Here is a 68,259-nt window from a genome sequence, read left to right on the forward strand (position 1 = left end):
TCCTGTTCTTCTGTGGTCCTGGCATGCTGAAAGCATTTTGTAGCAATCTATTAAATACACAGGGTATACCTTTGGAGAATCCAAACATTTTAAGAGCTTATAAATCTAAGACAAATTCATGAAAGACTTGGTGGTGATAAGAATTTAGTTAAAAGCCCAACATTCCGGGGCGCCTGGGTGGCTCAGTCGGTGAAGTGTCTGCCTTCGGCTCAGGTCATGATCTCAGGGTCCTGGGATCAAGCCCCACAGTGGACTTCCTGCTCAGAGGGGAGTCTGCATCTCCCTCTCCCCCCACTCCCCCCATGCACATTCTCAGATAAATAAAATCTTAAAAAAAAAAAAAAGCATAAAGCCTATTAACACTGTTTAAATGTTACCTCTAGCATACTAAAGTTCCTTCAATAAAAGAATATTTAACTTAAAAAAAAAAAGTCCAATATTCCTCAGAGTAGAAAAGGAGCCACAATGTACTGCCTTGGGTCTGGACAGGGCACAGGTGGCCAAGGGACAAGTCTTATGACACTGATTTCACAAAAGCATACAAGAGGTTTATTAGACAACCCATGGCAAGATACAAAATGATTAATAATGAGAACAACCATATTCTATCAGCCAGATGCCACTTGGTACTATGACACTATCCCATAGGACATTTCTGGGTTCACATCTAACTCGCTACCTAAAGAAATGAATCCCCTCAAATCAAGACTCAAACACAAAGGGATTCCAGAGACTGCTGGGGAGGAGACTGGCTTTGAAAGCTCTCCCTTATCAATGTGGAGAAGGGGTGGGGGGGAGAAAATTTGGCAGGACAATTTGAATTTCCAAGCTTAGTAAGAATGAAACAAATGTACAAGGCAGGGTCTCCTGGGACTGGGGCAGAGGGTGGGATAGCGGGAGACAGGAGGGGCAAAAACGGCAGTGGCTGAGACCTGACATGAGGTTTCTCTTCTCTATTTCTTCCGCCCGCCTCTCTCCTTGAGGGCCAGGTGGATGATGGCGCCATTGGCCATGTTGTAGTAAGCCAGGGAGTTGGAATCCTTGATGAAGATGCCCTGGAAAACAGATGGTATGCTTTAGCGTGGGGCAACCCAGCCTCGAGCAGTGTATAGTCTCACAACTCTGAACATCCATTCCCTCTGAACTCAGTGAATACAGGGGTCTGAAAGAAGATGGGGTCAATGGCGGGGAGCAGGGATGGGGGTGGCACAGGGTGGGATTGAAGGTCTCCGGTTCCCCCGAGAATGCTCTGCTTTCCTTCGTTCCTAGTAACCCATGCTCTTCCTCTTTGTCAACTCCCCAAAAAGCTGGCCCAGACCAACCCCATGAATTTCTGACTCTCAAATCGTATGACCTTTTAGAGATCAATCCAAGAGTCTCATTTTACAGAACAGGAAACTGAGGCTCAGAGTAGTCATTTGTCAAAGTCCTGAGAGGAAGAATAAAGCAGCCCCATGTGGCCAGGTGGGCACCAGGTTGAGCTGGACTATCACTTTTGTGTCTCTGCACAAAGCCAGGCCACCCCAGACCACACTGGCTGGGATGGCTCCACCACTGGGCCAGAAACCCACCACAGCATTCCAAGTCTTGTCCCCAGATGTCCACCCTAGTCACAGAGGCAAAAGGTTTTTGGGGCTCTACATAAGACTAGACTGTGCCCCAGCCACCCCGAGCCTTGCTCTCTTGGGCTAACCTGCCCTGGTACTCCCAGACAGCATCACCACTTCTAGGACAGACTCACGTGGCCACACCCACATGTCTCTTCACTCCTTTGATTCCACAGGGGATTTAGCTTCTGGGATGGCAAAGGCATTGTGACCCAAGGGGCAAGACCACTCACATCTGACTCACCTCATACTGCAGCTTCTGTTTCCCTGCAGGCATACCCGTGGCTTCATGAATCTTCACCTTGATGACGGAGACCTGTGGGACCGAGAGGTTGTTCAGCCCCTTGCTAAGGTCAGCTGAAGAAAGCTGCCCCCCCTGACTCCTTGGATCCCTGCACCTGATGCCACTTAGCAGCAGCAACTCATACCTGGTCTGTGAGCGGGAGTGTGAAGACCAGCACTTGTCCATTCAGTTTCCATTCAGTCTTATCCTGCATGTTGGGCACTTGGACTTTGATGGACACTGGACCCTACAAACAGGACATGGCCGTTACACCCGGGGAACCCTGAGCCCATCAGGAACTATGCTCTCCTATTCTGGGCCAATCTAAACAATATCACCTGTCCATCTGGGCTCTTGGACTCTGGCCCAACTCACTACTAACACCACTAGCAACATGGCACAATTCACTCCCTTTTCAAGATTTGGTTTCTCTTCTTCAAAATGATCTCTACCCTGCCTCCTGGTGAGTCTGGAACTGAAAAAGTGGTAAGAAAATGCCCTGTAAACCCCAAAAGCACAAAAGAGAGAGAATATAAACTGCAGAGTCAGAAAACCTGAGCTCCCAACTCCTAGTCTAACCATGTCTCGCTAAGCCTCAACACCAAGTTTATAAAGCAAGTGATCACAACAGCTGCATGGTACTGTTGTTAAGCACTGAAAAGACATGTGCCCATAAAATGTGTAGCTCTACCTTGGCACTTCAGCTGGTACTCAGAAAATGGGAACTGCTATCGGAAAGAAAAAAAAAAAAGATCGGGTCAAATGCACTGGGGGGATGGGGCGAGCACTGTTTCTGCCTCCTCACTAGAACCTGACAGCTTCCCTAGGCACTGGCAGTGCCAGGATTCCCCTTATTTATAGCACCCAACAGAATCCCCACAACAGGGAGAACTCCAAGGAGCTGGAGCCAGAGAAGAAAGCCACAGAGAAATTAAGAACCACACCCAGGACTTCCTCCAGTGCCCAGGGCCCCTTTCATACCCAAGTCCTGCCTGCTGGTCTCCACAATAATTCACACCAGAGGAACTATCTATCCGGCCTGCTCCTGTGACTGCTAACTGCACATCCACTGTGCACTCAGAAGCTCTTACAGGCTTCAAAAAGCCGACTTAGGCCCCCGAGGCCAAAACAGTGGGAGCAGACTAGGGTGGGCCAGGGAGTGTAACTGCAGCAGGACTGGATTCCCCAACTAGGCCTTACGACCACGGGTGGCACTCTAGTATCACATACCTTGTTTCTGCGTAGGAACTCCTCTTCAGGCACGAGGCTGTCCTCTGTCTTCAGTTTCTTGGAGGCAGGCTCATCCTCCATGGGAGGCGGGGGGTGGACAGGGGGCATCGGGGCTGGAGCTGGGACAGGTGCCACAGGTGGAGCGGGTACAAATGCTGCAAGGACAGGAATAAGCAGTTGCATGAGTGCAAGGGCCCTGGGACTCAGGGCTGGTGAGGGGAGACTGCAAAGGTTTCCCACTTCTCCCAGTCACAGTTGGGAAGGGTCACTTCTTGCTGAGTCTGGCAGCCAGCAGGATCCCTGGCAGGGAGACCTGGGAGACTGCCCAGACTGGTCAGCAGGGGACTGGCAGCAGGGGCAGGACTGATGGACAGAGTAGGTGCCAGATGACCGCAAGCATCATTGGCCCCCTGCACCTGTCTGGAGCCTGACCACCCCCGGTGCACAGACCCCAGCTCTGCCACGTCAGCCTATCTCCCCCAGGACCTGTGGCTCCCCAGCTCCTAGCTCAGGGATCACACACATGGGGAAGCCAAGGCTCCCCTCTGGGTTGACCCCCAGCTGTAACAACGAGGCACTACCATTGGCCACTGCTCTGCTCACAGTGTTTAATCTATAGTCCTGACCCAATGGCCTGGAAGGTGACATAAGACACACTGACCTGTTGGCACAATCATGGGGGGTGGGCGGGGTGCCATGATAGGAGGGGCCGAGGGAGGCATGGGCACCACGTTGATCCTGGGTGCATGGATGATGGGTGGCATGGGGGCAATCACTGAGCCTGGGGGTAGTCGGACCACTGATGCCATCGGGGGGCGGGGCATGACAGGTACTGCAGACACAACTGTGGTACGAACAGGAGGCGGCATCTGTGGGGGGAGAAGGGACAGGAAGCCAAAGCTGGACCTCGAGGGCATATGAGGCTGGTGATTAGCCACCTGTAGCCTTTGAGGATAGGGACTGGACAGCTCTGACGGAGTGCCCTGAGGCTGACAGACTGCAGGCTCACAACCAGGCTCTGACAGGAACTACGCCGAGAGAGGCTCAGAGTGACACTCTTTCCACTTGGGACTCAACCAGCTGCTTGTGGCAGAAACTGAAAGAGACACCAAAGAGGCTGACCTCAAGTTAGCTTCCTGGAGACGGGCCAGCAGTCCTTGAAGACCTATTAAGCCCTGCAGCCCTTCTCTGCCCTAAGTCTGCTTCTCACATTTGCCTCTTGCCTCCCTCCCTGCTCCAATCCTCCCACACAGATGGATGATCACACTAGAGGTTCCCACTTAAAATTCAAGAGTTCTCTGTCTCTCAACTTGACCCAAACGGCACCTGGGCCCCACTATAAGGAAGCTGTCCTCAGCCGATAGTGTCCAACCCCAAGAACCAAGCTCTGCAAGATCAGTCCCAAAGTGGCTACTGGCTTACCGCGGGTGGCCGGGGCACAGAGGTAATTGGTGGGGCAGAGCTAGGAATGTTGGTGGCTGAAGACGGAGGTGGTGGCTGCTGGGGAAGCTCATTGGGTTTGCTGGGGCCAATCTTCTCTTTGGTATCATCCTCTGGCACCAGGCCCTTGGCCTTGTGGATGGCCTCAATCTGCTCCTGTAGGGTAATATTGGCCTGGGCAGCCTGCTGGGTCCGGGCCATGCTGCCTGAGTGGCCGTCCCAGGTCACCTGCAAGGGAAAGCAAAGCCACAGCTTGTCAGGGCTCCTAGAATGCAGCCGAAGTATAGGAGGTGAGGGTGGGGAAGGCACTAGAATCCATCAGAACTGCACCTTTTCCTCTGGCTTCTGGATCTCCTCCTCACCGATCTTCTTACCGATGGCTGTTTCTTCTACACCGAAGATGTCAGTACGCCGCTCAGCCAACTGTTTCAAGCTGCTCTCAATATCCAGACCTAGATACAGTCACAGAACGGAGGCAGGGGACAGAAAGGAAACTAAAACCAGGTGCCCTTCTAACAGAGCAGCAACTCTCCCTGTGCAGGGTAGAGGCTGGTCCCATGAGGCAGGCCGAGTCTAGGTCCCAACACAGCATGCCCATCCTGAGCCTGGGGAAGCCCAATCAGCACTAAGCCTGTATGCTAGAGCTTGTCCAACCGCTTGACTTACGAGAAGCAATTGAGAGGACAGGATCACACAAATGGCAAGTGGCAGTCAGGACTAAAAGCTTACTCTCCTGCCTCTGGGACAGTTTTCCTCCCATCGTATCTCATTTCAAAGCACTAAGGGTGCTCTAGCCACCAGAGCCCTCATTCTAAGACAGCCCCAAGAAGGTCAACTTTCCCAGCTCTGGTATGTCTGGGATGCCATCCGTGTCAGGTTCCTGCCTTTGGAGGAGCCTTATGAAGAGTGCTTCTGGAAAATGGGGAATTCTTTTGAGGCATCACAGGCTGTACCTATCCTCAAAACTTTTTGTTGACCTCAGTTGTTGCTCTGTTTGCTTAAAGCAAGTTGACCATAGTCTAGAAATTCCCATGGGTCAAGGCGAGTCAGGGCCACGTCAGAGAAGGGGTATGGTCTGGGTGGGAGAACCCCACCTCACCTGGTGCATACACTTCATCGTCGCTCTGCTTCTCACGGATGGAGCGGTCTCGCTGCTCTAGCCAGCGGGGATCGAGAAGCCCAATGCGCATGTGTTCCTGCATTTTGCTGGCAGGGATCTTCTCCCCCGTAATAGGAGACACAAGATATTCATCTGGAGCAGGGGCTGGAGGCAGGGGCTTGGAAGCTGAAAGGTAAGAAAGACGCCTGAACAAGAACACTGGGAGGTGGCTGAGGGTTAAGACACTGCTGTCTTGTCTGTGCCTCACTCATCCGAGACACATCCGTTTAGTGCCATGCTGTAGCTGGCCCCGTAAAGGCACTGGGCACCAGAGATGACTCCGCTCAGTTCCCCACCACCAGGCCTGCCTTCATGACAAGCCACCTCACCCCCTCCCAGAAACAGACAGCACTGAGGAACATGTGAAGGCAGGAAAGTAGGCCCTACCTTTGGGGTCATAGTCCTTCCGAACAATGACCTGGTCTGGAGTCGGGGGCAGAGGCGGCGGCATGGGTGTCTCTGGGGGTGGGGGCACTTTCTGCCCTTCTTCTTCATCGTCCGAACCCTGAAGAGCAAAGCAATGGCAGGACTCAGAGAAGGCCCAACAGGCCACCTCCCTGCAGCTGAGCCCTGGCGGCTCTCAGGGTGATAAGGAGCCTAGGTCCCTGCCAGCCAGCATCCATGTGCTAAGCCTCTGGGGGCAGCCGAGGCCAGCCGGCAGCTGGCCAAGCTCCTTCCTCACAACATGAATGGGAGTGCTGGGGGCCGTGGTGCTAACACTCCGCCCAGGCATTTCCAGCAGCTGGCACCAGGCAGTCCCAGGAGGCCAAGGGCACTTAAACATGCTGGGGAGGGGCGCGGGGGGCAAGTTGGCGCTCAATGGTAGCTGCTCATGGACCAATGCTGGGAGGGAGAGAAAAAGTCAATTCCCACAGACACAGGGGCCATTCTTCTCACACACAAATTCTTTCCAAGGGGAGGAGAACAGCTTGGCTCTGGAGACTCTATGCCTGCTTGGAGGGGGTAGAGGTGGCCAAAAGGAAGCAGAGGCTACACTAAGAAAAGCTCTGGGAACTGCTGATCATTTGGGCCTAAGCTCAAATGCATCAAAGCATGTGGCAAAGTGTTCCCTTACTGAGAGCTGGCATGGGGGTGGGGGGGAGCAGGGCCTCTGGGCAAAGGGGGGAAGGTCACAGAACAGAGCCAGCACAGCTTTCAGATCCTTGCCTGTGAATGAATCTTTGTTGCTCGAGCTGGGAAGAGGCTCTATGCTGCCTGGGTCTGGGCAGCTGCTCAGCCAGGATGCCTTACTTGGGACCCATGCCTCCTTTCAAGGTTCACAAGGGAGCTGGATCTGACTTGTGGAGAGCACCCCCATCTCTTTAAGCGAAAGAGGGAAAGGCCAGCTCGCAGGCCCTCCCAGAAGTATACCTCATCCATGTCTTGCACTTGGGTGTCCTGGTCCAACTGCGAAGGAGGCTCCTCCGCCTTCTCCTGTTTCTCGTCCTCCTCATCAGACTCGACCTCCATCTCAACCTCTTCACTCTCCCCAAACTTCTCGTAGCGCTCCTGAATGAGGATTCGGGCCCCCAGTTCCTCTGGGGTGGTGGGGGGAGGGAAATTCCCTGGCAGAGAGTGATCCAGAGTCAGGAGACCTCCACAGATACTCCTTATCAAAGGCCCACTGGTCTACCCTCCCCACACTGTAAGCTCTCCAAGGGCCCGATTTCTCTTCCGGCTCCAGATGCCCACCCAAGGTCTGGCACGATGTTTGCTCAATTGGGTTTAATTGGGGCAATGTGGCAAATCTGAAGTCTTCTGGCAACAGAGATGATACAGATAGATAAAACCCTCTGGGGGGACTATGCTGCTCCCTGGGAGGAGATGTATACCTGAGATATTCCAGGATGGTTCCAAGCTCCTGGCTCCCCCACCTGGAGTCACAGACCTACCTTGCTCATTGGGTTGGAAATCCACTGTTTCCACCACCACAAAATCATGCCAGTCAATCTGTGCATAGGCCACCCGCTCCTTCTCCTTTTCCTCTTCTTCCTTCTTTCTCTCTCGCTCCTGGAACTTGGCCCACTCCACCCGGTAACACACCTGAAGAGACAGGAAACGGCATGATGCTAAGCTGAATCAGGGTCTGCTCCTGACAGGACTGTCACCTCCAGTACCTTCACCAAAGCCAGCATCTCCTTCGGAACAGGAGGCTGCTCTACCCATAAGGGGAACTTCTGGAGGAAACTATGATATTTGCATTTGGTTTCAGTCAGGCCCAGAGCCTGGACAGAATATAACAATTCTAAATACCACAGAAAACTTGTGTCTGGGCCTCAAGGGCAACGATTTGTTATAACCTCAGAGTTTTCTGCTTGAGCTGGCAAGGGGCTCGATGCTCACAGAGCAGCAAACTCTGTCCCAGGAAGTCTGCATGACAACCAAGTACCCACAAGAGAAGCAGCAATCTGAGAGCCTGAGAAACAAAGCCTTCATGCAGCCACCCAAAACAGGCAATGCCAATATGCCTTCTCTCCTTGACTCTGAAAACTTGGGGCCTCAAAAGGCATCTGTCACCAGAAAACCTGTTCAGGAGTTGGCTTCTAGTGAGGGCAGAAAAGAGGAAGATCCAGTAACGCTGAGAGAAAAGCAGAAAGTTAGGGAGCAGAGAGTCCAGGGTTCTTCAGCCTTTGTGGCCACAAGGCCTTTCTTCCCACTACTCCTGTGCCTGGAACACAACAAGGTCCCGCCTCGAAGCCTATTTCCAAACATGAAACAACCCAAACACAGTCACTCGTACCACCAGTAACTAGTTATAATTTAGTTTACCTGGTCCAAAACTTCTCGAGGGTTCTCAGCCTCTTTCTTGAGCTTTGTAAATAAGCCTTTAGGCGGAATCAAGATCTGAAACATGGGAAGAGTTAAAACGACTGTTAGTGTAGTACAACACAGGACAAAGAGGGAGCTTCCCGGGGCCTGTGGAAAGGCACAGGAAAAGCGAGAGCATGGGGTTCCAGGTCCCAATCCCAACTCCACTTTGCTGTGCGACTTTGGGCAAGTCACTTAAACTCTGTAACTTGGCTGCCTTCTACAAATAGTGACACCACCGCTTAAAGCTGGCACAGTCAACGTAAAAGGTTGCTGCAAGGAGTGGCAGGAAAACAAGCAAAAGCACTGCCCTCCACCCAGCATAGTCCGCATGCGCTGGCTGCTCTCAGAGCATGGGGCTGCTCCTACCCTTCTGCGCATGCCACCAGGCCCTTTTGCACGTGCTCCCCTGACAACCCTACTCCAGACGGCCACCCACACACCTCATCTCCTAGATTCTGTCCCCTGCTTTCTATTTCTCCATAGTGTTTATTACCAGCGGACATCCATCCACTGACATTGCACTTGCTTGTCACCTCCCTCACCAGACCAGAAACTCCACATAAAGACAGAAATTTCTATGTCTTCTGTTCACTATTGTATCTCCGGCATTTGAAATAAAGTCCGACACTGAATACATATTTGATGAGACAACAAATGATGGCTTTGTTCAAAACAGCATAAATTCCCAACAATATTTATTATCATTGGTAAAGTGGCTCAGCCTTATTCTATCATCCCTATACCTCTACCTCAGGAATAAATCTGCTCCTAGAGTCTCCCAAGACTAGAGACAGACACACCAGTGCCCTCAGGTTAGAGAACTAAATGTCAATACCTAAATCCTGAGAGAGAAGGAACAGGAAAGTAGCAGAATAAAAAGGGATCTGGGGACCTTTAACCCTGGAAGTAGTCCACTAGGGAAAATCAAGGCAGAGCTCATTTAAAATTGATACTGTGTAATAAATTACACTAACCCTTTGGCCTTCCACCATTGTTATTTTAGCTACTCTACCATTTTTTAATTTGATCATTTTCTATCCACACACATTTTTATAATTCTTCCTAGTTACATACTTAAAGTGAATTAAGTTAGAGTAAATCATTACAGTCCTTTCAAGTCAGATCTTTAATGTACTGTTCCTAACTGTCAAGAACAGATGTATGAACCATGCCACTAAAACGGGAAGACAACCTCCACTACATGTTGGGCAAGAAAAGCCACTGGCAAATCTGTATCAGTGTGCTTTGCAATATATTAGCATCTGGGGGGCGCCTGGGTGGCTCAGTGGCTCAGTTGTTAAGCATCTGCCTTCTGCTCAGTTCATGATCCCAGGGTCCTGGGATCGAGCCTTGCAGCGGGCTCCCCGCTCTGCGGGAAGCCTGTTCTCCCTCTCCCACTCCCCCTGCTTGTGTTCCCTCTCTCGCTATGTCTCTGTCAAAAAAAATAAATTAAATCTTAAAAAAATAAATTAATAATCTGATTGTTTTTAAATACTAATATTCACTTGTCCAGAGTCTTGATTACAATAACGTAGCATGATAATTGAGACCTTCTTGTTCCGGACCCTGAAGCCCAGATCTTAGGGGCTGGAGAAAAATGCTAGAGTTTAAGTCCCAACTCAGCAAGCCCTAGCTGTATGACCCTGCCCAAGTTAACTTCTCTGTGCCTACTTCCTCTTCTGTAAAATAAATATAGCAGTGGCTACCTTACAGATTACTAGAGATTAAATGAAAAAATGCTACGTATATAATGAGTATTTCAACAATACTGGCTATATTTACTTAAGTTAAATTGTCTCCCAATATTTATTTAAATTACATTTCTAATCCAAGGTACTCTTTAGGGTCAAAAACAACATAGGTACTGGGGTCAGTGCAGCTACTTACTAGCTGAGAGACCATGAGTAAGTGACTTCAACTCTCTGAGCCTGTTTCTGCTTTTGAGAAAAAGGGGAAGCAGGGAGGGAATACCTCCTGGGTTCTTCTGAAGATTAAATTGGGCAAAAGGAGGCAATTATTAAGGGCTTCCTTCTCCTCAGGTCCCGTGCTAGGCAACTGAGATTGTGATGTACTTAAAAGCAGCTAGCACTTGGCATTGTCACATAGCAGGCACTAACCTAATGGCAGTTATCAATCACACATTTCGCTTCTCAAACCACCAGTCTGTGTTACATTTAAATAGAAATCAAGACTTTAGGGGCACCTGGGTGGCTCAGTTGGTTAAGCGGCTGCCTTAGGCTCAGGTCATGATCCCGGGGTTCGGGGACTGAGCCCCACATTGGGCTCCTTGCTCCAAGGGGAGCCTGCTTCTCCCCTGCCTGCAGCTCCCCCCTGCTTGTGCTTGTTCTCTCCCTGTGTCAAATAAATAAAATCTTAAGTAAAAAAAAAATCTAGACTTCACACTGAACTGGAATTTTTAACATGTGCCTGAGGGCCCACAGAAGAGTCATGTCCTTGTGGACACGAGCAGATACAGTGCTTATGTAAGGTGCCCTCCTTCCCTAGGCCCAGCACCCCCGCCCCTGCCCTGCCCAGGCACCTTGGTGTACTGCTCCACCAGCTTCGTAAAGTAGTTGAAGAGGCTGTGCTGCGGGCGGAGGAAGTCAAACTGGTAGTTGCGCTGCTCTTTCTGCATCAGTTGGGTCAGAAACTGGCGGCCATTCCTGGCCACAAACTGAGCCGTCAGCTTCACCACATCCAGGTCAAACGCTGAGATGGAGGGGGGGTCTGCGATGAACTCAAACTCAGGAGGGGGCTCTTTGGGCACAATGGTCTCTTGTATCACCTGGGCTTGGACCTAAGATGCGGAGAGAATGTGAGGCTCGAGAGGGGGTGGGAAGACACCCCCAACAGGATGGCACAGACCTCTACACTTCTGTTAATCACATGTACACCAGTGGCCCACAGTGTGAGAGAATCCTAACTCATAAGAGCACCAATTTCTTGGCCAACTGTGGCCTCAACTCCCTGAATGGCTTTGAGCAAGAACCGTGCCCCTCTGTATTTCTGCTGTTGCCCTGAAACTGAGCGTCAAAACTGGGTGGCAGAAAATCTGACAGGAACATGCCTTATTAAATCCCGCCCAAGAGAGATGAAGGACACAGTTAGCCCTACATGTGTGCAGAGGACCCACTGGACAGAGGAATTCCGTTTGTTACCTCGCCTGGCTTTTATAGGTGAGAAAACTGAGGTAGCCTGAGGCCCTAGAAATAGTAAATTGCAATGCAAGGTAACAGAATCTACTCCAACCTTTATTCCCCACTGTAAAACAGCAGGCAGCCTTTGGCACCATGGTCCAGGAAAATAGAGCAAAGAGAAGGGACCAGTCTAGGTCTATACAGGAGGCAAAATGTGCCAGCCCTTTATCTTCACTGGCGACCCTAACTGTCCCTAGTGATGGACCTAGAGAGGATTAAGGTATTAAAGCAGGCCACATGGAGGGGCCCTGGGAAGGTGAGATGGATGGGAGGGATGGCTCAAGAAGGGGCCCACAAGCCACATCCCAGCACTGTTCTCACTCCATGGTCAAGGCAAAGAGTACAGGCCAAGAGATTGAATCCTGGACTACTGACTCTGTGGCCTGGGTAAATCGTACTTCCCCAAGCCTCAGGTTCCTCATCTGTAAAATGGTCTCTTTGCTGTCCTCCTCAGGTAGCTGCTGTGAGATGCCAATGAGACTCTTAAAGCACCAAGCATAGAGCTGGACAAGCCGTGCTCAGGAAATGTCAAGGGCCGCAGTACTTTGCTATCTGAGCCTCAGTGTTTTCTTCCTTGGATAGAAACCTCATGTCTCTCCCTCGCTGGTAGCGAGGTTTAGATAGCAGAGTTCATTATCTTCCCCTCCCTGGCCTGGCTTCCCTCTCAGCCCTGGGGATATGAAGGAAGGGAATGGCTCCAACCTTCTGGGGCAGCTGCTGCTGGGTGGCCTGCTGCTGCTGCTGCATGACCTTGGGGATGGCAGCGGAGGGCTCCTGAGCCTTCCCCTCCTTGAACTCGCTGACCTTGTGGCGGTAGTAGGCATGGTAAGGGTCATTAGGGTTCAAGAAGTTAAACTTGGGATTGTTGATCTCATTCTGTCGTATCCTAGCTTCAAATTCAGGTCCGTTTCTACAAGGAGGAAAAGAGAGAAGAATTAACACCACAACCCTTACAACTGCCTGAATGCAGAACACTGCCCATTCAAGCCCCCTTCTTGCCACCACTCATCACTCAAACTAGCCCATCCCTAAGTGCAGCAGAGGTCCTCCATGAGGCTCCCTGCGTCAGCGGCCAAAGTCATCTGCCTCCTCCAAGCCTTGGCCAGGCCTCCTCTACCACAGGGTCTCCCAGACCTCTGTTGCTCCTGTACTTCTTCTGTTAGTCTTGCCATTCCTGAAACTAAACTTACCGTTTTCTTTTAATATTTTAAAATGTACTTAAAAAGGAAGACGTATATTACTATTTCAAATAAAAATCAGTGTGGCTTTACTAACAAAAAGAAACAAAATTAAACACAATGAAAATAAAGTAGTATTAAAGTAACATTAAAGCTCCAAGTTTGCTAGACTGAGGCCAGTTCTCTTAGTTAAAAAGAGAGATGACAGAGTGCTGGAGGAGTGTTAAAGATACACTAGCACCAAACTGACACTCTGTCCTTTGGGTAACCACAAGGATTGAAAAAAACATCAAAATGTAAACAATTTCATGTAATGTTTTGTCCAAGTACTACCCCAAATCACCTCATTTAGTACTGGCGGAGGCCCATGCAGGAAACACTGCTCTCCAAGGATCTGGACCTGTGCTGCTGCATAAGGCACATCCAGATGACAAGCGGAACAGTAAGAATAGAAGGGAGGTCTCCCATCTCTCCCAGCACCAAGACAGTTTCCCACATACACCCTACGCGCATGCCTTTAAAAAACCTCAGGATTAAAAAAAAAAAAAAGTCATGATATTTGGGGAACCCTGATTTTTAAAGAGTCCCAATGGTAATATTTCAAGGTGTCACACATATGGAACACCTATGTCACTCAGGAAGCACACTAAAGACATAAGATATGGACACATACACATTCTAAGTTCTCACTACTGACTCACCAAGTTACCAAACCTCCCACTCTCTCTTTTTTTTTTTTTTACTTACTAGATTACCAGTTTATTATAAAAGGATATTTTAAAGGATAAAAATGAACAGTCAGATAAAGAGTCACATAGGGACAGGTCTGGTAAGGTCCTGAGCACAGGAGATTCTGTCCCTGTAGAGTCTGGGGTGCATCAGCCTCCTGGCACCCTCTCAGATGTGTTCTTGTTCACTGACCTGGAAACTCTCTGAATCCCTCTGGTTAGGGTTTTAAGACTTCATTACACAGGCATGGCTGATTAAATTATCAGCCATTGGTGACTGAACTCAATCTCCAGCCCCTCTCCCCTCCCTAGAAGTGGGGGGTCCAAACTTCTCTTCGACTCAATTTCCCATGTGTAAGATGTGGCTAATATCACCTTCTCTCTCTACCCTGGAGTACTTAGAAGATCAAATCAGTTAAGGAAATGCCAAAGTCTTTTTGAATCATACAGCGGTCTAACATGCAAGGGCTGTCACTCCTATGAAGGCTAGAAAGGGCTGTTCCATAAACACTAAAGATGATCTGGGTATTAGATGTTTGTGGTGGGGCGCCTAGGTGGCTCAGTCACTTAAGTGTCCGACTCTCGATTTCGGCTCAGGGCATGATCTCAGGATTGTGAAATAGAGCCCTGTGTCAGGCTCCTTACTCAGTGCAGAGTCTGCTTGAGATTCTCTCTATCCCTCTCCCTCTGCCCCTTCCCCTGTTCACGCTCTAACTAAAATCTTAAAAAAAGATGTTTGTGGGGCTTCCCTCACTCCTTCAGTCAGAGCCCAGCACTCAAAAGATGCCCTAAACACATCAAGGGATGGTTCCAGGGACTGCTGGCAACAAGTTGCTTCACTCTCTTGAGACTTTCACACCCTGACCTTGCTAGCTGGAGGGTGAAAGACATGGTGCAGGCAATGCTGTGCCCCAGATTAGCCACCAAAACAAACTGTGCCATGGTGGTTGTCATCAACACCCAGGCTAGCTCCTCTGCAAGTTCTGGCCACACTCTGTAGCATGAATAACACCATGGTGTCTCAATTAGGCAGTGTATGAGTCCAACTGGAACCTCATGCTTGGGGAAGAAGCATCTCCACCTTCTCAAATAATGCAAACCACATATAAGGAAGGTGAATGCACACTTAGATACTGCTAAGGTAGGCCATCATGCCCAGCAAACACCCAGGGCAGACAAAGGGCTGCTAGAAAAGGGAAGGCTCTGCTTGCCTCCTCTATCACTGCCTCCTAAACCATAACCTCACCACATCTGGGAATAATCTGAAAGAAAATGAGAAGGCAGGAATGTTCATTCCAAGCTATTCTGTTCCTTTAAATTAACTTAATGTTAATTTTAGAATTATGTTCTCTAACACAAGGAATAGATTTCAGCAGAAAAAGACATGATTCTCAGAGTCAACCCAGCTGGTGGGATTTTTTAAGGGTAATTTCCACTTTAGTTTCTTGACAGGAAAATGCAGGGAAGGGAAGACCAAACCTAGAGAGAGAAAAAACTTCTTTCGGAAAAACATACTCAGTGATTTTAACCGTACGCTCCATCAATCAATATGTGAGACCCAACAGAAGTGAAAAGATGGTCCTGTAGGCTTCCTTTATCCCAAAGTGAGATGATGCTGGTCTGTTCCTCCATTGCAACGTAAACGAAATCAAGTCCACAGATATTTAAAAATGCCTATAAAGCCATCACCTTAGCCAAAAATAAATCTAGAAAATATGGATGCACACATTTTTAAGAAAACTTGGATACTCATTTCTGTGGCAGCAGAGGTTGGCACAAAATCACTGGAAAGCTACTTGGCAAAATGTTTAAGAAAATCTTTAAAAATGCTCTTTCAGCCAGTAATGTGCCACATGGAATTTTCTTCTAAGAAAACAATCTAGAAAGGAAAGAAGATGCTCAGATTTCCCCACAGCTTTGTGTGCCAAATTGAAATGTTGGAAACAACCTTGAAGGAAAATACAGAGGAGACAGCCAAGTCAAGGGAGGCCCATCACCTCAACATGGTGCACCGAGGACGGTGCAGTATCAGAGGACCGTAGAACAACACGGAAAAATGCTTATAACACAGCATAAAAGGGAAAAGCAGGATGTGAAAGTATCTACTAGTATTACAAGGATCTAAAAAAGGACATTAAGGACCAGAAGGAAACAGGAAAGTGAAAACAGCTGGTAGAAACTATTCTGGTAGTAAGACTGTGGTGATTCTTCCTCTAACACCCTTTTCCTAGTTACTGTTTTTAAATTATCAGGGCGAAAAAGGAAGCATGAGCGTTGCTATGAGACATTAAACATTTATCATAAACACAACACTTACTGCCCTAAACCTGACATTGTTCAACCAAGCACAGAGATTTAATGCAATACCCTGATTAATCAAAGCCTTTGAAATGTGAGGATATGAATCTGCATGGAGCCCAATAAGCGAAAGGCCTCAGGCAGAATAACCTCTTTCTATGTTTCATTTTATTAGGTTGGGAAAGGAAGGAACCCTCTATTAAAATGATGTACTGTGATGGGGATACTGCCTTGGGGTCAAGGCATGGCCCTCTGGAGAACACATGTCTTGACTGAGGGCAGCAGTGTGTTCTAGGCCAGCAACTGCTTATATGCAACGAGCTGTCCAGTTCATTGACAAAAGACAGAAATCCAGATTTTTTGTGCAATCTCATTTTTTTTAAAAGCATTTTTATTTATTGGGGCACCTGGGTGGCTCTTCCTGCTTGTGTTCCCTCTCTCGCTGTGTCTCTGTCAAATAAATAAATAAAATCTTAAAAAAAAAAAAAAAGAATTTTTATTTATTTGACAGAAAGAGAGCGCACAGGCAGGCAGAGTAGCAGGCAGAGGGAGAGGGAGAAGTAGGCTCCCCACCAAGCAAGGAGCCTGATGCAGGGCGCGATCCCAGGACCCTGGGATCATGACCTGAGCCGAAGGCAGCTGCTTAACCAAGTGAGCCAAGGCACCTCAATCTCATTTTTAAACGGTGGCAACTTATTCAAGTTTAAAAAAAATATATTGTGATGTGGCACCTGGGTGGCTCAGGTGGTTGAGTGTCTGACTCTTGGTTTCAGCTTAGGTCATGATCTCATGGGTATTGGGATCAAGCCCTGTGTCAGGCTCCCCACTCAGTGGGTGGTCTGCTTTAAAATTCTCTCCCTCTGCCCAACCCCCCACCCCTCTCCCTCCCTCCCTGATAAATACATCTTTAAAAAAATATATATCATGAGGACAAACAAAAGCTCTATAGGCTGCATATGGCCTGTTGACTGCCAAAAGAATACTTTAAATACTTTAAACTAGGGGATGTGTTGACCTTTGGAGTCAAGTGACAATCAAGAGGATTCCATCTGAGGAAGTGGGAGCATGTAAAATATGATGGGGAAGGACGCGAGGAACTCGCACTGACTTCCATGTCATCCACGAAGACAGCTGACACTTGTATCATGTGCCTGAACTGCACTCAGTCCCATTCCCTCTCTCCTGCCTCTCAACAACTCTGAGGTGGTATTTTATTCCATTCTGCAGATGGACCAGTTGAAGCTCAGAGAAGTACAGTTCTTGCATAATGAGAATGACCAACTCCCTTTTTATGTCTTCCTCCAATCAGCAGCTCAGACACAGACACACATACTCTCCGTGACAAAATAGCTTCCTAGGCACTTCCTCAGGCCTATTTTGGAAGCACAGGTTCCTGGTGACTCTGGGGCTGGGTGTGACTCACATTCTGCCACTGCCATGCCATGCTGGAGACATCAATCCTGCCCATGGCCCACCTCACCGCCATGCTGTAGTGTTAGATGAGCTCATGGGCCTAGGCTGACAACGCAGAAGCAGCTATGTTACCTGGCCACAAAGCTGGCAGTCTTGTCGACGATATTCCTGACCTCTGGAGGAGGATAAATAATTCCCACCACTGGCTTGGAGGGGGTAGAATCCTCCTTTGAAGAAGCTTCTTCTTCTGTGGGCTGTGAAAACAAGAAAAGGAAAATAATGCCTTGAAGTTCCTGGCCTGGGGGACTGGATCCCAACTGTCAAACTCCTCTAAAATTTATTGAGAATAAAGACTCTCTCCCATGGACTTTCCTCGAGTTAGGACCCTCTGCTCCAGAAAAGCAGTTCTCTTAACTGCACTGTGCTTGCACAGGACTCTCCTGGGGAACCAGTGAAAAGAGCAGCCTCCGTGGCACCCCCCAGGCTAGTTGCTCTCAGTGACACTGGGAATCTGCATTTTTACCAAGTGTCCAGATGATTCAGATGGGGGCGGGGGGGGGGTGTCTGACCGCATTCTAAGAAACCATCTTCCAGAATCCAGAAGGCCATGTCTGTACCCAGGGATGTGCCTGGCACGGGATAATTAACGACTATTTGCTGAATAAAGACAGGAAACTCTTCACTGGCAGCTCCTTATGCCCTTTCCCTCTGCACCTATTCTAGTCACAACCACCACTCAATGCTCAAATGTTTTGTGAAACCCCACTGGAATATACAACATCATCTGTCCCACAAGTTCCAATATTCTTTCTTCACCAGCTTCTTCCTCTTAGTAAACAAAGGGTCAGTCTCTCATCTTAAAAAAATAGCAGTTCCCTGCCCTCATATTCTTTCCTGCTGCTATGCTCTCCCCCTCTTCCTCTAGTAGCTAAATATCCTGAATTTTCTCAGCTTTGCCATTCCCACTTCCTCACCTCCCTGAGAACTGTACTTCTCAGCACTTGCCATTTCAAGGGCTCTTGCCAAAGTCAAACATGACTGCCTACAGCCAACTACGGCAGTCACCTGGTCATGTGACCAGTGACCATTCCTTCACAAAACTCTCCACTCAACTCCCATGCCCCATTCTCCTGTGTCTTTCCTTCTTGCTCACCATTCAAGTTTCCTTCCTGGCTCCTGTTTCACCTCCTGCCCTATGTTAGGGTTCCCAACTCCTGCGCTATGTTAGGGTTCTCCAGTATTCACACTGTCCTCAGGCACTCACAACTATGTCCTTTACTTCCCCTACCACCTCTAGGCTGAACAATCCCCCCAAACTGTCTCAGATCATTCTTAACGTGTCACAGAACTCTAGATCCAGCTGACTTCCAGGCACTTTCCTCTCTAACCGCTTTCCTCATGAATGGCCAACCATGCACTGTCACCCAGGCCAGAAACATGGCCCTCCTCTCCCTTCCTCGGCCTCCACATTCCATGATAATATTTATCAAGCACGCAGTAGGTTCCATATACTTCTCTAAGAACTTTAAATATATTAACTCTATGGCCCTTATAAGAGCCCTATGATGTGAATACTCATTACCCCCATTTTACAGATGACAAAACAGAGGAACGTAAAGCTTAACTGGTCCAAATGGCAGAACCAGGATTCCAACACATCACTTTTGTTGGAGAGTCTGCAACACCAGCCATTCTGTGACTTGAGCTTGCCCATCCACTCTGTCCCAACCCCTCACATCTAGGGCAGGCCCTCAGCATCTTTTGAGTAACTGTGCTCCTAGCAATTCTCATCACTACTTGCTACCTGAATTTCTGAAACACAAATGTCATTATGCAGCTTCAAACTCTTCTCTTTCTCCCCACTGTGTACTAGGAAAAGTTAAAATGCCCCAAAATGCATCTTTTGCCACCACTCTCCCAATCCTATGCTTCAACAACGCTTTTTAATTTACTCTTGACCAGAGATACCATCTGATTCCTACCCTGGTGTCTTAGCAATTATCTGGTATTAACTCATTTACTTTTCCCCAAGTGACTGGGAAAATGCCAGGGATACAGATGTACTTAAAAGTATCTGTGGTAAGGGTATGGACCTCTTCTGTATTCTGAACCCAAAGCAGGGGTCACCATACAATATGTGCTCAATAAATGTTTGCTTAATGAATAAAGGATGCTGTTAGCCTTTTCCAATCACCTGAATGGCAAACTACTAATTCATCCCTCTAAAAGCAATTTACCTACTTTAATTTCCCCTTCACTCCATCAAAAAAATGTTGATTAGTTTCTTCTGTATCTGATACTTATAGGGCCTATCACACCATACTGCAATTATTTACACACCTCTTTCCCCCTCAGCTAATTTAAGTGCTAACTGGTATCATTTATGGTGATCGAAGCAATAGTAGAATATTCACTTGTATCTATCTTCTCACTTAGAATTGTGAGCTCCCTAAACTAGTTGTGCTTCATTCATTCTGGGTAAGTCGGAGCCTGGCACGGTGTTTGGCTTAGATAAGCACCGAGCAGATGCTAATTACCAAAAATGTACCGTACAGGCTGGGAAACTAGGCATTACTGGGCAAAAACCGGCGGGCTGGGGGAGGACACGACGGTGGGCCCAATAACCACAGAAAACCTGCGGATGGGCTGGATCAGTGTTTCTCAAACTTTAATCAATCACCTTGAAATCTTGTTAAAATGCATTAGTATTTAGGTCTGGCATTTCTAATAAACTCCCAGGTGACGTTGATGCTGCTGGTCCGCGGACCACACTTTGAGAACCACTGTTCCAAGAGCGCTTCTTTTGCTACCAGAAGGCAGAGCAGAGCGGGAAGCGCGCTGCCTCCTGGGACTTGCAGTCCCTCCGAACCCTCGTAAGCGGCCGCTTCTTTCTCTGCATGAGTGAAGAGCGCCCGCGCCGGAGCGGAGGGCACGGGCCGAGGATCGGGCTGCCGGTCGAGGTGCGGGGGTCGCGGTACCTGTTTGGGCTCGGTGGCCGCGGGCGGCGGCGGAGGCACCGCCTGCACGGGTCCGGCCGGCATGACTGCGACGCTCAGGGCTGCCAGTCCGCCTCGCTGAAGGTGAGCGGTGCTGCGTCAAAGCAGCTCCCCGCACGGCCGATACGACAAGCTCGCAAGATGGCGGCGGCCGACGGAGTCGTCGCCGAGGAGGGAAAGCTGACGCACTTCCGGGACCGCCCCTTCTTCGTGATGCAACTTCCCGCCCCCTCCCTGGAGCCGTCTGCGCGAGACGCCGTTGCCATGGCAGCGGTCGAGGCACCCGGCTAGGATTTGTGGGGGATCCCGGGAGACTCAGGCGCGCCAGGGGCAGTTCTATGAGCCGCCCAGACCACCAGGGCTGAGGCTGGGACGAAGGAGACTGGGAAGACGTTCTGCATCACCCGCCGGACGCTCTTCACACACACCCCACGGCCCTGGCCCCCTCTCCTTTACTCCAAAGGTGGGTTCGTCTCTCCCTCCCATTGGCCTGTCATCTTGGAGAGTCCCTTCCCCTCCAGGCTGCCTCCTCAAAGTCCGGCCTCCCTCCTTCCTTAACCTCTTCTTTCGCTTCACGTCTACCTCCTCCAGATCCCCTTCCCAAGTCCTAAGTCCCAAGGCCTAATTCCCACTGGTCCTTTTAACGGTGGGACTGCCTTTTCTAGGTTCCACCCTCTGCCTTCCATAGCCCCGCCCTCAAGCCCCGCGGACAGTCCCGAATCAAGACTTTTTTAAGCTCCATCCCTCTTTCCCAAAGGTACGTTCTTGCTGACCACTTCCCTAGCTTCCCCGAGTTCACCTCGAATCTCGCCGTTCGCATTTCCTCTTCTGAGATCCTGTCCTCCTTGTCCCCTCTCCCCTCCATCCCAGCTGCAGACTGCCCGCCGGCTTTTAGCCCTTGCCTGGATAGTTTTAAGTTTCTTCACCTGTGAAATGGAGGCGGGATAGGAAGAGATGCCCTCCCAAGTGTCTTACCCCATCTCTTTTTCACACACACACGCACACATACACACACTTCATAGCTGGTTTATGTCATTGTTGTAATTATTAACAGAATGATAATGATAGCTAGGATTTATTGAACATTTACCTGGCCAGATCTTGTGCCAAACACTACATGCATTACATTACTAATTTCTTTTTTTTTTTTTTAAGTGTTATTTATTTATTTGTCAGAGAGACAGAGAGAGTATAAGCAGGGGGAGTGGCAGGCAGAGGGAGAAGCAGGCTCCTGGCTAAGCAAGGAGCCGGGACTCCATCCCAGGACCCTGGGATCATGAACTAAGCTTGACCAACTGAGCCATCCAGGCTTCCCTACATCACTAATTTCTAATAGCAATCTATTTACAGATGAGGACAGTGAAGTTCAGAGTTGGTGGCGTGGGAATCCAAACCCAGGCCATTCTTACTCCTCTACTAGTGCAGCTACTTATTCCTTTGTCTTCACTCAGTCCCTTCATTGTCCCCAGGGATCCAGGCAATTAGCAGTCCTGAGTCAGAGGCTGACAGCTGGGATTTATAGATGGTTTCAGAGTTTCCAAAGTGTTTTCATGGTGGTGACCTTGAATCTCAGCAGGGACACTGGCCAGGAGGTAGGCCTAATCATTACCAGAGGGGTAGAGTCCTATGACTCAGAGAAAGAAGGGGCTTGCATGTTGAATGGGAGTGGAGGAAAGACTCCTTCCCTATTCTGCAAGTCAAAAGTCCATCTTGAGCATGAGGGAACTGAGGAGAGGGCAGAGTTAGGGGCTGCTCCTTCCTCAGGGCAGTGTTGGCCCAATTAGTGCCATCACCCATACGATCTCAGGAATGGTCAGTGCAGGGTTAGCAGCTTTAGGCTGAGGGTTCCACTCAAGACCCAGGAATTACAGAGAAAAGAATTACAAATGCTCCTTCACTTGCCACACACTGAAGTGGTTCTCAAGCCATGTTTATAACGGCAAATCCCAATGTTCAGAAGAAATGACATAAGGTAACCTTGGATGTTTTTCAAGGTTGTGTTTTCCTCTTACATATTATTGATGCTTTAGCATTTGTGGTTGCTTATTAGAACCAGAATCTAACAGGAGTTGGTATCTCGGATGGCCCCAGATGGCAGCTGTAGTTATTTGAGGGTGAACAGGTCCGTGTTTCTCGATGTCTTCACAGACAAGCTCCCGAGTCCTAGGTGCTTTGCCACCTGAATATGCCTCCTCCCAGGGCGGGACTGCTTGCCTGCTTGCTTGCTTTCCTCCCTCCCATTCCAGGAAGGAAACCCAGAATATGTCAGTCTGTTTTTTCCGTTTGTTTCTGCCTCATTCCTTGGGGATATAAAATCTCACAAGTGGCAATATCTCACAAGAGTCTGACACTGACATATGTGTACAGGGATGTGGGCCTGTGTGTGTTTGTGAGTGTTGTAGAGTAGATACTCTTGGCCCTGTGGGTGAAACTGACAGAGCTGACATACCAAAGACTTGCCCCCTGTAGAGATCCTGAGAGGTAGACAGTAGCTCCTAGGGACAGGGTTCTGCATGGCCTTCTCTGACGCTTTTCTTGACACGGTGCCCAGGATGTCAAAGGTACGCAGTAATCATTTGCTTACTGAACACAGAGGATCTGACCCTCTATACCTGCACTGTTCAGTACGGTGGCCACCCATCCATGTGGTGGTGCACTTGAAAATGGTGACTGGCCCGAACTGAGATGTTCTGTAAGTATCAGAGAGACACTGGATTTTGAGACTGAATGGAGGAAACACTGTAAAATAATCTCCTTAATGGTGTTATATTGATTTCGTGTTGAAGTGATGGTGTTTGGGGTTTATTAGGTTAAATAAAATATTTAATTTACCCATTTCTTTTTATTTTTTTTGTGGCTAGTAGAAAATTTAAAATCCCACGTGTGGCTAGCATTATATTCCTTTTGGACAGTGCTGCCCTAGAAGCATCATGGCCTGAAGACAGAGCAGAGATGTTGGATTCAAGAACCCTAGCTCTCTGAGTGACCCTGAGTTAATCCCCTAATTTCCAGAGCCTCAGTTTCCTCGTCTGTATAAAGGAGGTAGATTCAGGAAGTAGCACACAGTAGGTTCTGTGGTCAGAGCCTAGCACTGTTAAAGCACAACCTCTGTGCTCGGGCTCAAGACAGATGACCCCAGATGAGCTTTCCCTTGCTCCATTCCTCCAGCCCGGGACACCCTCTCCTTCTTCTGGGACAGCCTCCTCCCTGCCCCACCAGGAAGCCTCCCTAATTGCCCACTCACTCACTCTTGCCTTTATCCATTCTCAGGGATTGAAGAGCTACTCGGGGCCAGCCCTGCACTGGAGACAGAAAACCAGGCACCTGGATGAGCCTCTGACCTGAGCCCCAGAGCCCACAGGCTAGCCTGAGAGCCAGACATCCAGCTTCACAGGCAGGCACCTGCGCAGAGGTGAGGCCAGGGCCCAGTCCTCTGGGAGGCCTGAGAGGCTGGCTCAGTCTTCAGGAATCACCCCTGGGTGCCTTTGAGTGTCCCGGACCTGTGGGCAGCAGCTGGCCCTTAAGTCCTTTGGCCCACGTGGCCAGGTCATACCACAATGAACTCAAAAGACAGTCCATGCACTTGTAGGGAGACAGATTGCCAACTGCAAATAATTACTCAAATAATAATTCAGTGCCAGTGTGGCGTATGCTGGGAGGGAAAAGAACAGAATGCTCTGAGAATATGTAACAGGTGAACTCACCTGGCCTGGGGACCTGTGGGAGGTGTGTTATTTGGAGGAAGTGTGGGGAGGAAAAGGCACATTCTGGGTGGTAAGATGCTGAGGTGGGAACAGACCACCCAGGGCCAGAACCCAGGGAAGTGTTCCAGTGTTTATTCTATAGAAAGCCATTCAAGGGCTCTAAGCAGGGGGGTGAGTTGCCTTTTAAATGATCACTCTGGCCATATACAGACAGACGAGGTGGTGCTGGGCAGAAGGATGAGGGTGACCCCTCAGAAGGCTGTGGCAGTAGTCTGGGGAGAAGATGGAGTAGGGAACAGCACGGCGAACACAGTGGTGGGTTCTCAGTGTGGTCTGGACATGGGATTGGCAGCCCTAGGTGCTTGGATGGGGGTAAAGGAAGGGAATCCGAGGAAGTGCCCCGTTGCACATAGTCGGGGTGCCATTTTCTGGGATGAGTGAGGTTGAGCTGGAAGTAGGTCGGAGGAAGAGAGATTCCTCCACCAGGCCTGGACTTGCTGGGGATCAGAGAGACCGACCATGGCCTAAATACTGCCCACGCAGCCCCCACACTGCAGGGAGGAGCTGTGGTACAAGGAAGCACTTTCTGCTGCTGAGAAATCCACAGAGGACAAGAGACCCTGCTGCAGGGTGGGGAGAGACCAGGGCTGCCCAGCTTTGAACAGAGAGAAGAGGGTGACACTGGCAAGGCCTGTGATGAGCCACTGGAGGGGCCAGGACAGTGTCATGCTTCTCCACCTTCTGAGTCAAGGACCAGGGGCCATTCATCCAAATCATTGGCTTCAGATGTCCACAGACTCCAGAGATGGACGAGAAGCATTCTGTGTGGGCTGCAGGGGGGAAAGGGGACATACAGAAGGCAGGCAGTGGCTACAGACAAGGATGGTCTTTGCTGTTGCTACTGCTAAGAGTAGTAATCACTAGACTAATGGTCCCTACTGCCCGAGCACTTTTACTGGTGTCTTTGCCCTGCACCAAGCACTTTATTCTTTTTTTTTTTTTTTTTTAAATTTGAGAGAGAGAATGAGATAGAGAGAGCATGAGAGGGGGGAGGGTCAGAGGGAGAAGCAGACTCCCCACTGAGCAGGGAGCCCGATGTGGGACTCGATCCCAGGACTCCAGGATCAAGACCTGAGCCGAAGGCAGTCGCTTAACCAACTGAGCCACCCAGGCGCCCCAAGCACTTTACTCTTGGATGCCTTTAATGACCTCACAACTACCCGGCCTGGTTGGGGATCGTGTCCCCATCTTACAACTGAGACAGCTAGGGCTCATAGGGGTACAGTGACTTGCCTGAGGCCACACAGCCAGGAAAAGGCAGGACTGGGACTCTCTGCATTCACATATAATGGGCCCCCTATCACCAGAGTGATTGGGTTGGGTATGGATACAAATTTTCAGGTTTTCCTCTCTTACACCTTAAGACTTGTTTCCCCCCTCCAAAATCAATGTATTTAAATTTTTCTTTGTGGATTCTTTTCAATTTCTCTATTCAATTACTCAGTCATTCACTTGCCAGTGAGCCTCTAGCATGGGCCAGGCCTTAGGCTGGCCATACTGGGGATACCACAGTGGCTAAGGTGGACTGGGGACCTGGCCTGGAGCGTGGAGGCCATTCCAGCAGAGAGGGATCAGGGCCCAGATGGGGGAAAGCCCAGAGACATGATCTCACCTAGCCTGGAGGGTGCTCAGGGAAGGCTTCCTGGAGGAGGTGATATCCAGGAAGCCCGAAGGATGGGAGGAATTAGGCAGATGGGAATTGGATGAGGAAAGCGTGTTTCAGACAGAATGGACAGATGGGCCCAGGTTCAGAAATGAGTGCCTGCACCTGAGCTGCTGCTTGGAGCTGACGGGGGTTGGAATGCAGAGTGTGGGGTGGTGGTGTGGGGACCAGAGAGGGCTGCGGGGAGACTGCGGCCAGAGGTGGCCTTTCTCCCTTAGGAGTCATGAGGGGCGTTGGCCAGCGTGACCTGATCAGATCCGGTTTGGGCCAGATCTCTAGAGCTGAAGTGTGTCATTTGGAGGGGGCAGCCCTGCGGCCCTGCCAGAGACAGCTGCGGTGGTCCAGGTGGGAGATCCAGCAGGATCCAGCACTGTCCTGTCACGCTGTAGCTACAACTTTCTCTTAGTCGTCAGTTGCCTAGTCAATGGTTTGCGCAGGGAGAAAAGGACTGTGGGTGCTTCTTATTCATAGCTGTATCTGCCCAGCCTTTAGCAGGGGTCTGGCACACACAGGCCCTCGGAGGGAACTGGCAGTATAGACGTGGGGCAGGGTGGATGAGCGGGATTATGGTGAGGTCTCTCCAGTACCAGGTATGGGCCCATGGCCTGGGCCCGGGAAAGACTTCTCCCCAGGGTCTAGGTTGGACTTTTGGCCTAGGACCGACTGGGCAGAGCGGGATTTTAGGAAGTTTCCTCCAGCAGCAGCCACATGGCTCTGGCTAACGGGGACCCTCTCTGCTCACCCCAGGAGCCTCGAGGATGGCGTACCTGCTGGGCAGCCAGTCCTGCATGGACAGTCTGCGCAAGGATCTTACTGACCTGCAGGGCGCCATCGTGGATGTGTTCTCTCGAGCCGGGCCTGTGCACTTTCCCTCCTGGAAGTTCCCTGACCGCGTGGCCTGCGACCTGGACATGGTGGCCCTGCTAGAGCACTATGACCATGTGCCGGGTGACCCCGAGTTCACGCAGCTGTCCCATGCTGTTCTGCTGGAGCTGGTCATCGACAGGTGAGGGCCTTGACCGAACCTGGTGATCTCGGGATGCTGGCATCTGCCCCTTAAACCGGTAGACCAGCCTCGGGAATTCCCGTCCCCCCCCAGCAGGGATCCAGAGGCCTGCCACCTCAAGGCCTTCATCGCCATCTCAGCTTGTGTGGCGTGCTGTGCTTTCCCCTCCTGTCTGCCCTCAGGGAGACCTGTTGGTCTCTGCAGCACTGCAGCTCTGAGGGCCACCTCTCCAGCTTCTGTTGGCCGCCTCCTTAGGCCTTCCGTGCATTGGGGACACCACAGCTGCTGCTCAGAGTTTCCGTCCCAGGCCCTTTTTCCTGGTGTCTTATGGGCTGTGCCATTCCCAGTGTGTGTCACAAGGTCAGACATGGGATGTGTTTTTCCAGATTCTGGCCCTGTTGGGAAGATTGCCCCACAGCCCCTCTAGTTCTACGCTCTCATTAAACTTAACATGGCCATCAGCCTTCCACTTCCTGGGGACCACCACCCAGGTTCCCTGTGACCAAACCATACACAGAAATCATGGAGACCTGACAGGCAAGGACAGTTTGGGCATGACCTGCCTGGGGACAAAGAAGCCAGGGTAACCACCTAGAGGCATGGAGGCACCCTCAGTATGAAAGTATTTGGAACCCGTGAGAGGCTAAACATGTATAAGCACAGAACACACCTTCCTTCTTGTTTGTTTGTTTGTTTGTTTAAGATTTTATTTATTTATTTAAGAGAGAGAGAGAGAGAGCAGATGAGTAGGGGGCGGGGAGGAACAGAGGGAGAGGGAGAAGCAGGCTCCACCTTGAGCAGGGAGCCCGATGTGGGGCTCGATCCCATGATCCCTGGGATCATGACCTGAGCCAAAGGCAGATGCTTAACCGACTGAGCCACCCAGGCGCCCCGAACACACCTGCTTTTTCCCTGCCACCCTCTACTAGGAACGCCCTGCCCGTCCTTCCTGGTCTGGCCAAGCCCCACTCATCCATCAAGGCCCAGTCTCCCTATGCCCCTGTGAAGCTGTTGCTCACATGTCTTCCCACCCCCTCTGTCAAGACCATGCTCTGTCTTCTTTCCAGGCGCCCGCCCCTCCCCCCCCCCCGCCCCACACCGTGCTGCCCACAGCACTGCAACCGGCACAGTTGTCCCCATTCACAGAGAAAGACACCTCAGCTCAGCGAGGGGCAGGGCCTGGAGGCAGTTGGTGTCTCCTCCCCCAGGCCTTTTCTGCCCAAGACCCTAGTGAGTTTAGGATGACCCCTCTGCACCTGGAACAAGACAAGGTCACTTACCTGCCCAGTATGTTTTGTAAATACAATACCTCTTCCTTTAAAAGAGTTTGGTTCCCATGCACATACAAACTTGTCCTTCTCATGCCTCTCTTCCTTAAAAGTAGCCCGACTCTAATTTTGAACACTGAAGTCAGGATAGACCCCTAGCTGTCTTCACGTCTCCGATGTCACAGAAGCAGCTTGCCGGGCAGGAGAAGACCCTGACTAGAATCAGGAAGCTGCAGGCGCCCCAGCCCTGCATGCTCACCCTGAGGCTGTGGGCAGGCCCTCCGCTCCCAGGGGCTCAGCTCTGTCCTCTGTAAGGTGAAGGCTTGAGCCACGTGATGTAATGGCGCCACCCACCCAGCACTTTCGGAGCACGCGCAGGACAACTGAAGCGAGACCCAGTCGGCCAGAGCATCCCAGTGTGGTGGGGAACAGCCAGGCGGAAGTGCTATCGGCCAGGAGGCCCAGAAGACGCCCCCAAGTTCAGCCCCCAGGGAGGGCTTCCTGGAGGAAGTGGCTCTTGGATTTGAAGCCGGTCCAGCAGAGCATGTTCTAAGGCCCCCCGGGTCCACAGAGCAGAGGCTGCTAGTTGTGTGGCGCGCAGCACGCTGGTGCCAGGCTCTACCCTAGCTGACCCTGCCGTCCTGCCCGCAGGCTGCTGCTGCTGCTGCAGAGCTGCACGAGCTTCTTGGAGGACCTCGGTCCGGAGCAGACAGTGCCCCCTACCCGGGCTGTGGGGCCCTGCATGTCTGTGGGGCTCACGGTGCGGCGCTTCTGGAACAGCCTGCTGAGGCTGGGTGTGATCTACCAGCAGGCAGCTCCCCAGGTGGGTTAGTCACCCTCACACCTGTCCGCCCTGCCCCAGTCCCAGCTTCCTTGCACACCACGCGTGCACACCTTCACTGGCCTCACGCTGTCTGAAGGGGTACAGTGTCAACTCTGGAGCCTCCCAGTCAAGGCCCCTGCAGCGCGCAGTTAGCACTGCAGGCCTTGGGGGTCATGTCTGGGCTCCCTGGCTCTGCTGTTTATGCTGAGCCTACCCTGCTCCTCACTTTGTTCATCTGTACAGTGGGAATAATAACAGTCTCTACGTCTCGGGGCGTTGTTGGGTGATACTGTTAAATGTTCGCACCATTTGTTATGGCTTATCCTGTAATCTTCACAAATCCCCATGAGGACCACAATCACCATAATAGGGAGGAAAGGAAAACTGAGAGCTGCTATGGTGACATGAGAACAAGCAGGTCCACTGGGCAAGAACCCCGTAACCAGCACGGAGCTGGTGGCTTCACTGTTACACTCTCGTACCACGCACGGAACTGCACGGAGCCTGGGGAGGGGGACAGGGGCAGCAGAGAGTTGGCCTGCTTGGTAAGTTGAGGCAGCGAAGAAAGAAGGTTCTCTCTCTCGTTCACATTGGTGTCAGATAACCTCTAAGGGTCTGAGCATCAGGAGAGGCTGCACAGAATAATCCCCAGGAAACTGATCCCCTCCCAGGCCCATCTCCCTCATCTGCTCTCCCTTTCTTTTCCTGACCACAGAAAAGGGTAAACCAAGGGGAGAACCTCACCTCCAAGCCCACAGCCAAGGGCGAGCCAGCCAGGAGCCCTGAATTTGTGACTGCCAAGTTCATCAAGCCCCCCTCCCCGACGCCAGGCTTGCCCCAGACCTGCCAAGAGCCGGACAGCCTCCCCGTCAGAGTCTCCCCGCAGTGTCCAGCCAGGACTGCCAAGAACAGGAGGAGCGTTCACTCCCAGACGGTGGAGACGGCCCTGGTGCCCTGTGATGCATGCACCAGCGTCCAGGGCAGCCTGCGGGAGGTGGGCAAGGTGCTCATAGGCCTGTGTCAGAGCCAGAACTTGCCCTCGTCCTTAGGCCAGTTCCAGCAGCTGGTGCAGGACAGCATGGGGCTCAGGCCGCTGCCGGCCGCCACCGTGGGCCACTGGGCAGCAGAGCAGAGCAAAGACCTGACCCGCCTCAGTAAGCACGTGGAGGCCCTCAGTCAGCTTGTTGGGCCACTCAGGGCCCAGCTGGAAGAGGCCGAGGGGCAGAAGGACGGGCTGAAGCAGCAGGTGGGCCAGCTGGAGCAAGCCCTGCAGGAGGAGCAGGGGGAGCGGCGGCGACAGGCGGACGAGGCCGCACGGCAGCTGGTGGAGTGGGGGCGTAACAGGCAGCAGCTGCTCACAGGTCTGTGCCCCGGAGGCTGGGCCCGTAGTCCCTGGGCCCTGCTGCAGCCCTAGCACAGGGCTGCAGGGACACATCGCTGGGGTGAAGAAACGCAGGCTAGGCAGTGGGGTCAGAGACACCGAGGGAAGGCAGCTCAGCAAGCTGCTTACCCTGCAGGCAACCGGAGCTTCGTCCCACCGGGGAGCACTGGAGCTGGTGGTGTAGAACACGTGCCTCAGGGCTGGCCCCTCCGAGGGCACGGGAGCCGGGGAGTTCATCTGCCCACTCCTGTGTGTCCCTGAGGGGGACCCCCGGGGGAGCTGAGGCAGAGAGACAGCCAGTGCCCGCTGGTGGTGGGAGGCCTGAGGGATTTGGGCAGGTCACTTTCCTGAGCCTGTCACCTCTGTGGAGGCCCAGAGCCATGTAGAGACCTGGCAGCCGGCCAATAGGAAGGAGGGGGAAGGGGAGCCCAGGCCTTCTGGCACCTTCTTCAGGCCCAGGCAGCCACTCCACACAGCACCGGCTGCCCCGACGCTGCAGGGTGCGCTGGGCGTGAAGGCACCGGCCAGGCCCAAGGGAGCCTCTGAAGGGCCTCTCTCTCTCGACTGCCGTAGAAACAAGTGACCTCAAGACGAAGGTGGCCACCCTGGAGGGGGAGCTGAAGCAGCAACAGGAATCCATGCAGGCCATAGGTGAGGAACCCCCATCATGTGGCCCTGTACCCCCTGTGCTGTGCTCGGTGGTGCAGCTGGATGAGCACCCTCTGTCTGTCTCCCGGGCTTCTGGGAACCATGAGATGGGGCCTGACTGGCCACACTGCTGGGTGATGGCCGGAGTTGGGGTGCCACCTCCCACCCAGAGAGCACCTTCTGTTTCCGTGGAAGGGTTGAGAGCCGCATTTTGTGCTGAGGACGCTGAGGCGCAGAGACAGGCTGTGACCCCTCGCACCCCACCTCAGGTCCCATCCTGGGTCAGAGGCAGTGCGGGGACTTGCACCCAGGCTTCGCCTGCTCTCCCCCTTCCCGTGCCCACTCAATCCTGCAGAGACAAAGGCCCGGCAGCTTCAAGAGGAGGCCGAGCGCAGGGCAGAGGCCGAGAGGCAGGTGCAGCAGCTGGAGGAGCAGGTGCAGCTGCTAGCAGGGCGGCTGGATGGGGCCAGCCAGCAGATCCGCTGGGCCAGCACAGAGCTGGACAAGGAGAAGGCCCGTGTTGACAGCATGGTCCGCCACCAGGAGGTGAGGCCCCCAGCACCTGGGGGTGTCTGTGACGTAGGCTGCAGGAAGAGAGAGCTCCACTGGTGGGGGGTGGGGGTTTACCTGGGTGGGGTACCTTGCTCCCAAACACACACCCAGGTTTTTGTTTGATCTTTACCAAGAGTTTGAGCCCTCCCCTGAACCCCGGGCCCTGGGGAAACTGATCCAGGGACAGATACAGCCAAAGGAGGCCTTGTTCTGGAGGAACGCCCCGCCACCCCTTGAGGACAAGCAGCTAGGCCACCATAGCTCTGCCATCAGATGGCTAAGAGGTGCGGGGAAAGTACTGCAGGGGTCCACAGAGGGACAGCCCCATCTGTTTGTGGAAATCCAGGATGGCTTCTGGGAGGAAGTGGCCTTTGAACTGGATGCCAAGGGCTAATGATTAGTCCATCAGTCAGAGGAAGGACAGGGAGGACAAAGGGTGAACCGAGGCCCAGGATACAGCTGTGCCCTGGGCACTGGGGCCTTGTAGGAATCCTTAAGGGTAGGGCTGAGGGAGCAAGTGACCTGCCACCGAGAGCAGGGGTAGGGCTGAGAACTGTCCTGACTGGTCTTACTCTCAGAGGCTCGGCGGGGAAAGCAAGACCCCAGGTAGAAGTCCCCACCATCAGGCATGGCCCAGGCTGAGAAAGCCTTTCAATGCCAAGCAGGTGCTTTTCTCAGTGCCCTGCGAACAGTCATGGTCACCAGGTATCAGATATGTGCTGTGAACAAGGTGCAGGGCCTCAGACTCTGTAGCCCTCTTGTTGTTCTTCCTCACCACAACAATAGGAGGTAGATACTCTCATCATCCCGATTTTATGGATGAGGAGACTGAGGCTCAGGGAGGTTAAGGAAATTACCCAAAGCTGCACAGCTAGCCAGAGGCAGAGCCAGGACTTGGAGCAGACCGGCACTGGTTCTTCCTGCTTTGCACTCAGTGGGTGTCAGGAAAAGTGGGTCCCAAGTGAGGTGGGCTGATGGGACACGGGAGACCTAAGGAGAAGAAAATGTATGCCCAGAATTCCTCTCCCAGTGGAGACTGTGACTGGAAAGAGAGGGGACGAGACTGATAGTCAATCAAATGCTTTCCAAAGGGGTAGGGGTCTACAAGTTGGGGGGCCTGGCCCTGACTGGGTTGGAGGGGTCCAGTGCAGTGTGCACCTGTCTCACCTCGGCCCCTTCTGCTACACACATGTGCACAGCCTCCTCTCTGCACAGACGGGGCACAAGGAGGAGGGTCAGAGATGCCGTGTCCTCCCCTGTCCCATGGCTGGGCCTTGCCCAGTGGGCCTCACGGCTTCCCTGCCTGCCCGCCCTGGCTCAGTCCCTGCAGTCCAAACAGCGAGCCCTGCTGCAGCAGCTGGACAGCCTGGACCGGGAGCGTGAGGAGCTGCGGGGCAGCCTGGACGAGGCCGAGGCCCGGCGGGCCCAGGTGGAGGAGCAGCTGCAGAGTGTACAGAATGAGAGGGAGCAGGGGCAGAGCCAGCTCCTGGCCCAGCAGGTAGGAGCCAGCAGGGTGAGGGTGCGGGACGGCTCTTCCCTTTCTCCAGGCGGAGTGCCTGCAGGCCTGTCCCGTGTCTAGATGGGAGGGGGGTGTCCCCAGAGGAGCCGGGAGCCATTCCTTGGGCAAGGCTTGAGCCTCCCCCTGCCTCAGGAGCTGCTGCAGAGCCTGCAACGGGAGAAGCAAGGCCTGGAGCAGGCCACGACGGATCTGCGGCTGACCATATCGGAGCTGGAACGAGAGCTCGTGGAGCTGCGGGAGCGGGAGCGGCTGCTGGTGGCCTTTCCAGACCTGCACAGACCCATCGAGGCCCAGATCCCAAGTAGGGGCCCAGAGGTGGTGGCCAGGGCATGTTGTGGCCCGGACAGGTAGCTGAGGGCTCACCTGGGCAAGACACTGGAGTCTGTAGTTCCCCAGCCTGCAGCACGGTCCCTACTGAGTCCCCAGGACACACAGGTGCTTCATGTGTTAGCCACTCTGTTTGATGGGGACACAGAAGCCCAGAGGCGAGGGGACTGCCCACTGTTGAATGGCTGAGTCTGTGTGTAGGTCTAACAGCCTCTGTAGCCTGTGCTCTTTACCATGTTACATGCCAGTCCTTGCTCAGTGTCCTGGTGTCCCCTGTCCTGGTGTCTCCCCAAACCACACCACGGGGTCAGCTTCAGGGGCACCGCCCCAGTTGTCCAGTGTCCAGTGTCACGCACCCCATAGTACAGGAGTGCTAGGTACCTGTCTCAGCAGAGGACTAGATGCCAGGCAACCTAGGTTCTCATTTCAGGCCCTCCAGCCCTCACCCCTGGGTGGTGAATCCACTTGTGGAGCTGTCGGGAAGATCCACTGCAATTTAGCTGGTCACGATAAGTCATCAGTCCTGAGCACTATGTGCCAGGCCCTTCCGTTGTCCTTTGATCCACCCCATAAGATGGGTAACAGCCCTTTCACAAACCACAAGACCGAGAACCAAAGCAGGCAGCAACTTGCTCAGGTTCAGAGTCAGAAAGAAAGCATTCATCTCCCAAGTGGTGGGAAAGAACGTGTTTGCTGAATTCCTGTGACTCATACCCAAGAGCTGGCTGCGTGACTTGAGACACCTCGCTGTCTCTCTGGCCTTCTGAAAACAGGAGGCTTTGGAAGAGATTCACTCTCTTGTCTAGTTACAAAGTCTTCAGTGAGCTTGAGGTCCCACTCAGCTCTCAAATTCTACAATGCTGGTCACCTCCCAGCAGGTAGGGGGTGGGAAACCAGGACAAGGCCTCAGGAGAAGGAAGATGGGGGGGCGCCTGGTCCCCAGACCTGCTCGGCTTCCCTGTGCTCGCCAGGCCACCAACCCAAGGCATACCCCAGCTGGCGTGTGTGCCCTCGGAGGTCCTGTTCCACTGGGCACCAGAGGCAGCCCTGGCAGGGTGAGGTAACAGAGAGTATGTCCCTGCAGGCTCCGGTGATGTTACAGATGACATGGAGAGGCAGGTACAGGCCAATGACATCCGCATCCGGGTCCTGCAGGAGGAGAATGGGCGGCTCCGGTCTATGCTGTCCAAAATCCGGGAGGTAGCCCAGCAGGGGAGCCTCAAGGTGGGCAGCTTGGCTCCTCAACCTGAGAGGGCTGGCCCCTGGGGACTTGGAGGAGGCCCCTGACCCAGCAGGTCTTCAGACCCCACCCTGGGAACCTACTGCAAGCCTGCCTCATCACATGTGGTTTCCGCGTTTCAAGCAGGCATGCGGGTGGTACAGTGCCTACCGGCTCCAAAATTCCCCCTCCAGCTCTTGTTGCCTATATTTCAAGGACAACCAGGAACCTTGTCAGAAAGCCAAACTTCCCACACTTACCGTGGCTGGGGTGGCCCTGGAAGGCTCCCCAAACCCTGCCCTTGAGAGGAAGGGGCTGTGGGTTTGGGTTTGGGCCCTCCCTTCTCCTCCATGGCAATGACACCCTCGCTGAACAGCGTAGAGAGATTTCCTGGGCCTTTCTGAAGTTGCCTTTCATTGCAGCTGATCCCCCAGGACCAGCTCTGGGCCCCTCCCAGCAAGGGAATCCAGGGAACAGTGTCCCCAGCCCAGGCCCAGAACGCATCCCCAGGGTGAGTAAGGCTTTGATGGAGGTGGGGCAGACAGGGGTGGGCTGGTCCCCCTCACTCACAGGGGGTCTTGCCATCTGGTCCTCCCCCAGGCCCCTGGGCAGGCGGCAGCTGCCTAGCCGCAGGACAGCCAGCGCGGGCAGGACCCTACCATGCCAGCGCCGGGCATCCCCACCTCAGCCATCCTGCAGTCGGCCCAGCGGGTCCTCCCTGGAGGACATGACCCACTCAACCAACTGTGCTCAGAACCCCATCCGGGCCTTGGCCAGGCTGAGGAGAAGACTGTCACCAGGCCAGGGCCAGGCCAGCCCTGCATACCAGCCCCAGGAGCGGCCCACGTAGCCTGCCGGACGGTGGGGCTGGAGGGCAGGTAGCTGGCAACTTTCAATGTAATAAAGCCCCAGCCATGTGCCCACAGCTTCCTTGGCCTCACAGCAGTGGCTGAGCCAGAGGCAGAGTCCTTCCTTCCCCGTTCTGGGCAGGGACCACCGAGTCCCCAGGCCCTGCAGGTCATCTGCCAGCAGAGGCCTGGCACACTGTGAGGCCTCAGTAAGTGAGCGCTCCCTGCCTCTGTCCTGACAGGGCAGTGGGAGAAGAGAGCACCAAGGACAGAAAGAAGCGTTAGCACCTGGGCCAGGCCAAAGGCAGTCTTCTAACCCCCATAACAAGGGCAAAACGGTGACATGGGCTCAGCGACCCCTACCAATGGAGAGCAGGGTCAGGGTAGGGGGTATGTCAGGGAAGGAAAGCAGCTGCCAAGGTAGGTCCAGTGAGGAAGGAGTCAGAGGAGGGGGTCCTGGCTCTGGGCTCACAGAGGCAGGCAGAGGCCAGGGAAGCCTTCCCCAGCCCCAGCCCTGAACCCAGGATGGGGACATTAAGGACCCAAGAAAGTCAGTCCTCCTTTTACTAAGGAACTATTCACCTTCAGGAAATGTGAGTCACAAAGGGTTTCTCTAAATCCAGGAGGTTGGATCCCTAGAAGGCAGGGCAAGGCCTCACCTAACCAGACAGTGGGACACCCAGCAAGCCCTGGCTTTCCCAGACCTGTCTCTTGGGGCCCCAGCACTCATGCCACCCAGCCGCGCCAGGCCCACAGTCCAGTTTTCTCCACGAAGCCTCCAGCCTGCCCTGAGTCACCGCGTCAGTGAAGGACAGGCTCTAAGGCCTTGCTCAGGACTTCTCAGGGTGGGCACTCCCAGCTTCCTATGACATTTTCCCCTGGTGAGAAGGCCAACAGGTAGAGTGCCTCAGTTTACAGAGAAGGGTCGAGAAGGGCCATGTGTGTAGCTGAACTGCCATGGCCACTATCTGCCCAACTCTGGCTTCTGTGGAGCCTGGCGTTGCTGAGGGAGACTGGGATGCCCAGGCCCTGCCCTTCACAGGCGAGAGCCAGCCCTTGGGGTGGGGTCCCTGAGGCAAGAGGCGTGGGCCCAAGTCCAGGGGGAGGACCCATCACAGCTCAGTTCCCCTCTGCTCACAGTTCTGGAGGTCAGAAGTTCAGGCCCTGTGGTTGAGTTCTCCGTTCAGGATCTTAGAAGACTCACGTCAAAGTATCTGCCAGGTTACATTCCTTTCTGACAGCTCTGGGAAAGAACCCACTCCCAGACTCGTTCTGATTGCTGGCAGAATTCCGATTCTTGCAGCTGTAGGACTGAGGTCCACCTCCTTGCTGTGGCTGCTGTCACCAGGGGCCACTCTTAGCGCTTAGAGGCCATCTGCCTCCCTTGCCGCCTGGCTCCCTCCATCTTCAAGTCAGCAACAGAGAATTTGTCATGCACTGAATGCCCTTCCTGCTTCAACTTTCTGACTTCCTCTTCTTCCACCAGGCCAGAGAAAACTCTGCTTCTAATGGGCTCTCGTGGTTAGGTCAGGCCCTCTTGGATACCTTCCCCATCTTAAGGTCAACTGTGCCATAAAATATAACCGAATCATGGGGGTAAAATCCATTTGACTCCCAGCTGCAGGTTTACAAGGCGGGGGGGATCTTGGGACCCGTCTTAGAACCTCCTTCCCACAGACAGCAGAGCCCAAGGTGACTTTTCTGTCTTAAGACATCCACACAAATCTGATCTCTTATGTTAAAAATATATCCATATTTACTTCAATATTAAACCTCCCCTACCCCAAATCTAAAAAAACCGGCTGTCCCTAAAAGATGCACCACATTTATCCTGCAGCTTCAAGTATCCTGGTCAGCAACCTATAGCCCGGCCAAGAAGCACAGGATTGGATGGCTTTGAGGCCTCTGGTCCCAGCCAGGCCTGGGAAGGGAGCCCAGCTGAACAGGCAGGGCCACTTGCAGCTCCTAGTGTCCAACAGGGCTGAGGGCAGTATCTGTGGAGGGGCCTGTGGGTTGAACATCACAGCCTTGGCCAAGATGTGTCCTGAAAGACGGTCAGGCCAGGATATCCCCAAGGCCAAATAGCTCCACCCACAACCCAACCCCCAATAAATAAGCACAAAACCCGGCCAGCCACTGCAGCCTTAGTCCCCAGGGATGGCCTGACAGGTCAGAGAGCCGCCAGAGCCCTGGGAACAGCTGCACTGCCCCACAACCTCCTTCCCCAGGCCGCTGCCCAGGGTCCTGGGAGCTGCCTTCGAGGAGGGCAGACACAGATACCCCAGGATGGTAGAGAGGGGCCCCAAAGTGGCTTCTCTTTCTTGACTGGCAGGTCTAGACTCTGGGGGCCGTGGTCCCTCCTTCCCAGTATGAATATGATGGGGTGCCTTGCCCCTCAGCAGGGGAGGCCCCAATCCTTCCTCCAACCAGCAGGGCTTCCTGTCCATCCCGCTGTACTGTTCCAGGAGCCCAGGCCGAGGGCCAGGGTGCAGGTGGGAGGGTCCTTTGCCCACATGCAGAGACCCAGCGGGGGCAGCTAATCGTCTGAGTAGCGGTTCCCTGCAGGGGAGGAGGAAAAAACAGGGAGGGAGGTGTCAGGTGGGGAGCAGGTAAAGCCAGCCAAGGGCCCCCACCCCTGGTGCTTACCCAGGACGTTGAATTTGCATAGCGGGCAAGTCTGCTGGAGCATCAGCCAGGGGTCCACGCAGTCTCGGTGAAACTCGTGCTTACAGGGCAGCACCCGGAGCCACTGCAGGGTGTGGGGGAAGGCTTCAGGCCAGAGTCAGGCCTCCAAGTGGGGCTGCCTGGCCCCCCCACCTGTGCAGGGGAACTGAAACCCCTGTGGCCTGTCACCCTCCCCCGCCAACACCCCATTCTGCTTTCCTAGTTACAGTAGGAGCTGAGAGAATAAGGGCCTGGTAGGAACGGTTCTGGGGTCTCTCGGGAGTAGAGTGAGAGACATCACAGGTCAGCTGACGGCTGGCCTCTGCCCGCGGCACTAACCTGCTTGTTGCAGAAGTAGTCCAAACACACGGCGCAGGTCTCAGCACCAGGTTCTGGGGGGCCCTGGGTTGCCCTGCCCAGACGGCAGCGCCGGGTCTTGAGGGATGCCAGTCTCCGCACCACGCGGAGCTTGAGCAGATCCACCTGGTGGGGGAGGGCAGGCACAGTTAGGCAGGCTGAAGGGCTGGGGACACGGGGGTTCCCAGGGGCTGGCTCTCACCTGGCCTCCAGGTTCCCGCTGGCTCTGTCTTGACGCCTGCCGCTGGGCCTGGACCACGAGGCCTGTGCACAGGAGCATGGCCACCAGCAGGATGGCGTTCCACAGCTGCTGCAGGGGCTTCTGGGCAGGGGAACAGGGTGTCAGGGATGCTGGGGCTGCTCTACGCTCTTCCCTAGTGAATCCACTCTGAGGACCAGGCAGGTAAGGTCCATTGGCAGCGTGTCCCTGCAGGCTCCTGGCTGCCTCTTCTGAAGCCTGCGTGCCTCCCATCTGTGCCCCCAAGGTCTGCCCCTGCTGTCTATACAGCTCCTCATCCAGCTGCTGAGGGGACCCACATCTGTCCCCAGCCCCTCTCCTGGGCAACAAACTCAGTGTTTTTTGCATTCTTGGAACTTCTCTCTGGCAGCCTCACAGACTCCCTAGCCCAGGACCCTATCACTTTCCCACCCCATCCCTACCCACTTCCATCTGGGCCGAGCATTCACATGGTCCCGTGGCTTCGCTCTTAGGTGGCTCATGCACCCCTCCCCTCCATCCCACTCCTCTGCTCTTTGGGGGCCCTACTCTAGCCTCACCAGCCCATTTCCCACAGCGACAAGGATCTCATCTGCAAACCTGATCACGCAGGACCCCTGCTTGACACCCTTTCCTGTGACGCCCCCGCCCTCAGGAGAGACCCCGAACTCCTCTAGCAGCCATATGGCAAGGCCCTAGATCGCCCATCCCCTCTGTCCTTTCAGGGTCCCATGCTCCTTGCTCTTTCTCGTGTTCCCAGTTCTTCCTCATCCTTTCCTTCAGCTAATGCCTTCAGATCCCCCTTGCTCCAGAGCTCTCCCTGACTACCAGGGCTAGGCAGATGCTCCCCACTTGCCTCCCCCTGCCCAGCCCAGCCCTCCTCACACTCTTTACTGTGTGTTTCCCCATCGCTGCCCTCGTGGTCCTCAGGCTCCTGCTGGTGGGAAGGATCCACATCTGAGAGGCCCCTCGGGACCTCAGAGCTCCTGGGGCGGGGATGGGGGGGCACACACTGACCTTGACTTAACTCCCCCCACCTCATAGCAGTGTGGCAGCTGGGCTTTGACTACAAAACAGCTGGCTCAGGAAATGATGTGGCAGAGTAAGCAAAACCCAGATGGCTCACCCACACAGGCACACCGGCTCATAGGGTCTCTGGATGTGTCCTGACTAATAAATGCATTCATTTAAAAGCTGTCCACGTTCCTAGTAGTTTTCTGCCACCATGTTCTTCCCCAGCCAACGATGAAGTTCAACTACCATCATGTTGGGGGAGAGGGGCCGAGAAGTGATTTGCTGCTAAAAGAGACCACCACTCTGGACGAGGCTGGGTGCTGCTGGTGTCACAAGACGCCGCTCCTGCTCAGAGTGCAGGCACCCGAGAAGCCGTTAGCAAGAGATGTCCGTGAGCCCCAGCTGCCCAATCCTCCCCTCTCCCCTCTGGTCTCTGTGCCCCCGTCTTCCCTGGGGAGTGGGAGGTGGTGGCACCTGCTCTGGGAAGCTCTCCCCAAGCCCCCAGGCTGAGTTCAGATGTGTCCACTGTGTTCCGGAGGCCCATGCCTACCCCCAGCTCGGTGCTCACCCCAGCAGAGTGACGGCCATGGCCTTTCTCCTCCCCAGATAGGGCCCCAGGAGCCCAGGGCTGGAGCTGCCCTGCCTTTGTGCCCTGGGCCCTGCCGAGCCAGGCGGACACGTGGCAGGACTCACTGAGCGGCCACTGCAGTGTAAGCTCGCCAGGGCAGAACCTGGAGCTCCGTGCTCTGAAGCAGCCTGCAGTGCTCATTACAGCAATCCCGTGGCCAGCTTGGAGGCCTGCTGCAGGCTGGACACCCTGTCTCCTCAGGCTCAGCACATCTTAGGGACCCCCGGGTGAGGGGGGGAGGGCAGGGTCTGTCCATCAGAGCAGTTACGGAGCGGTCCACCTGACCTTTCTGATGCATGGGTGCTGTAGCTCTGGATTCCCAGGCTCGAAGGATGGTGGCTGGGCCCTAGGGTTGGGGCTGAGAGCTGGCCCCAACCACCCTCAAGCCACCTTGGCTATCATGGCTACCCAGCACTTGCATGGGCCCACCCTGGCTGGCAGCACGGCTGCTCAGCGTTGCCCTCTGTACCAGCCAGACTGACCTGCGGACTGCGTACATTCCCACTCCCAGGCCCCTCGCCCAGCCCGCTCTTCCCCTAGCTCCAGCCCTTCTGCAGGCACTTCCTCGCTCGTCTGACAGCCCCTCACCAAATGCCTGCGCCGCCCAGATGTCTGTGTGGGCTGCCCTCCAGGGGGAGAGCCGGTAGGGCTCCCTCTTCTTCCAGAAAGCCCTTTCCTTCTCCCCCAGTCCCGGTGCCCGCTCCCTTCACACAACTGTGGTTCAGTTCCTGCTGCTCAAATAGGAATGAGCACATGGCGCCTGGGCTGAACTGCCGAGGCCTTATCGTGTGAGAGTCCCTTCCCTACTTGTCTTTGAGGCCCTTCAGGACAGTGCCCGGTTCTCACAGGTACCTTGGACACTCCCAGCCCTTCTCATTGAGCCCTACATGTCCTAGGACCTCAAAAGTTATCTGGTGACTGCTAATTTATTCAAGCACTTATAACAAACACATTCAGAGTAGCAGCAGCGGCCCACCTGCGCCATGCCCACCGTGAACTTTATGTTCACATAAACATGGAACGTGAACCTTGTTCACAAACAAGGAACATGAGACCAGAGAGGTTAAACGCTCAACCTGAGATCACTCAGCTAAGTCCCCAAGTCTGCCTGACTTCTGAAGCTGCCTCGCATGGCCCAATCCCACTGACTCCTGCTGGAGGCTGCCCACTGGGAGAAAGGACATGCCCGCCCTGACAGAGCAGGGACTCGCGAGATGCTTGTGGACCGAATAAATTTGAACCTTCTTGATGCCCAGCATTGAGAAATCCAGAGACTAGTAGGACACAGCCCCAGCCATCGGGAGACAAAGTCACATTCCCCAACACTTAGACACTTTGGGCTATCCTAAGAACACTATGAAGGGTCTGACAAAGCACTGCTGCGATTTAGAAGGAGGGAGAGGGGGACGGTGGGCTGAGGTTGTGAGGGAAGCCTTCCAAAGCAGGCAAGCAGATGGGGACAAATGGAGACAGAGAAAGTGTCCATGCCTGCAGCCAAGGATGGACAAGGCCTAGTGGCAGGAGGCCAGGGCATGTATGAAGGCCAGGAAATGGCATAGGGTGACAGGGTATAAGGAAGAGACTAGAAAAAAAAAGATAGGCGAGTAAACAGGAGAGCTGTGAAAGCTAGGCTAAGGAGTCTGAACTTTATTCTGCAGGCAATGGGGAGCCACGGAGGGCTTCTAAGCAGGAGAATAACATGACAATAGTAACTAACACTGATTATGCATGGCCCCATCAGGCACTGCACTGAGCACCCACCCTGTCAATGAGTGCTCATTACAGCCCTGGGGCGTGGAAGCAGCAGTCCTGGCCACCAAGGTGAGGAGAGGCCACAGGATCTGAGACAAGGCATGTGTACAGCGCCATCCGAGTCCCCTCTCCCCAGGCACCCACCTGTTCCTGGGCCCGACTGCCTCCCAGGCACACCAAGTCCTGCCATCCTCCATAGCCATCCTTGGAGAGGCCACAGGTGGTCCACAGGGTCAGCTTCCACTCGATGTTGGCTGACAGCGACTCTCCGCTGGTGATCTCGGCTGTGGCCTGAGTCCTCCTGGGACGGAAAGCCACAGAGGGGCCAGAGAAAAGGGCTTTTGGGAGGAGAGGTCCAGACCCACCCATCTCAGCCTTGTAGGAAAAAGATCTTCCCAAGTATCATCCCACAGCCCTTCTGCTTTGGCTCCCAGGCCTTTTCTGGTCATTGGTTTTTCCATTCTCACCTCAGCCAGGCCAGGGAGGCCTGCAAGTCTCAGAAAGAACCTGTCAATCAGGAATCCAGCTCCCTCCTTGCTGGAGCCAATTCCCCTCTGCCCCTAGAGCTGCCTCTTTGCTCCAGTCCCCTCACCCATTTTTCAGACCAGGAGACTACAGTCTTAAGGTTAACAGGAAAAGACCCCTGAGACCATGGCAGATTCAGGGACCCCTCAGCACCCAGGCTCCCAGGCCCAGTCCTTTGGAGCCTAAACCCCAACTCACTGCAGCAGTGCCTCCAACAGCTTGGTGACATTGGAAGAGTAATGCAGGACAATCACTGGCCTGAGCAGCAGCTGTGATATGTCTAGCTGTAGATGGATGGACAAGGAGGTCAGCTGGCCTTGGTCCCCTCCTCCCTGGCCTGCACACCCCCACTGCCTGAACCGGTTTACCTCTCGGACCACGTTGTGGTTCAAGATGAGGAGGAGCAGGGCAGAGGCTCCCAGGAAGAGTGCCCTCCGCATCTGCAAGGGACAGAGGTAGAAGCTAGCTGGCACCCTGCCCACACACCTCTCTCACTACCCACGACCACAGTTCTTAGCTCCTGGCTCTGCAGTGAGTGTTTCCTCTGGACAGACTGGCTGCACACTCCTTGAGGTCAAGGGCAGAAACTTATTCCTCCTGCCATTCCCCCAGATGTTCTGTGGGACCCAAACTATTATGTGCCTTCCCTAGTAGGACAGGCCTGCCCACCAACTCTCAGCAGGAACTCCGCATCTGATACTCTCAGAGCCTGGTGGAGCTTCCTGACTCTGTCTGGCCTCCTCCCACCTCCCTGCTTCCACTCCATACCGATTCAATTTTCCAAACTGGGGTCCCTCACCTCATCCAGGCCCAAGATTTCTCTGGAAGCTCCTTAGGGGCCCACCTGGTAGTCTGGCTCTGGCGGATGCCTTGAAACCCCTTCCTTCAACCCCCTTCCCCACATACACCCCCGTGCACCTGCTGGACCAGGGCCTTGGGATAGGCCTGCGGGCCGCTGCCCTGACTCTCCTGGTGGAACTGGGCCGCCTGCTCCTTGCCCACGTATGCCACTGCAATCCAGCCTTCTACGGGCACCTCCTGCTCAGCATCCACGATGTCCATCTGTGGGGCAAGGGACCATGGGCAGAGGGAGGAGGGGGGAGGAAGGGGGGCTGGACACACAGGGGATGCAAGGCCAGGGTTGGGGAGCGAGTTTGAAGGGGAAGGCATCTGGATCTCAGGTTTTGGAAGCCGGGGTTTGAGGCCTGGGCAGCTCGGGGAGGGGGCGCTCGGCTGCTACGGCTCGGTCCAGGATAAAGGCCGGATCTGGGTGCGGGGTCTACGGCGGGGCGGGCCGGGGCCAGACGGCTCGGCTGCGCTCACCAGCAGCAGGCGGCCGCCCAGCGCGGGTGCCGGGTCGGCCTCGGGGCCGATCCTGACGCCCTCCAGGACCAGAGCGTCCTGCCGCGGCAGCCTCACGTCCACCCGTACGGCGCGGGCCCCGCCCCGCCCCGCCCCGGCCTCGGGCTCGCTGCCGTCCGCCGCGGCACCGGGTCCCGCCAGGCCCAGCCAGAGCGGCAGCAGGGGTAGCAGCAGCAGCAGTGGCGACGGCGGCGGCGGAGGAGGCGGTGGGGGCGACCTCAGCGCGGGGCGAGCGGCGGGGCCCATGGCCGGACCCGGCGAGCAGACGAAACAGGGGCGCCGGGGGTCCCGGCGCGGGGGGGAGCGGAGGGAGCGAGGCCGCGGCCGGACGGGGCGGGGCGCCGGGAGGGGCGGGGCCGGGGCCGGACGGGGCGGGGCGGGGCGCCGGGAGGCGGGGGGCGGGAGTCCTCGGCGGCTCTGGCGCCCAGACAGGGCCGCGCGCGCCCCCTGGTGGACGCGGGGAACTCCGGCGCCAGCGGCCGTGGCGGCGGGAGTGGGGCGGAGCCCGGGAGGAGGTAGTCACACGGCTTGAGGCGTTGTCAGACTGGCGGAGACCAGAGCAGGGGAGGCCGAGGGAGATAGTTGGCGACATGGGAAGGCGGAGGCACGATCAGGGCCTCAGAAGGGCAGGAACAAGGGACGTGTGGTGGCCTGGCGGCTGGCTGACCCTTGCTGTGCACCAGCCTTACGGTCACTCGGTGTGGCCTTAGTCAAGTCACACCCGCATGTTCCCTGGGCTTCCATCTCTCCACCAGACCGAACTCCAGGAGACAGAGAACCAGACAGAGATTGGCGTGGGAAGCCGATGGGGGAGATTGAAGCAAGGGTCCCGGAGGGGCAGAAAGAGGGGCTGGGGACGTTTGCCTAAACCAAGCAGGCCAGACACGGCTCCTCAGGGGGGCCCAGAGGCTAGGTCTTCAGGCAGGTCACTTTTCTGGGTAGTGAAACGGGCACGATATTAGAGCAACACTGCCTCATCTCCAACAAATAATCTCGGATGCCTACAGGAATGTGAGAAGTCCACACACTGTCCTAAAACTCATCTTTTTCTCCAAGGGTTGTGGCTGCTGCTGAATTGCCTTGTCTGAAACCTGAGCCTTCTAAAAATTGTATCCTGATAAAAGGGCAAAGGCCAGATAAGCCACGACACTCTTTCCTGAGATATTTTTTTGTATGAAAAATTTCAAACATACTAAAAAATGGAAAGAATTTTATAGTGAACACCCATATAACCACTAACGTTGAATTGTCAAGATGCTCCTGAGGAATAAGATGGAGAGACTAAGAGAATCTGATGTAAGTCCAAAGACAGACAAATGGGGCATCAAACAGAGAAGCCAGAAACTGGCCTACACACAGAACTGTGGCTTTGTCAGAGGGAGCACTGCAGTTGGAGAGAGGGGCAGCATGATGGACTGTTGGCAAATCATGCCAAGAAAATGAGTTAACCATAAGAAAAAGCAATGAAATTGGACCTCTACTGCACATCGTACCGGAAAAATCAATTCCATGTGAATTAAAGATCTAAATATGAAAAGTAATACTTTAAGCATTTTTAGAAAGAAACAAAAGCCTATCCTGTTTACTTCAAGGTCAGGAGAGATTTCTTTCTACATAAAAGCAGATTATAAAGATTTTTATTTATTTATTGAGAGAGAGAGAATGATAGAGAGAGAGCATGAGAGGGGGGAGGGTCAGAGGGAGAAGCAGACTCCCTGCTGAGCAGGGAGCCCGATGCGGGACTCGATTCTGGACTCCGGGATCATGACCTGAGCCGAAGGCAGTTGTTTAACCAACTGAGCCACCCAGGTGCCCATAAAAGCAGATTATAAAGGAAAAGATCGAAGAAATGCATCCACAATAAAATGAAAAACTTGTGATAATCAAAACCTTGTAATAAAGTGATAGGGAAAGCAACAAACTGGGAGAAGGTATTTGCAACCAAATTATTCCTATGCAGAATATACAAATGCATAGATAAGGGCCCAAGATGCAAGTAGGCATTTGACAAAAAAAAAAAGTAATGGCCAATAAATATGAAAAGATGCTCAACCTAATCATTAATTAGGGAAATACAAGTTAAGATCACAACTCATCACTAGGAGAAGAGATAAATTTGTGGTACATTCATATGTAAAATACCGTGCAATAGAGAAAAACAAATGGATTAGTTGTGTGTATCACCATGGATAATTCTAATAGAACGCTTAGCACAAAAAGCAAGTCTCCAAATAATACATACAATTTAAGCTCAAAAACATCAGGACTTACAAGAACAGTACACAAAAATCAGTTGTGTATCTCTACGCCAGCAATGAATGATTTTAAAAGGACATGAAGACAATTCTATTTATGGTAGTTGCCAAAAATAAATAAATAAATAAAACACCTAGAAATAAGCTTAAGCAAGGAGCTGAAAGACCTGTGCACTGAAAACTGCAAAACATTGCAGAAATAAATGAAAAAAGACCTAAATAAATGGAAAGACATCCATGTTAATGGATTGGTAGACTTAATATTGTTAAGATGGCCATACTACCCAAAGCAATGTACAGATTCAATGCAATTCCTATTGAAATTCTAATGACCTTTTTTGAAGAAATGGAAAACCCATCCTAAAATCTACATGGAGTTGCAAGGAGCCCTGAATACCCCCTGTTGACAAAAAGAAGAACAAAATTAGAGGACTCACACTTCCCGATTTTAAAATGTACTACAAAGCTACAATAACCAAAGCAGTGGTTCTGGTGTAGAGAGACTTATAGATCAATGGAATAGAATTGATAGTCCAGAAATAAACCCAGACATCTATGGCCGATTGATTTTCAACAAGGGCACCAAGACTATTCGATAAGGGAAAGAATAGTCTCTTTAACAAATGGTGCTGGGACAACTTGGACAGCTACATTCAAAAGAGTGAAGATGGACTCCTACCTCACACCATACACAAAACTTAAAGTGGTGCAGCAGCTATGGAAAATTGTATGGTGGTTCCTCAAAAAATTAAACATAAAATTGCTGTATCATCCAGCAATTCCACTTCTGGGTATATATCCAAAATAATTGCAGGGACTTGAACAGATATTTGTACACCAATGTTCATAACAGCATTATTCACAATAGCTGAAAGGTGAAAACAACTGAAATGTCCATTGATGGATGAGTGGATACATTTTGATATGTCCATATAATGTGCTATTATTTAGCCATAAATAGGAATGAAGTACTGATCCGTGCTACAACATGGATGAACTTTGAAAACATTATGCAAAGTGAAATAACCTGCACAAAAGGCCTAGATATCGGATGATAAATCCAGAATAGATAAGTCAGTAGAGAGAGAAAGCAGATTGGTGGCTGAACGGAAGGGGAAATGATAAGTGACTGCTTAATGGGTACAAGGTTTCCTTTTGGGGTGAGGAAAAACTTTTGGAACCAGATAGAGGTGCTGGCTGCCTAACATTGTGAATGTACAAAATACCACTGGATTTTTTTACTTTAAAATGGTTAATTTTATGTTATGTGAATTTCACCTCAATTAAAGAAAAAAAAACATGGAGCTATATTTTTAAGAGATAAAGTCATCTGTAACAAAACTATAAAGAAAATCAAGGGACCAAGAAGCACTAACTTCAGTTTACCAGGTGGGATGTAATTGGGGAAGGACACCCAGGGGTGTTCTGCTTCTTAAGTCACATGGGTGTTCCTTATATCATCCTTTATTCTTTGTGTGGGTTACTAATGTTCTTTCGTACCCTAAGAAATCACTCTTCGTAAGTTGCAAAATGCACTACGCAGGCCCCTTTGTGTCCACGGAGAGTCTTGCTTCTCCAGTTCCATGAATGTCCCAGACCATCTGTCAGCCCCAATGACAGGGTTGCAAGTACACACCCTGTAATCAGTGAGGCTGTTGGCTCCACGGTCTGCCTATCCCTATTCCCACTACTTGCTCCCTAACCGCATCCTGCCCACTTAGGCAAGGGGTCCTCACGGCCCCCTTCACACACACACACACACACACACACCAACCAGGCACAGACCCTTGCCTAAAACTGTCCCCAGCCTGTAACAAGTTTCTGCTTCCCCACGAATATCCACATCCTAGCTTTCCATCAGTGGGAGCCAGAGCGGCCCTGTAAACTCGGTGAGTAACCAAAGTTACTCTGTGGTCTGTCCTCCCACCGGGGAACCGTTAGTTATCCTGGAAGAGACAAGTGCTTGGGGAGATAGTCTAAATGTGGCAGGAGATAGCCCAGCCCAGGCCAGCCAGGGCCCTTCTGCTGTTGTGCTGGGGGGGAATGGGGTGGGGGCGGGTGTAGGAACAGTGAAGATCAGAGCTGCCATTGGAGGGGGTATTAGCCCAGGGACAGGACAGCTAAGGCCAGGAGATTGATAGCAGGGAATGAGTACCAAGAGAGGCCTTGCTTGAGAGCACAGCATCTGAGGAAGAAGAGACTAGAGGACCCCACAGGGAAGGACGAGATCCCAGCTGGGAGAAGAGGCAGGCCTGGTGCTGAACCTCGGGCCTCCCTGCTCTCAGGGCTGGGCAGACAGGATGCTCAGCCCTGTGGGCCCCTCCGGATCCCATCTGGCTTCACTTCTGGGGCTGAGTGGGGAGCTGGCAAGAGTAACAGGGCTGTTACTTTTTCTACCATGTCCCTCCAAGCAAGCCACTTCCTTTTTCTTGGCTCATGTCCCCAACTGTAAAGGAAAATAAGAGTCGGACCAAACAATTTGGGGGCAGGGGGTCCTTTCACCAGACGTGCTGTGATTTCAAGTGGCTTGTGTCTTGGATTATAAGGTTTCTTGGCCCTGGGCTGGGCCGGGCCGTGAACTGTATGGAGGAGTGTCCTGTCTCCTTCACCCCCTAAAGTTGCAGGAGGACCTAGGAAGAAATGAAGCTGTTAATGGAAGTGTGAGGTTTGGGATGCATTACCGAAGTGGAACGGGGTTGGGGCAGTGAAATGTCTTAGAATTGACACCAGGAATAGAGTATGTGGTAAGGTCAGTGAATTCCATGAGTTTGTGCCCACGGCTGTTCTTCCCCTGCTGTGAAATGAATTCTTCAATATGATGCCAGGCTGTGCATAAAAATGGACAAAATATTCCGTGAGCGATGCTGGAAGTAGGATGAAGGGCAGGAAGGCAAGTCCATATCCAGAATCTGGGTCTGCCCCACTCCGCGAGCACCCTCCCAGATGGAAGAGGGCCAATGTAATCAAGCCGCCACCAGGTGGCAAGCTAGTCCCTGGGGAATGGGACCACGCAGGGGCCCAGTGTTGGGCTCTGCTCTTTTTACAAAGGGCCTTCAGCTAGGCGATTCCTAGCTCACGGGAGTGCACCCCACCCCTACCCCTGTGGGGGCTTTCAGGACCAGTGGCAACGAGAAAGCTAGGCTGGGGGGCTGTATTTTCAGACCCCAGAGATCCTTGAGGTCCTTCCACCTAATAGGCATGAGCCCCAAGACATCTAACAAATTTTCTTAGAAAAATCTGAGACTGTCCCTTGGCTGCCTAGTTCCATTGCTCCCTCCCTTTCCTCACCCGGATGCCCAGAGAGGGGTGGTGACTTGCTGAAGATCACACAGGGCAGGTGCAGAGTAGCAGCAGATAACTGTGGTGTGGGGGAGAGGAAGGGCTACTGAGGGGAGGGGTGGCCAGGGGCCTGCTCCTTCCCTGGGCCCAGACCTCAAGGGGCAGAGTGAGTATTGGGTCATCTAGGCACTGGACATGGAACAGCGACTATGACCAGCAATGGCTCCTGCCCTTTAGAATAGATAGGAAACCATAACCACATATACAAGCAAGGTAGTTTCAGACCACGGTAAGTGCCACATGAAGGAGCTAAAATAGCATGAGGGTGGGGGGTTGCTGGGGGCTGCTTCAGCTTCAGTACCAGGGGAAGAAGGCCTCTCTGAGAGGTGGTGTGGGGGGTACGAATGGCAAGAATATTGGGGTGGGGGGGAATAAGAAGTACAAGTGAAAACAGCTGATACATTTTATTTTATTTTATTTATTTATTTGCGAGAGAGAATGAGAGAGAGAGAGCACGAGAGGGGGAGGGTCAGAGGGAGAAGCAGACTCCCCGCTGAGCAGGGAGCCCGATGCGGGACTCGATCCCGGGACTCCAGGATCATGACCTGAGCCGAAGGCAGTCGCTTAACCAACTGAGCCACCCAGGCACCCAACAGCTGATACATTTACTATGTTCCAGGCACTGTTCAAGACCCTGTGCACAAATAAACTTGTTCAATCTCATCACAGCCGTATAAGGTAGTAAGATTATCATTGCCATCCTATGGAAGGGAAATTGAGGCATGGAGGTCAAGTAACCTTGGTAGGTGATGGAATCAGGACCTGAACCCAGGTAGTCTGACTCTGAAGTCAAGGGGGCTCATCCCATATCATTCTGTTTCTCAAAGGCACTGACCTGCACTGAACAAGGTGGATGGTAGAATCTGGATTCTAGGGGTGCCTGGGTGGCTCAGTCGGTTAAGCGTCTGCCTTCGGCTTGGCTCATGATCCCAGGGTCCTGAGATCGTGCCCGCATCGGGCTCCCTGCTCCGTGGGGAGTCTGCTTCTCTCTCTCCCTCTGCCTGCCGCTCCCTGCCCCCAGCCTCTGGGTTCACAGTTAACTGGGCCACCTCATTCTAAAGGGATTTGACTCCCTGAGACAACTGGAGACTGGTGAGAAAGGGCTTAGGGATTAGACAATGATAGCTGGGAAGGTAAGGGACTTAATTAGGGGGGTTTGGGTGTGGAAAGTGGGGCGGGGAGGGGATTTGTGTCTTCACAAAGCCAGGGTGGACTGCGGAAGTGAAGAGGAAGTGGGCTCCTTGGGAGGAGCTGGGCGAGCTCGGTTTCTCCTGTTCTGTTGTGCCTTCAGAAATAACACATAATAGTACTGGTAATCCTCCTCTTTGTGCACCATCACTTTTCCAGCCATTATTTCACCTGGAATTCTCACCGCAGCCCCGGGAGAGAGGCAAGGGATTGTTTTTCTCCCCAGGTAACAGGCACCTGGAGAAGGCAGGTGACTTTGCCCCCTGAGGAGCTGGGGTTTTGTTCCAGGCCCCCTGGCTCCTGGTCAGGACTGCTTTCTTGGCTCTCGCTGCATTACTGCAGGGGGAGAGGCCTTGCCAAGGATCTGCCGAGGAAGTCATTCGGAGCCCTGGCTGCCACCTCCTAGACTGCAGTCCCTGAAGACCCCTGCCCTCCTCACTGGGGGCTGGGGGGGGGGGGGCGCGCGCAGCAAGGGTTTAAAAGACTGTTTTCTCCGACTCTCAAACCACGGTGCCAATCTCAGCACCACCCCTTTCCCCACTGGCACCAGAGAATCAGGACAAGGCATGTACCCCTAAGCTCTGATTCTTTATCTGACCCCCACTTCCCCTCTCACATATCCACAGACCAAGCTCAGCCTGGGCAGGCCCCCAACCCCAATACTGTAAGTTCCCTGAGGGCAGTTTTCCTACTCGAGGATTTCCACAGTGCTCAGTGAGATATGTGAGGGAACAAAAGGAGTGAATGTTTTCCAGGCCTCCTGCCCCCTCCAATGTGGCTGACTCTGCTTAGTCATCAGCAGGTCTCTGGGGAACCCGAGATGCCCTACCCCCTGACTGGGTGGGGAGCTTCCTGACTGCACCAATATGGCTAGCTGCACTGTGCTGGAATGACCTGCTGCCTTAGCCATCTCCCTGTGGACCGAGAACTCCTGAGGGCAAGGCCTGGCCAGCCGCGATCTCCCAAGGGTCCCTGTGCCTGGCACCATACCTGCTGCCTAAATACTCATGGAGCCAAGGAATGAAGGGTGCTCTGGCTCCCAGCTCCAGTCAGGAGCTGAAGCGTAGACCACCTGGAGGAGAGCGCGGGCAGGTACAGGAGTGAATCCATCACTGTCACTTCCTCAGTCTGCTGCTATCACCTCTGCGGTCAGGGCCATGTCATCCCAGGGAGTGTGGATTTCTTCATTCCTTCCCCACTTTGTTGGAAAGAAACTTAAGGCATCTGAAACCCCGTGTGGCAGGGCTGGGATAAGGAGAGGAGGCAAGGAGCCTGGAGTCAGTGTCCTTCTGCGTGGTCGCCTGCAAGCACAAGGGCTTTCCAGAGAGTTCTGCCGTCCTGGCCCCATGGAAGTAGAGTGTTCCACAAATATTTGTTGAAGGGTTTAAAAGACTGTTTTCTCCGACTCTCAAACCACGGTGCCAATCTCAGCACCACCCTTTTCCCCACTGGCACCAGAGAATCAGGATAAGGCACCCGGGGCCTTTGATCTGGAGGTCAGTGCCCTTGTTTTAGAGAAGAGTCATCCAAGGCCCAGAGGACAAAGCAGATATCCCAGAGGAGCACCCCCTCCCTCCCCAGGGCTCATTGCTAAATAATCACTAGAGCACATTCACTTGAGAACATGGTGAAATCCCCGGCTCTGGACTCCCAGTCCAGTGCTCCTGCCTCTGCCCACAGCCACCTCCCAGAGGAATCTCAGCCCCAGGGCACTAACCGGCAAGACTAGAGCCATTAGTTATCCCACGCTCCTCCTAGATCTCCTAGGGCTTGCAGCCTTCTTTCAGCTGTTAACACTACCTTGCCTGGCAAGATATACTCAGCACGGCTAGCTCGTTACAGAGCTGACAAGTGGCAGGGCTTGGGTCTCATCTCCAGCCTGCCTGACCGAGGAGGCTGAGCTCTTCCCGTTGGGCCAGGCTGTTGCCTGATAGTCAACCACGGCAACACAGAGTAGTCAGTGTCAAGGTCAGGAGAGAGGGGTTACTGTCTGGAAGGGCTCATGTTGGATTAGTTAGATGGGGCAGAAGTTCCTGGAAACAGCATTTGATCAGGCCTTTGAAGGTCAGGGAGGATCTGGCAGGAGGAAACAGGAGATGGAAACAACTCTGACAGAGGCAGGAGGGCTGAGCTCTGTCTGAGGGGCAGCAGGGAGCTTCTCTGACTAAAATGAAAGAGTGTTTTGGGGACACGTGGGTGGCTCAGTGGGTTAAGCATCTGCCTTCAGCCCAGGTCATGATCTCGGGGTCCTGTCAGGCTCCCTGCTCAGCGGGGAGTCTGCTTCTCCCTCTCCCTCTGCCCCTCCCCCTGCTCCTGCTCTTTCTCTCTCTCTCTCTCAAATAAAGAAATAAAATCTAAAAAAAAACCAATAAAATAAAATAAAAGTGCGTGGAGGGCAAGAGTGGCCATTGAGGCCGTTGAGGATGCTGGGACAAGATGGGCCTTGGCCTCAAATGCAAGTCAGTGAGATTGGGCTGATTCCTGAAGGAACTAGGGAGTCACAGCAGATTCTTGAGCAGGGGAACAACATACCTAGCAGGGAGGGAGACTTACTGGACAGGGGTAGGGGGTGAGAGAGGAAAGATGGGAATTTGGAGGAGGGGCTCTCTCTTAGTAACCAGCTCAGAGGAGGTGACCAGATTATTATTCTAGGATTTATATTATCAGATTAACTAGCTGTTCCATAGTGGGCCAGAGGTAAGGTACGTTTCAGTAGAGGAAGGAGAAGCAGGCAGCCACAGGACCTGGGAAGGGCAGACTGGAAGAAGGGTACTTCACTTAGACCTTTATGGTGGGTGACTCCAGATTCCTGGGGGCTTGTTTTGGGGCTGAGGATGATTTCCTGCTGGATGAATGTTTTCTTTGTGCTTTCCTGGGGAGGCTGTGTAGGCAACTCCCAGGCTAGTCCACACTGCAGCCTGTGGGTTCCTGGAAGCATTTGGCCCAGAAGCCAGAGGCTTGGGTGCAAGCCCTAAATCTGCATGTACTCTTACGGGGCTGCCTCTTTCCCTAGGTTCCTCAAGAAATCACCTGACTTAGAGGGTTACCACAGGCTTAAATGAAAAGCTAGATCTGAAAGTGCCTTGCAAACTGTAAAGTGCTGTAAAGGGGCTATTTTTCTATTTTCCTTTGAATAGGCCCTACATCTTGCCCCTGGAAGGATCTTATATAAAGATTTCAGCCACGTGTCCAACAAGGAAGGCAGCCATGCCTTCTGCCCTAAGCCAGAAGCCCATGATTCTTTAACTAGTGTGGAACTGCTGCGATAGCTAAAAACTCCTCCCAGGGGTGGGGGTTGGGGGGCCTCTCAGCAACAGGGCTGAATTGAGACCCTCAACTCTCTGCACCCTGCAGCAGACCTTCATGGTGGAGACCGTGTCAGGTGCAGAGTCTCCCAGGCGTCTCTAGCAGGCCTGCTGTAGTCTGCCTCTGCCTTCGGACCCAGAGAGTCTGGGATCCTCCTGCTTTCTACTCCCCTGGAGACCTGAGTGTAGAGTTGGCAGGGGCCCCGCTGTGAGAGGTAGGATGCCCTTGGGCTCCTGGGATGAATTCCTTGGGCTCTGTGTGAATTCCAGGCTGTAAGTGGAGGTCTTTCATGTGCCCGGCACCGGGCAAAGCTCTCCACATCTGTCACACCACTAACGATTTTGGGCCATGCCCTCTCTGGGTCTGTTTTCCATGGCTGTTAAGTGAGGTGAGCTGCCTGATGCCCGAATGATCTGTGCTTGTGTCTCCTTCCCAGGGCTCCCTCAGCACCTGGCTCTGTGCCTATTGGAGCATTTCTTGCATTCATTCATTCAGCATAAGTTTATTGAACAGCCCCTGTGTGTAGGCTGCTGTGCTGGGGGTCGAGGGCTTATGGGGATTCAGGTCCCCGTGCCCAAAGACCTCATAGTCTAGCAGGGCCGACGTTGCTAAGCAGGGCCACACTGTGGTTCTCTGAGGGTCCTCCCTGCCTCTTCTTGCTCTCCCCTCCTCTCTGGCCATGCTTCCCATCAACCACCCAAACTTGGCTCATGCCATCGTGCCAGCATGGAATGAATGGATTTTCTTTCCCTTTCCTTCCTGCCCCATATTTTAGGGCCCAGCTCCAATGCCACTCCCTCCACATAGCCTTCTGAGATTCTTATAACCCAAAGCAAATTCTCCTCCTTTAACCTCCCAGGTACTTACTCTCTTTGGCACATTTAACTCGGTCTTGTGTTCTGGATGATGATGCCTGTATCTTATCTCTGGGAGGGCAAGATGGTGTCTGATTCATTTCAGGGTCCCCAGAACAGTGCCTAGGACCTGGCACACAGTAGGAGGAAAGAATGGTCCAGGGCATGTGAATAGCTGCTACCATGGAGGTAGAAATAGAGTATGTGGTGGGGGTAGGGGGGCCCAGGCAGAGGGGGAAGGCTATCAAACTCAGAAAGGAGGAAATGGCTTCACTGGATGAGGAAGGGGCTGTGAGGCATGGCAGGACAGTCAGAGGGCACTGAAGCATCCATCACACAAGTCAGACTTGCAGTTATAGGAACTGGCAGCTGTGGCCCCTGGGCAGGCGCAGGGGAAGCAGATAAGCTGCTAGCAGGCCTGCTTTCACTATGGTAGCTTTACTGTGGCTTCCTCCATGTCCACCCTACATCCCCACCCAGAGGCCAAAGCCTGGCCAGGCAGGTGGCAAAGGGAGGCTTGTGCAGGGCAGACTAGGGAGGGGTCACAGAGGCGAACCCTTGGCTAGGCACCCACTGCGCTGAGCGACTTAGGTACCGTAGCTCACTTGATCCTCTCAGGCTGATGAGATCAGATCATCACCTCCGTGTAGTGAGCGGAGCAGCTTGGGTTCACAGAGGTGAGGTCGCCTGCTGAAGTCTGACAGCGAAGTGGAGGATGTAGGATTCAGACCCAGGTCTTCTGACTCCCTCTGGAAGCACTCCTCCCTGCCCACTGAGGGTGTGAGCTGGGAAGGTCAGAAGCAGAGGTCAGGGCCCTAGGCCGGGAGACGGGGTCTGTGCTTCCTTGTCCCCTAGGCCTGCCTGCCTCACAGGTGGAGGGGAAAGCGTGTCAACACCGAGAGGCCCCAAGCTGGGTTGGCAGCAGTGGACAAAAACCCGTGGCAAACAGGAAAAGGGCAAAGACCGCAGAGAGAAATGGCCATTACCGCGTGCAGTCCATCGCAGGGCGATGCTGGGCTTCAGGACTTGGCCCCCCACAGTGGCACGGGGCAAGCTCCCTCCCGTCTGGGGGAGTGAGGTTCTGCACTAGGGGACCCCATCTCCGGAGAGCTCATTAGATAGCATCTAGATGGGGAAACTGAGGCCCCGGGAGCGCAGGTGTCTCGTCCAAGGTCACAAGGCGAGTTAAGGATAAAGTTGAGACGAGAACCCAGATTTCCTGACTTTCTAATGTCCGCTGGCCTCGGCCCGGGTGGACACTCCTGCTCGCCTCCTGCCAGGGTCTCCGCCTTCAGGAGGACAGAGAGGGACGCGCCGGAGGCTTCCGCGCCCAGCGCATCCCTCCCCACTCCACCCCTCGGGATCCTTTAAGAGGCGGGGCTTGGCCGCCAGCCCCGCGGCCCGGGCAAAAGGCTGGGACTTTACTCCGGCGGCGGAGAACGAGCCCGTGCTCCATCAGCTGCCGCAACCGCCGCGCCCCGAGCCGGAACCACGATGAGCGGCAGAGTCGGCGATCTGAGCCCCAAGCAGAAGGAGGCACTGGCCAAGGTGAGCCGTCACCCTGGCTCGGCCCCCGCTCCGGGGCCGGGGCCTCGCCCTCCCGCGGCAGCGAGCCGGGAAGGGGCCTGGCGCGGTGAGGGGGAAGCGGGCGACGGTGCGGGACCGGCGAGCGCAGGAGGGAGCTGCGGCCGGCGGCACCTGGCGCCGCGCGCCCCTCGCCCCCGCGGCCCGTCCGGCCCTCCCTGGGCGGGCCGAGGAGGAGGCCCGGGGGGAGTTTGGCTACCCCAGCCTCAGCCCCGAGCGAGCCCTTGGCGGGGCCACCTGGGAAGAAGTGGTTGCTTGGAAGCTCTCGGAGGCAGCCCGGGGCACAAAGGCAATATTCATTCTCAAGACTGGCAGCCGGGCCCTGGGGGCAGGGGTAGGGCCCCGGGTTTCCTCCCATTTCCGGGAGGTTTTCCTCTTGCAGGGGCACTGGCATCATGAACTGGGCCCTGACAGCTCCTTGGGATACTTGGAGAGCCCCTGCTGGGGCATCAAGTCTCTCTGCGACCTTGGGCAAACCCATCCTTCTCAGTGTGCTTCTCGATGAAATGAAATGAGGGGTTGGACCCCACGATGTTGAAGGGAGCACCTCGTGTGTGAAGCCTGGGATCCTATGGGTGACTCACTGGGTTGAGGTTAGTTTGAGCTCAGACCAACACCCCCCACCCCCCATCCTGCAATCCAGATCCCTCCCTGGCTGGCGGTTTGGGCAGATGCTCTTCAGAAGGCTAGGAGGTAAGCCTGGCTTTGCCTTGGCACCTGAGCAGAGGAGGTGGCAACAATTTCAAGGCTGGACCCCCTTGTCCACCAACTGAATCTACTCTTTAGGAGAGGGGAGGTTGGCTGTACTCTGACCCAGAATTGATGGGGTCTGGTCTCAAGGTTTGGAGGCTCCACAGCCAAGCAGGTCTCCATTGCTGGGGGGACAGATGTCTCCTGCCATGGCAGTGGAGCTGAGACACCAGCTTTGCCCCAGGCTGGGCCTCCCGCATCCCAAGGAGGCTGGATAGGGAGGTTTCAGGTTTTACTGCTGACCTGCAGGGGAAGTCAGGCAGAGGAGGGATTAGGTGGTGATTAAACTGGAAACCAGGGGCTGGGTAGGGTCCTGGGTGAGGGGTGGCTTCATGCCTGGGCCCTGGTGGAGCAGTTTCCCTGGGAGTCTGGGAGCTGTTTGGGGGATGGGCTGGGATGGTCTGAGTCCCCGGCTGACCTCGGCAAGGGGCAGAGGTGGCAGGTCCTCATTGGTCCCCTCTGTGGCTGCCCTGTAGGTCAGTGACTAGAGAAAGGTGAGGGCCTGGGAGCAGGAGGCATGGGGAGAGCATGTGGGGGTATGCGCACCTACAGGGTAGTGAGCAGCTGGAGGTGGACGTGGCTACCCCTTGGGGTCACTGTCCATATCTCTTGTTTCGTGCTCCCTGCACTTTCCCCCTTTGTGGCTTCCTGTTGGAACTGTTCCCTCCACCTGGTTTGCCCTCCTCCCTCCTCCTGCTACCTTTGAAGTCCTTCAAGCCCACCACAAATGTTTTTTTTGAAGTCGTAGGAGACCACCGTCTTCCTGGGCCTGTCACAATCAAACTCTTCCTTCCCTCTGCTCCCTCAGCGCATTGCTTACCCGTCCATTACTAAGGGGCAGAAGACTCCAGTGGAAAGCGTGCCTGCTCTGGCCTCGGACAGACGGGGGTTTGCATCCCAGCCCTACTGGTTACTAGCTGTTCAACCTTGGGCATGTTACTTAGTCTCTCTGAGCTCTAATTTCTTCATCTGTAAAATGGGGAGAGTAATACCTCTAGGGACTCTTGAGTGAGGCATGAATAAGATAAGTGCCAAGTTCAGTGCTGGGCACACAGGGAGTGCTTGGCGAATGGACAGGTTTGGCTGTGGCACGCTCCCCGGGTGTCCACTATCACAGTTAGCTGGGATCTCCTATGGCCGCCCGCCACACTGGAGTGTGCAAGTGTTACTCCCTTCCTGCCTCCTCCTTGCTGTCCACTGAGGCGACAGAGTGCACTACGCAGCCCACGTGCTCAGCCAGTGTCTGCAGAGTTGACCCATGTTGAAGAGGGGTCCAGCAGAGTCCCTGTGGAGAGCCCCAGGTAGGGGGTGGTCGGGGGGGACCTGCCACTCACCCTCCTACCTCTCCCTACAGTTTCGGGAGAATGTCCAGGATGTGCTGCCCACCCTGCCGAATCCAGATGACTATTTTCTCCTGCGCTGGCTCCGAGGTGAGGGAAGAGGGGCTGCGGGAGGCTGGGGCAGGGGCTAGTTCTGGGTAGCAGAATGGCACCCTTTGGAAACCCTGCCCCTGGCAATCTGAGAATCTGGAGAATTCAACCTTTAGAACCAAAAGGGCCCTGGGCAATTACATAGCCCTGACCCTCCTGTTGGGTGGAATAACAACACTGAGGCTCAGAGAGGTGAAGTAACTTGCTCCAGGTCACACAGCGCCTGAGCCACAGGCAGAGAGAAGCCTGGAGCTGGTGGGCTGACTCCCAGCCCAGTGCACTTTCCCTCCATTCGATAAATCCACTCTGCTGATGGGCTTGGGGAAGTGGGTTGAGGAAAAGCCCAGGAAGACCCAGCCACGTGGGAAGTCAGCGCAGAGCCAAGTTTAGAACCAGAGTGCAGGGGCACCTGGGTGGCTCAGTCGTTAAGTGTCTGCCTTCTGCTCAGGTCATGATCCCAGCGTTCTGGGATTGAGCTCCACATCAGGCTCCCTGCTCGCCGGGGAGCCTGCTTCTCCCTCTCCCACTCCCCCTGCTTGTGTTCCCTCTCTCGCTATCTCTCTCTCTGTTGAAAAATAAATTTTAAAAAATCTTTAAAAAAAAAAGAGAACCAGAGTGCAGGCCCCTGGGAGGGGCTGGTCCCCTCTGTGGCCTTTTGGGGTGACAGACCAACAGTTTAGGCAGCTTGCAGGAGGGGCAAAGGGCATGGGGGGCACTCAGCCTGGCCTCAGTTGACAAGACTGCCCTCAAGCCACCACCCGGCTCCAGAGCCCCACGTTCTAGTTCCAGCTTGCCCTGGCCTGGCTGTGGCACGTGGGCCACGGGTGCACATCTGCTTCAGGTTCCCCTCCGGTAGAACAGGACCAGATAGGGTGCCCTGCTTATTGCGAGATGTCACATGACAGAACTCTGCATGCGCTAATGAGGGGTACGGCTTCCCACTAGCGTCAGAGTCCAGCTCAACCCCATACCCTGACTCATGAAATCTCTCCTTTCTTTTTTCTCTTCTCCTCTCCTGTGGTTCGAGTCATGTGCCACCCTCTCTGGTTCCTGTGACACACTTTTTTTTTCTTTATAGAAACTTTATTACCAGACACTGAAATAATAGAGGAAATTCCACTGCATTAGGTTAACAGAGATTCAGTTATGTTGTGGAATCATAGCCCAACATATTAAAATACGTATCATGTCCGGTTATTTATAGACACGGACACACACATACATCCCCTAGGGGTCCTGGGACAGGTGAAGGGATGTATTTTTCTCTTCTGCCCAGAAATGGAGCTGGCACACTCTGAGGGACTGCTAGTAGGCACCCCAGGGCAGGTGCAGCCGGGAAAGCCACGTGGGGCCCTGTGCGCCTCTGGAGGTGTCCCTTGCCCCTTGCCCCCCAAATGTTGTGACACTCCGCCCCACCCGCCCACTCAGATTGGGTGGAGGGGCGGTACGGGGGCGCAGTGGAGTCAGTCCAGGGCTGGAGGATATTTTGGTCCAGCATTTGGTGAAGGGCTGTAGCCAGAAGCGGGTGGGTAGGCCGCGTGGGAAGGCTGTGCTTCCTTAAAGAGCCGGCTGCAAGATGATCAAACACACCACGAAGCTGCTGGTAGTTAAAGACCTGTGGTTTCAGAGAGCCGAACAATTACACAGCTTTTATCGGAGAGGAGGCTCCCCAGGCTCCTGGCAGTTGGTTTCCCAGACATTCCCGACACCCCAGTCCTGGGATAACCCCTCTCTTTGCAAGAATTTCAAAGCGTTATCGTCATCCTCATTTGCCAGATGAAACAGCGGAGGCTCAGAGAGGGAAGGGCACGTACATGAGGGCACACAGCTGATGAGAAGCCGAATCGGGGCTGAAACCTAGGGCCTCAGACTCCCAGGCCGGCATTCTCTCCAGTAAGCCACAGCTGCCCCCCCCCCCCCCCAGCCAAGCTCGGCCTCTTCAGACAGAGGAAGTGTCCTCTCAGTACTTTACTTGTGCTTCACATTTCCTGGGCGGGAGCTCAGGCCTGGTCAGACTCTACTGTGAATTTCAATTAGGGTTTTTGTTGCCCTTTTTTCTTTCTTTCTTTCTTTTTTTAAGGAAACCTTTTCCCTCTCTACCTTTGATTCTAAAGTAAACATTTTCAAAGTGCATGCTAGCAAAATGTCTTTCTCTTGGGCTCACACTCTTGGCTCTTTCCCTCACATGGGTTCAGTTTTCTGCTGAGAGCAGGCACAGAAATCTCTACTGCTTCCGCCTGCCTGGGGCTGAGCTCTGGGCTTCCCAGCGAGGAGGGTCTGAGGGCCAGATGAAAACAGGAGGTGGTAGAAGCTGTGTGCATGTCGGGTAGGTAGGGGGCAAAGCAGGTTTAAGTCGCCTCCTTCTCCAGGACTCGGAAGTGATCAAATCAGAACCCAGGACAGCTGCTCCTAGGTCATCTTCTCTGGCAGTGCCCTAAGCCAAGCTTTGATCTGCCCCTGACCAGGGCATAGGAGCCCTGGAGAGGCCTGACTCAGCAGGCATGGGGAGGCACCAGGCCGGGTACTGCCAGGGCCAAGTGGCAACTCAGGGAGGGCCCTCAAAGAAGACCCTGGGTGTTGGACCCTGGCAGATACGGGTGAGCTGGAGAGCCGTTCGGAGAGAAGGGGGCTCACACTTCACCACCACTCCTGTTCCTGTGGAGCTTTCCCACTTTCACAGACCAACTGGGATCCCCCATCGTGAGAGCATGTTGCTTTGCATCTTTCATGCGTTTCTAGATCATTAGGTGATTCAGTTGGAGATGTGCAATATCTCGTCCAAGGTCAGACTGGGAGAAAGGGGAAGGGCTGAGATGCAAACGCAGATTGTGTTCCTCTAAAAGCTGCCCCTTGCTGCCATGATGGCGCGTGAAAGGTCTCCATCAGAAGAAACGTCCTAAGAGTAAAGGCCGTTCGGTTCTACGAATGTGCGTCCAGTACCAATGACGGGCCCGGCGTTGGTCAAATCTCCTGACGCACCCTTTGGGTGCAGGACAGTGGAGTGGATTTCGTGATAGCAGAGTCAGGGAATGTGCTTGGCCACTCCCAGAGATCAGTGATTAAGGGACCTGTGACAGTCCAGAGGGCAGCCTGTCTGGCACAGGTCCCAGGGCCGTCAGCAGATCTCAATGTCAATCAGATCCACAGAGGACATACGGCTGGGAGGGACAGTTCATAGGTCAGTTGGCAAAACTGGTCAGAGTCTGGATCCCGGAAACTCTTTAAAGGATGAAATGGGGTGAGCTGACTGTAACAAGAGGAAATCTGATAGGGATGGATCCAGAAAACCACCTCACAACATATGGAAAGGAGGCTTCACAGCAGCACAGCTGAAAAGGATTTGGGAGGTTCAGTTGACTGTAAGCTCCATCTGAGTTAAGGGTGCGACTGTGGCCAAGAAAGTTCTCAGGCTTTATTGGAGAAGAGTAGGCAACACCTGGTGCTGTGCTCAGTTCTGGAGGGCTCACTTTTTAAGCCGGGCACTTGCAGACTGGAAAACATCCAAAGGGAAGTTCTGTGGATGGACTTGAAACCAGGCCATGAGGAATGGTCAGAGGAAGGATCCATGGATGGGCAACATGACAGCCGAGGGGACGCAGGTGGCAGCATGGAATTCACCCGTATTGGAAAGCTTGTCACATGGCTGAGGAAGGGACCGTACTCTCTGAGTGTCTTGGCAGTGGATCTCTGCTCAGCATAGCAATGAGTGCTGAGGGCAAATGACTGCTCGGATTACCTGGAAGCAGGTGGCTTTTGGGGGGCAGTGAGGTCTTTGTGTTCGAGCTTGAGCAGGATGACTTGGGGTTGGAGCATGAAATGGAGAGGTGGCCCAGGTGGACTTTAATTCTGAAGCTTTCCAGGAACCCCAGGAGGAGGTCCCTCTGTGTCCCATTAGGGTATGTCCCATTTGAAAATATGGCAAGGTTGACTGGAGGCTCATCAACCCCTCTATCCTACTGGGATTCCTGCCAGATCCACTGCAGATGACAGGGCAGCTGTGTTCATCATTGAACTGTAGGTCAAGTTCTCAGAACTGGATGTTAGACCGTGAAGGAGATTAACTTTGTGTAAAGGGGGAAGGCTGAATGATAAGGGGGTCCAGGGTTCACTTTCCCTGAGAGGAATATTAAGATCTTTCACCTCTTGCATCCACTAGGGTAAAATTCTTTTGACCGCGATGTTACAAGGCTGCACCCACCTGCCCTGGTCCTTGACCTGCTCTTCAGGGGCTATGGTGTTCCAGAAGTCCCCAGAGAAAGTCCTCCTGTTAAGCTTCTGCATGTGGGGTGATCTGGGAGTCAGCTGGGGTGAAGGTGGAGAAGAACCAGCCCCAGCATGAGAATAGGGAAATCTCCCTGTCCTTGGACGCCCAGCCCGCTGATCTAACCCTGACCACATTTCCCTGTTACAGCAAGAAACTTCGACCTGCAGAAGTCTGAGGCCATGCTCCGAAAGGTGAGCTCCATTTGGCTCCATTCCCACTGTTGCCTCGGTTCCCACCCATCAGAATCACACTGGGCGTGGATTTCCTTTGCCCACCCTGCCCACCCAATCACAGCCTCTGGCTCGTGTGGCATATCTGAGTATTAGCTGGCCACTGTTGATGCCTTATCCCTTTGGGACAAAGTGCATCCCCTTCCCTGGAAAGACAAAGTTTTCTTAGTTCTGGGCCAGATAAGAATTACAGTCCGTTCTGCCCGGATCTCTAAAACAGGCAGTGCCTCTTTTCCAGTCCTGCCAATTGCCTTCTCATGATGTACCTGAGACACGGTGTCGCCTATTGCTAGATGCCTATGAGGGGTTCTGCCACCCCCGCTTTTTTTTAAAAAGCCCTGACTGTATGTTTGCAGCATGTGGAGTTCCGAAAGCAAAAGGACATCGACAACATCACGAGCTGGCAGCCTCCAGAGGTGAGGACAAATGATCTTGCCCCACCCCTGTGTTAGGTCTGTTGCACCCACAGTCTGTGTCCTGAGTCTGTCAGACTGGGACCCTCAAAAGGAAAGGTCTGACGATGCCAAGTGAGCTCTAATGGTTCCCAGAGTGGGTATCCATTGGCACCCAGGGGGAAAGGCTGTGGAGGGAGAGCCTGATGAACCCATAGAAAGGCCCCGGGATACAGGGAAGGCTTGGCCGCCCCCGGGCCTGCTGACCAGGCGCCCCCTCTGTGTCTTTGCCCCCAGGTGGTCCAGCAGTATCTGTCAGGGGGCATGTGTGGCTATGACCTGGACGGCTGCCCCATCTGGTACGATGTCATTGGACCTCTGGATGCCAAGGGGCTGCTCCTCTCAGCCACCAAACAGGACTTGCTCAAGACCAAGATGCGGGACTGTGAGCGGCTCCTGCAGGAGTGTGTCCGCCAGACCGAAAAGGCGAGTGGGCTTAGCACGGTTGAGAATGAGCTCACCGCCGTGGACGCGTTCCAGCAGAAGCAGCCGTATCACACGGGGATTTAAGCACAGCTTCAGGGCTGAGGCCCAGGCGTTTGGATTTCACGGACGAGTGAAATTTCCAAGTTTTAGGGACTGACCCATGTTGACAGATTTTTATTTTTCTCCGAGTAAGGACTTAAAAAGAAAATTTACTGGCTACAATTCCGTAATTAACTCCCAAAACTATAGGAACGGCATAGTCTCGGAATAAAGGGCAGTCCTTTAAATCGAAGAAATTTAGTTTCGTAAGTAACATACTACGGTATCATTGCTTTTCTCGTTCATCTGGGCACTGGTAAGATCTTTGTCGTGGACCAGCCTCTCCTTGAGCAAGTATTTGGGTACCACTGGTGTGGATGAGCTGAGAGTCTGTGCTTTGCTAGCTCTGTATTCAGAAAAAACGAGTAGGACAGGTGATTCCCTCTCTGAGAAAAAGGCTAAGGAGAGTGCTGGAGCCACCCTGCTCTTCTCTCCTGCCTTCCTCTTTAGCCTGTGTAAGGATCCAGCGAAATGATGTCATAGATTTGGGGACATTTTAACACTGTTATTCACGAACATGCACTGAGGGCCTAGTATGTGCAGAGACCCTATAGGCCGCGGATGCCGAGAAGCATTAGATGGGCACCCTTCAGGGGTTAGGGTGGCCGGGGAGGCTCTGGGCCCATGTACCAGATCAGTGGCCCCACGAGGCCCCACGGACGGAACGCTACCAGGCACTGCGCACAGAGGAATCGGGAGGCCACCAGGTCAGACTGCAGAACAGAAGGGACCTTAGATATAATCTAGATCTACCCAGTTGTTTACTGGATGAGAACAGGGACACCTAGGCAGGAAGAGTGACTAGCCTAGGCCATAATTCTGGCCTGGGGTGCTTATCTCAATTTGGAAAACCCTAGATATGGCCCTGCCCAGACCTGTTCGCCATATGGGCACATGAGCACATCAGGTTCTTGCCCTGGACTGGGGTAGGCTTCTGGTGTGGCAGCCTACTGTGACTTTCTGCTCCTCTGTCCCCTGCAGGTGGGGAAGAAGGTGGAGACCGTCACCCTGATTTATGACTGCGAGGGGCTTGGCCTCAAGCATCTCTGGAAGCCTGCGGTGGAGGCCTATGGGGAGGTGAGGGGCAGGGCTGGGAGGGGAGTGGGAAGAGGAGAGAAAGTGGGAGTGGGCCTCTCTGCTAGGAGGCCCTGTGGGTGAGGCAGTGGAGGCCGAGTCTGGCCTGGAGGAGGCAGGGCCTGCCTCCCTGGTACAGAGGTCTGAGCCCACTGGACTCAGTAATTTTGTTTCCATAGTTTCTCTGCATGTTCGAGGAAAACTACCCTGAAACGCTGAAGCGTCTTTTCATTGTTAAAGGTAAGTTGGGAACTATCTGCGATGAAGTCAGATGGGAAAGAGGGGCCAACGATGTTCCTGGGACAGACTCGGGGGAGTAGAACGGGGTGAGCCAGAGGAGGGGATCCAAGGGCCTCTGACATAGGCAGACCAATTTGCAATTTACAAACCTTTTAGGGTTTATTGCCTCCTTGGCACCACTCAGACCGGTGACATAGGAAGGCTAGACTCGCTCGCTGTCCAGACAGGGAAGCTGGAAGTCAGACAGGTACCCATGTCAAGCCTCATACCCTGGGCTGCCTGTGTGGGCTCCACAGCACTGGGGAACCTGTGACCTGACACGGGGCTGGGGAGGACACTGTCAGGGACATAGTGGGCCTTGCTCCCGGTCTCACATCGCCTGGTCTCTGTTCCAGCCCCCAAGCTGTTTCCTGTGGCCTATAACCTCATCAAACCCTTCCTGAGTGAGGACACGCGCAAGAAGATCATGGTCCTGGGGGGTGAGTAGCCCAGACTCTTCTCAGCACCACCAGCTGGTCTGTGGCCCAAATTGGGGATAGCTTTAGAAGTGTCTAGGGCGAAGGCTTCCTCTGCTGGTTTGGTAGCAGTGGGATCCTGGAGCAAGTGGGGGCCGGGCTAGGGTCTTCCTCTCTGTTTTCACAAGGACTCTTCCTCTCAGACACTCTAGAAGAAAGTACTGAGCTCAGCACTGTAGATGCAAAGATGAACGAAACACCAGTCTTGTCCTCAGGGAGCTGACAGTGTAACAGGAGAGAGGTCTTTAGAGAGAAAGCAACGGATACAGGCTAGAAAAGGTATGGGAAAGAGCAGAGGCAAAGCACCACGGAGGCCACAGGAGCCGTGAGGTTGCTTCTAGTTAGGAGCAACTAGGAGGGGCTTCCTTTGATGCATACCTACCGTGGGCCAACCCTGGACTAGGTGACAAAGATGCATCAGACAGAGTCCCCTGAGGAGCTCCTGGCCCTCGTGGGGAAGGGGAGCTGCAAACAGATGTGCAGCAGCCCCATATGTTAAATGTAAAAGAAGGAAATCAAGAAATGGGTGGGAACACAGAGCGGGGGCACTCAGCCCTCCCGACCCACGCGGGAGCGGATGCCGGCCTCAGCCAAGCGCTGTAGCATGAGTAAGAGGCAGCCAGATGAAGCCAGGCAGGAAGCCGCTGGGCAGAAAGAATAGCACTGAGCGAAGCCTTAGGCACCGCGGCTTAGGCAGTCGGAGAGAGCGCGGCAGGGCCAGGGTGTGGTGAGAGGTGAGGTGCGGCTGGAGATGCAGCTGGGAGCCAGGGCATGGAGAATCCAGGGCACTGTGCTGAGAAGCTGGGACACAGCTCCGTGGGCTGTTGGGAACCCAAGAAGAGTTCTGAGCGGGGGGAGGACCCGGCTCAGACTTTAAACGGAGACACGTTTGACTGGCAAGCTTGCAAAGGACAGGTACCAGTCTGTACACTGTGGCCGCAGTCCATGCAAGAGCTGTTGCAAGCCCGAGCTGGGGCCATGGCGGTAGAGATAGAGAGGAAAGGAGGGATTTGGGACTTACTTAGGAAGTAAAACAGCAGAACGCCATCCACTGGGCGTAGGAAGGGAGGAAGAGAAATCCAGAATGACTTTCTGGTGTCTAGCATGAGTAACGGAGTATTGCAATGAATCTGGGGCGATTAGTTCAGCTGGGGGACATAACCTTGACGTTGAGTTTGGGGAGTCTGTGAGATGTACAGATGTTAAGGGTACATGAGCCTGAAGCTGAGGAGAGGACTCCGGTTTGGAAATTCGGGAATTCTCAATTATAGGCAGCAGCTAAAATCTTGAGAGTAAACACTGCCCATGGAAGAGCAGAGGCCAAACCCTGGGGTTGACTATCTGAGTTCAAGGGCAGGCGGAGCAAGAAGTGTTGAGCTTGGCAGGGCCACACTCGACAGGGATTGGATATGCAGGGGAGCTGGGAGGACATCAAGGCACAAGGAGAAGCCAGCAAGGAAGATTCGCAGGAATCAAGCCAACCAGGGACAGAGAGGAGCTGAGTTTTGCTGGATCATTAAGTGGAGTCGGTGGGAAGAAAAGGCCAGAAAGGTAGACTGGGACCGCCTCATGTCAGGCCTGGTGCCACCTATGGAGTTGAGCTTGGGGGTAGGTAATAGGGATTCTGAAGGTTCCTGAATGTTCACCATTAGGCGACACAGGGAAAGTGGAGATCTTCCCGATGTGCAGTGGTGAGCCCTGGGAGTGGCGTGAAGCATTCTGGAAAGTTCAGAACTTCTGGGTTCTGGTCCTGACTCTGGCAGCAACAAGTTTGGCTTCCTGTTGCCTCAGTTACTCCCTCTGTAAGATGGGAAGGGCCCCTCTGGCCTTGTTCCAACCCTCCAGCTGAGCTGGGGGAAGAAATAAAAAATCTGAGCAAAAGGCTCTGATGATTTTTGGCTTTGCTCCTGCTACCGCCCACCGTGAGCATGAGCCGGTTGGGTTTCCTGGCAGCAGAACTATGGAGGAGGTGCAGGCTGTTCTCCCCGCCCACACCTGCAACCCTTTCAACCAAACCTGCCTCAGGCTCAGAAGCTACCGGGTCTTCAACAGAGGAGGGAAGACGTTCACTCTGCGCAGGTCAGGGGAGCTTAGGAAGCACAGATTATACCCCCGCCCAAGAGCACAGACACTGTGTTCCAGGAATTGTATGGTCTCAGGACCCTAGAAATCGGAGGGCTGGGAGACCCTGGGCGGCCCCTGTGGGCTTCCAGCCAGCCTCAGCAGCAGACGACCCCGGGTCGTACCCCATGACTTGGAGATGCTGCCTATTTTCAGCTATAGAGTTGGCACGGCAAGGTTTCCAGTATCAAAATATTGTGCTTGGCTGATACTAGTTTAGGAATTCGGAGTGGTGACGTGGTTCTCAGCATTGGT

General features: G+C 53.6%; 4 protein-coding genes across 6 annotated transcripts in view; 2 read left to right on the forward strand and 2 right to left on the reverse strand.

Annotated features, from left to right (window-relative positions):
- Positions 1-526: 526 nt before the first annotated feature.
- SF3A1 (splicing factor 3a subunit 1) lies at positions 527-20,504 on the reverse strand. The gene is made up of 16 exons (XM_035017364.1): positions 20,323-20,504; positions 17,477-17,598; positions 12,430-12,637; positions 11,070-11,327; positions 8,489-8,563; positions 7,612-7,762; positions 7,091-7,284; positions 6,107-6,224; positions 5,660-5,845; positions 4,891-5,012; positions 4,543-4,788; positions 3,782-3,989; positions 3,121-3,275; positions 2,036-2,137; positions 1,852-1,923; positions 527-1,055 (listed from the first exon to the last, which is right to left on the reverse strand). The coding sequence occupies exons 1-16, from the start codon at positions 20,383-20,385 to the stop codon at positions 954-956; spliced, it is 2,382 nt and encodes a 793-aa protein (XP_034873255.1). The 5' UTR covers positions 20,386-20,504; the 3' UTR covers positions 527-953.
- A 222-nt stretch (positions 20,505-20,726) lies between these two features.
- Positions 20,727-35,539, forward strand: CCDC157 (coiled-coil domain containing 157). 2 transcript variants are annotated; one of them, XM_035017365.1, is made up of 12 exons: positions 20,727-20,803; positions 23,611-23,752; positions 26,515-26,773; positions 28,693-28,864; positions 29,580-30,225; positions 30,819-30,896; positions 31,249-31,439; positions 32,767-32,943; positions 33,097-33,265; positions 34,376-34,515; positions 34,933-35,021; positions 35,111-35,539. In XM_035017365.1, exons 3-12 carry the CDS (start codon positions 26,526-26,528, stop codon positions 35,358-35,360), a joined length of 2,160 nt encoding a protein of 719 aa, XP_034873256.1. In that variant the 5' UTR covers positions 20,727-20,803; positions 23,611-23,752; positions 26,515-26,525; the 3' UTR covers positions 35,361-35,539. The 2 variants fall into 2 exon arrangements, with proteins under 2 accessions (XP_034873256.1, XP_034873257.1); XM_035017366.1 differs by lacking the exon at positions 20,727-20,803 and adding an exon at positions 20,977-21,097.
- A 1,552-nt stretch (positions 35,540-37,091) lies between these two features.
- On the reverse strand, positions 37,092-44,208 carry RNF215 (ring finger protein 215). The gene is made up of 9 exons (XM_035017367.1): positions 43,839-44,208; positions 43,434-43,577; positions 42,884-42,955; positions 42,714-42,799; positions 42,135-42,291; positions 38,582-38,701; positions 38,362-38,505; positions 38,005-38,107; positions 37,092-37,917 (listed from the first exon to the last, which is right to left on the reverse strand). The coding sequence occupies exons 1-9, from the start codon at positions 44,121-44,123 to the stop codon at positions 37,895-37,897; spliced, it is 1,134 nt and encodes a 377-aa protein (XP_034873258.1). The 5' UTR covers positions 44,124-44,208; the 3' UTR covers positions 37,092-37,894.
- Positions 44,209-56,178: 11,970 nt separating this feature from the next.
- Positions 56,179-68,259, forward strand: part of SEC14L2 (SEC14 like lipid binding 2) — a 20,768-nt gene continuing 8,687 nt past the window's right edge. Inside the window, exons 1-8 of one of the 2 annotated variants that reach the window (XM_035017368.1) lie at positions 56,179-56,367; positions 58,508-58,583; positions 62,995-63,038; positions 63,434-63,493; positions 63,767-63,955; positions 65,036-65,131; positions 65,308-65,368; positions 65,764-65,847. In XM_035017368.1, the coding sequence (XP_034873259.1) occupies positions 56,314-56,367; positions 58,508-58,583; positions 62,995-63,038; positions 63,434-63,493; positions 63,767-63,955; positions 65,036-65,131; positions 65,308-65,368; positions 65,764-65,847 (664 nt within the window). In that variant the 5' untranslated portion in view covers positions 56,179-56,313. The remainder of the gene's footprint in view (positions 56,368-58,507; positions 58,584-62,994; positions 63,039-63,433; positions 63,494-63,766; positions 63,956-65,035; positions 65,132-65,307; positions 65,369-65,763; positions 65,848-68,259) is intronic. The other variant, XM_035017369.1, reaches the window with a different exon arrangement.

Source organism: Mirounga leonina, unplaced genomic scaffold, assembly GCF_011800145.1.
Source record: "Mirounga leonina isolate KUSES-001 unplaced genomic scaffold, KU_Mleo_1.0 Mir_171, whole genome shotgun sequence".
NCBI classification, from domain to species: domain Eukaryota; kingdom Metazoa; phylum Chordata; class Mammalia; order Carnivora; family Phocidae; genus Mirounga; species Mirounga leonina.

Excerpts from the sequence above, each read along its gene's own strand:
- CCDC157 (XM_035017365.1), top strand. The coding sequence starts at position 26,526 with ATGGCGTACCTGCTGGGCAGCCAGTCCTGCATGGACAGTCTGCGCAAG. Across the intron at positions 30,226-30,818 it reads CAGGCAGCAGCTGCTCACAG|AAACAAGTGACCTCAAGACG; the intron begins GTCTGTGCCCCG and ends CGACTGCCGTAG. Across the intron at positions 33,266-34,375 it reads CATCGAGGCCCAGATCCCAA|GCTCCGGTGATGTTACAGAT; the intron begins GTAGGGGCCCAG and ends ATGTCCCTGCAG.
- SF3A1 (XM_035017364.1), bottom strand. The coding sequence starts at position 20,385 with ATGCCGGCCGGACCCGTGCAGGCGGTGCCTCCGCCGCCGCCCGCGGCC. Across the intron at positions 8,564-11,069 it reads TGGTGGAGCAGTACACCAAG|ATCTTGATTCCGCCTAAAGG; the intron begins GTGCCTGGGCAG and ends CCCATGTTTCAG. Across the intron at positions 4,789-4,890 it reads TCCAGAAGCCAGAGGAAAAG|GTGACCTGGGACGGCCACTC; the intron begins GTGCAGTTCTGA and ends TTTCCCTTGCAG.
- RNF215 (XM_035017367.1), bottom strand. The coding sequence starts at position 44,123 with ATGGGCCCCGCCGCTCGCCCCGCGCTGAGGTCGCCCCCACCGCCTCCT. Across the intron at positions 38,506-38,581 it reads AGCGGGAACCTGGAGGCCAG|GTGGATCTGCTCAAGCTCCG; the intron begins GTGAGAGCCAGC and ends CTCCCCCACCAG. Across the intron at positions 38,108-38,361 it reads ACTACTTCTGCAACAAGCAG|TGGCTCCGGGTGCTGCCCTG; the intron begins GTTAGTGCCGCG and ends CACACCCTGCAG.